Source organism: Protopterus annectens, chromosome 6.part0, assembly GCF_019279795.1.
Source record: "Protopterus annectens isolate FY-2018-M chromosome 6.part0, PAN1.0, whole genome shotgun sequence".
Taxonomy (NCBI): domain Eukaryota; kingdom Metazoa; phylum Chordata; order Ceratodontiformes; family Protopteridae; genus Protopterus; species Protopterus annectens.
Window position 1 is genome coordinate 1,002,724,073 of NC_056737.1, and position 72,089 is coordinate 1,002,796,161.

Consider the following 72,089-nt stretch of genomic DNA (forward strand, 5'->3'; position numbering starts at 1 on the left):
TTTGGCTTTCGCCACCCATTTTAAATTAATTTTGCAATGCCCTTTTTTGAGGTTAGTATACTGTGCCTCTGTCTAACAGTGACACAGAAGTGATACCCGGGGTAAACCTACAATCTCCCATCCACTCATCAAGATTCCTCTTGAAGAGAGTCAATGAGGGACTCTGCCTAACCTGGACTGGGATTTTATTCCAGAGTGAAGGGAGCCTCTGGGTTACGAATCTGTCCCTCCAGCATGTCCTATTTATTTCAATGCTGAGGTTCAAGTCTCAAGAGCGTGTAGCTCGATGGGATTTGGATTTTCTGAGGTGCAGTGCGTCCATTAATTCCGGGTTGGACATAGCTTTATATGTCAGGCACAGATCGCCTCTGAACAGGCGGTATGCCACTGAGTAGAGCTGGAGTTTCTTTAACTGGGCAGCATATGGCATCTGTTTGAGCCCTTTGATCCTCTTGGTGAGGTACGTTTGGGGTCTTTCCAGTTGCTGCAGGTGTCTGGTAAGGTCCATCCCAAAAGGGGCATTGTTCTCAATTATGGGCCTGATGAGGGATGAGTAAAGAGGCACGATGACCTCCCCTGATCTAGATGTGAATCCCTTCATGATTAGGTGGGCTATATAAAATGTTTTTCTAACCACTTTGGCCACATGGTTGTCAAATGAGAGATTGCTATCAACTTGGGTCCCCAGGTCCCAAATTACTTCTTCTGTACTTAATGGATTACCACCTATGTGGTAATTTGTGGGCACTTTGTTTTTGCCAAAGGGGATGACTATACACTTTTTGGCATTTAGCTTGAGGCCATGGCCTGAGCCTTGTGGGACGCCACTTGTAATTGGTTTGGAGTCTGACATGGCTCCAGCAATTCTAACCATGTGGGTTCTGTCCTTGAGCCAGTTTGCAACCCATCTAGTGACATAGGGGTTTATATTTAAGCTGGTGAGCTTATCTATAATGCCCGAGTGGGGTATTGTATCGAAGGCTTTTGCGAGGTCCAGGTAGGCTGTGTGGGCCACCTTCCCCTTGTCAATGGCTTTGGTGACTGTTTCAAAGAAATCAACCAGGTTTAAGAGGCAGGATCTGCCCTTAACAAAGCCGAACTGGGTAGGATCCAGTGTCTGTAGGCCCCCAATATCTTTATTTATGAGGTCCATGATGATCCTTTCCATAGCTTTGCAGACCAAGCTAGTCAGGCTTATGGGGCGATCGTTTCCAGGATCCGTTGAGGCACCACCTTTGTGGAGAGGGACCACAGTTGCTGTACGCCACTCTTTGGGTACATATCCTGTAGTAAGGCTAAGATTAAACAATAGTTTTATGTTTGGGTTTAACTCTTCTTCGAGTTCATGTAGGATGCAGCCCGGGACACCATCTGGTCCCATTGATGCTGTGTTTTTTGCTTTGGAGAGGGAGGGGAGTTTGCGCTGAACCTGTCAGCTAGGATGTTGGCAATGTCTGTGGGTTTGGTGTATTTTTTGTCATTTTGGACTAATTCTGAGCATATCTGGGAATTACCACCCAGGTTCTTAACATAACTAAAGAAAGCCTTGTGATTATCCTTAGTGTCCTGTGCAATTTTTCTCTTGAAGCTGGCCTTAGACGATTTTATGAGTGCCTGTAGTTTTTTGCTAATGCTGATCAGAGATGCCTTCCCTTTTTGGAATTTTGCTCTATCATTTAGTAGCTTCCTCCTTCTATTGTAAAGTTTGTTTATGGCTGGGGTCCACCAGACAAGACGTCTGCCTTTGGAGGATTGGGTCTTGGTTTTGTTTGGGATCGCATGATCCATGCATTCCTGAAGGTGCTCATAGAATGCATTTATAAAGGATTCTGCGGTCTGGGCCATATTCCGGGGGCTTTGAAGGATTCCACCTCGGTTTTGAGGAGTGTGAAATTTGCTTTAGAGAAGTTTTTAATTGTGGTTTTCTGGGCGGGGGGGGTGGTGTCGGGATGTGAAGAGCAATGTTCATCTGTCTGTAATCTCTCTCTCGCTCTCTAGTCTTTCTGCAAAGCCATGGAATCAATTATGCAACTAATCAATAAGGACATAAACGATCTCCAGGATCTAGACTCTACAGGAACTAGCTTTAATAAGGGTAGGCCATGCTTTCTTAATCTTGTTAGCTTCTTCCCAAAAGTTATCAAAGGCCTAGATGAAGAATCCATACTGTTTGTCTAGACATAGCCAAATAATCTGATATCATTCTCCACTGTGGCATCATAAATAAGCTAACACAACTAAACATCAGGTCTTTTGCAAGTTACTAGATTTCTAACTGGCTTTCAAACAAGACACACTCCATCATAATAAATGGCATTCACTCCAAAAAGCAAAATGTAATTAGCAGCATCCTTCAAGGTTATATCCTACACCCCCTCCTGTTTGGGACTGATTTCTATGAACCACAGACAAATACTAATAACTTTAATTAACTAACTAAATGTACAGACAGCTGCAGGCTAGGAATCATGTTAAACTTCCTTTCAGATTCACTAACATTCCAGGCAAGACATTGCTTATACTAATAACTGGTGATCTATTCATGGTCTCACCCTAAATGCAAATAAGTGTAGTCAGCTTGGTAAAGGGTGTGCTTCCTCTGCATAGGATTAACCTTAAAACTGATACTGTGATCTGGAATTTAAGAACTTACATAGCTGTAGCCTTAAATCAACATATTTCTAGTATTGCCAGAAATTCCTGCAAGCCTCATCTCATCTGTCATGAGTTCTTGTCCAGAACTCATCCATCCTAATTCCCCTTTACCCAGTCCTCATTCACCCCAGAATACAGTGTTCCATTTGAAGTGTATAGCTTAAAAAAAGTCTATCAGCTAGAAAGACTCCAGCATTTTAAAAATGTATGGACTTATTTAAGATTATCTGTGCCTTGCCTTCTGAGCTGTCAAACATTGCTCTTTGCAAATGCCATTTCCTGTAGTCTGTACCTAGTAGTCATTCCAGTGACCTACTTATCTTTTTAAATGTCAACAAGTCTTGATTTAGGGATATATTCATCACCCAGCACCTTTCACACCTTTGGAGCAAGCGTCCCCTACATACTAGGCAGTGTAAAACCCTAACAGCATTCAAATGCCAATTAGATGAATGGATATCATGGCAGGAATTCTTCCCATGAGTCTCTGTGTAAACCTTTCACATCTCAGTCCTCTGCATTCCTTCTCTGCTTATTTGTTCCTCCCTTTTCAAAATCTTCTCACTATCTTCCTTTCAGGAGCAGAAAATATACTGCATTTATCTCCCAAATTAAATAATCTTCTGAACTCTTAGTCATCTTCAGGAGTTCTGCATCATTGTTGGCCAACCCTACAATGGCTTGCATAATGCTGGCTTGCAATAAATTCATGAACCCATAAAATGTTAAGTAATGCCTTAAATGGAAAGGAAAAGCCAGCCTTTTTTATCTCTTGCAGATATTCTTGCTTACAGCAAAGAAAATGCTTGTACATTTTACTTAATATAATCAAAGTTTTTTTTTTTTTGCTTTACTGACACCTTTTGAACATTTTTTGAAGGCTTCTGTATAGCATTTGTAAACACCTCAGACAAAAATCTATGTGCATCTCTGACGAATATGTGCAGGGAGCAGGACCTTAGAGCATACAACAAAGTAATGTAGTATTTTTAGAAACATTGCAAGTCAAACACAGTCTCTATTCCTTTTTCTTCATTCGATCTATACCACTGGTTTTAAGTTAGATAACTTAAATATTCAGAAAGTAGTTTTCGTATCTTCTCCTGTGGGCCATCAAAGGAATTGTGCGTCTTTACCACTGGCTGTATTTGACACTGAAATTCAAAGCACTGGATTCATGAAAGTTATGTACTAAGAAATAGTTACTCTTACCCAGCAAAAGGCCACACAAAGAAAATGTAATTCACTAATGCCTAGTGAAGTCACTGTAAATGAGTTCCTTGTAAAGAGCGGACAGCACACATTTTTAATTGTATTCATTTATGCAGATTAAGTAATTATTATACAAGGTGAGATTCATACAACAGATTCACTTTATAATCTCGAAATACTGAAATATCGAATTTCAGTATATTGAGACCATAAAGTCGAATCTGCAGAATAGCGAAAGTGCATAACTGTGAATCCAGATGTGTTGAATTTGCAGTTATGCTTTAACGTTACGAGACGTGACGTATATGTGTGTGTGTGTGTGTGTGTGTGTGTGTGTGTGTGTGTGTGTGTGTGTATGTGTGTATATATATATATATATATATATATATATATATATATATATATATATATACATATATGTATATATATTTATATTTGTATAAAATGCACAACACGTTAAACTTGTACGCTTTATGTTTCAGGACAAATCTCCCCGCTGAACAGCACTTTGGAGTTATAGAGAGTACCGATGAAAAATGAGAATAAGTGATGTTAGCTAATAACTCGTACATACAGGAAAAGGTCTAAGTTGACAATCCATAGGGCTTCTAGCTGACACTGTTTTCCAGTTCTCATCAGCAGCAGCTTGCAACATGTCATTATGAGAGCAGTCTGTTTTTACTTCATATCTCCCTCTGCTAACATTATGTGTGTAGTATACTTCCATGAGTTCATTCTGGGGATATATTCATGAGATGCTGTTTATGTTTTAATGTTAACTGTATCAGGTGACAGGACCCCCTATATGCAGCACAAAGGCTGTGTGATAACTAGTCACATGCACTGACCTGCAGAAATCAAGAGTTACACAACATACTGTTTGCACAAGATGTCACACTGCCATTGGCTGCTGCAGTTCTCCCTCCATCTGCCAATCTGTGTCACTGAATATAAAAGATGCACTTATCAGCCAGTATGACAACACTTTCATTCAGTTCCTGCCGTTTATCTAGGGGCAAAACAACTTTACTGCAGCCACATGCTCTCAGGATAGCCTTGCACTGAGGTCCACTAATCATCCATGAGGCATAACAAAATGGTAAGGATTTCTTACAACTCCTGTTTTCTACCGTCTGATTATTTTTATCTTGCTTACAATTTGTGCTTCCATGGTAAATGTGCAACATCTGACCTTGAAGAAAATACTTCTGTGTCATCAGTTTCATTCTTAGCCTCAGTTTGATTGCTTTTAGTAAAACCAGATGGAGTTAGGTAATTATTTTACTTTATCAAAACGACCATGTGAATTTGGGGCTGAACTTCTTTCAATACTGCTTTGCGAACATCATTTTAACCAATAATATATTATTCAAATATAGGCTCATAGGTTCATAGGTGTGTACTAGGCCAATGTCCCTGGAGGCTTTACAAGCCTAACCCATAGGATTACCCTGACATCGTGTCACCCGACCTCAGTTTCCATTGCCTCTGTCGAGTAGAGCCACTAGAGTGATCTGCGGGGTGAATTTTCTATTTCCCATCCACTCATAAAGATTTCTCTTGAAGAGGGCCAGTGAGGTGCTCTGTTTGACATGTATGGGAAGACTATTCCATAGCATGGGCAGTCCCTGGGTTATGAACATGTCCCTCCAGCACATTCTGTTGATTGTGATAATGAGGTTCAGGTCTCTGGAGCATCTGGTGTGGAGGCATTTGGATATCTTTAGATGTTGCATTTCTAACAGAGCTGGGTCAGACATGGCTTTGTAAGTCAAGCAGAGATCGACTCTAAGTAGGTGATATGAGACAGAGAATAGTTCGAATTTTTTGAGTCTGTCCATATAGGACAAGTGTTTAAGGTCTAGGATCCTCTTTGTGAGGTACTTTTGCGCCCTCTCTAGTTGTTGCAGGTGTCTAGTGAGGTACATACCGCACGGGACATTGTACTTGATGATTGGCCTAATGAGGGAAGAGTAGAGGGAGACAATGACTTCTTTCTTCCTGGATGCAAAACCCTTAGTAATGAGATGTGCCACATAGAAGGACTTTCTGACCACAGTGCCAGTGTGGTGGTCAAAAGAGAGATTGCAGCCAACCTGTGTACCCAGATCTCTTATGACGCCTTCTATGTTCAGTGGACTCACATCAATGATGTAGTTCATGTGAACTGTTTTTTTTTTCCAAAGGGGATGATGACACATTTTTGGCATTGAGCTTAAGGCCATGGTTCTGACACTAGTCATTGGTCTCACTGAGGCCTTTCTGTAGGATGTCAGCATCACTTGTGGAGTTAATAATGGCTCCCAACTTGCAATCGTCTGTGAACTTTGTCAGCCAGAGTCACTTCATGTTGGACTGGACTTCTGATAAGTAGATACCAAACAGGAGAGGACCCAGGACCGATCCCTGTGGGTCTCCACTTGTGACTGGTTAGCAGTCTGACTTAGAGACAGATACTTTCACACTGTGGGTTCTCTCTGTGAGCCAGTTTGCAACCCACCTAGTGATATAGGGGTTGATGCCTAGCTTAGTGTGTTTTTCTATGATTTCTGAGTGGGGAATGGTATCAAAGGCCTTGGCCAGATCACGGTAGGCTGTATGAACCACCTTGCCTTCATCCACAGCTCTGATGACTGACTCAAAGAAGTCGACCAAGTTGAGCAGGCATGATCTACCCTTCACAAAAACAAACTGTGTGGGATCCAGAGTTTGGAGATTCCCTATATCCTTGTTTATTAAGTCCATGATGATGCATTCTATAGCATTGCATATCAGACTTGTCAGGCTAATGGGGCAATAGTTCCCAGGATCTGTAGTTGCTCCTCCTTTGTGGAGAGGAATGACTATAGCAGTGCGCCATTCGGTAGGGACATAGCCTGAGGTGAGGCTGTGATTGACAGGGCACACAGGAGAGGTGCCAGTTTACTTTGTAGTTCATGTAGAACACAGCCAGGGATATTGTCAGATCCCATAGAAGCTGTATTCTTGGCCTTGGACAGTGCTGTTTTAACTTGTGCAGCAGTAATACTGAGTGACCTGGCAATCTACTGGTATTGTGATTGGTACTTTGAGGGGGAAGAGAGGGGTAAAGTTGGCACTGAATCTGTCTGCCAGTATATTAGCAATATCTGTTGGCTCGGTATAGGAGGTACCATTGTGCAGTAGCTCAGAGCAAATCTGGGTATTGCCGTGGAGGTTCTTTACATAACTATAGAAGGCCTTGTGGTTGCCTTTACTATCTGCTGCATTTCTGTTTTCATAGCTAGCTTTAGAGGATTTGATAAGGGATTTCAACTTTTTGTTGAGGCTGATAAGGGGGGTTTTTCCAGTCTTGGGACTTTACTTTATTCTGCATCAGTTTCCTCTTTCTGTTTTAGAGTTTATTCATGGCAGGGGACCACCAGATTGGCTTTTTTTTTTGGAGGAGAGAGTCTTGATTCTTTTGGGTATGGTGAGATCCATGCATTTGTGTACGTGTTTGTACAGTGCATTGGTGTATGATTTGGCAGTCATGCAACTATTTTCCATTTGCATGGGTGTTGTGAAGTTAGCCACCTCTGTTCTTAGGAGCCTAAAGTTAGCTTTGGAGAACTTTTTCATGGTGGTTACCTTTGGGGGGGGGGGGTGAGGGATGTGAATTTCCAAGGTGATTAGTTTGTGGTTGCGTCTAACCAGAGAGGAGTTCACTATGGGTGTAGAGCAATGGTCGTCCATGTTAGTAATGACCAGGTCAAGGATGTTGCTACCTCGAGTGGGGGTAAGAACAAGCTGGTCCAGGGCATTGGAATTAATGAATTACAGGAAGCATTGGGCAAATGTATTGGTACAGTAGTAGTTTTCCCAGTTAATGGAGGGGTAGTTGAAGTCACCCAGTATGAGTGTGTTAGGTTGGAACCTAATATTCTCCAGGGTGCTTAGGAATATGGAGTGAGTGTCTTGGGACATGGTTGGAGACCTAAAACAGGCTACAACCTGAATCGGTGTCTTACCCAATATATTTCAATCATTTTTCTCTCACTACCACCTTATTCTGTATCTAACTGTAGAAGTGACAAAAAGTATTTACTTTATCTGTTAAAGCAGCTAAATTAATAAAGTGATATGTACCAATTAACTGTGAATCATTATACAATGAAGATATAACAGGATAAAGTCACACAACCAAATTCAGTTAATAGTTTAATTTTCTTATTTATTTATGTATTTATTTATTTATTTATTTATGTATTTATGTATTTTTTTATTTATTTATTTGCTCAGTTGTTTGTTTGTTAACAGCGTGGGTGGACTGGTCCAAAGATATGCTAGGCCATGACCATGGTGAAGAATGCTAAGCCATTTGTGGCTATGTATTACTTGAAGGCCAGATTACTGTCTACATATATTCCCAGATTCCTAACAAGCCACTTGACTCTTAGTGGTGTTTTAATGATGGACTAATTAGCTTGAGTGGATGATTTCCCAAAGGGCACTAACAATACATTTCTTTGTGTTGAATTTAAATCCATGGCTTTGACACCTGTCATTTGTGTTAGACCCTCTTATAAGATGTTGGTGTCATGCGGGTAATCTGTGATAGCTCCCAGTTAACAGTTATCTGGAAATTTGGTGAGCCAGAGGCCTTTGACATTAGCACTGGCATCCAAGAAGTAGATGCCCAACAGGATCAGGCCCAACATGGAGCCATGGGGTACCCCACTGGTGACTAGTCTCCTGGTGGAGGTGGTTCATAGGTTCATAGGTAGGTACTAGGCTATCAGCCCTAGGGCCTATACAAGCCCAGCCAAAAAGGTACCCTGGCTTTTGCCACCGAAGAAAATTATTTTCCTGTGCCACTGTCGAGCAGAGGCACAGAAGTGATCCCCGGGGTAAATTTCCTATTTCCCATACAATCATCAAGATTTTTCTTAAAGAGTGCTAATGGAGAGCTTTGTTTGATATAGATAGGTAGTTTATTCCAGAGTATGGGAAGTCTCTGGGACAGGACTCTATCCCTCCGGCATGTTCTGTTTATTGTGGTGACAAGGTTTAGGTCCCTAGAGAATGTAGCTCAGAGGGATTGGGATTTCTTTAAGTGGAGCATATCCAACAGCTCTGGGTTTCACATAGCTTTGTATGTTAGGCAGAGATCACCTCTGAGTAGGCGATATGCGATGGAGTAAATCTGGAGTTTTTTGAGACAGTCTACGTAGGGCATCTGTTTGAGGCCGGTAATCCTCTTTGTGAGGTATTTCTGCGGCCTTTCCATTTGTTGTAGATGTCTTGTGAGATACATACCAAAAGGGGCATTGTACTCTATAATGGGTCTAATGAGTGATGAGTAGAGGGTAACAATGACCTCTTTTTTTCTGGATGAGAAACCTTTTGTGATGAGGTGTGCCACATAGAAGGATTTCTTGACTACTGTGGCAATGTGATTATATAAGGAGAGACTACTGTCCACCTGTGTCCCAAGGTCTCTTATCACACTTTTGGTGTTAAGTATACTATCACCTATGTTGTAGTTCATGGGTACAGAGTTTTTACCAAAGGGGATGACAATGCACTTTTTGGCATTGAGCTTGAGGTCATGGCTTTGACACCAGGCATCTGTCTCAGTGAGGCCTTTTTGTAGGATGTCCACATTGTTAGGAGTTTTGATTATGGCTCCCAGTTTGCAGTCATCTGTGAACTTTGTTAGCCAAAGACCTTCTGTGTTAGCCTGTACTTGAAGTAGATACCAAACAGGAGAGGACCCAGGACTGAACCCTGTGGTACTCCACTTGTCAATGGTCTGAAGTTGGATTTGGAGTCTGCTACATTCACAGTGTGGGTTCTGTCAGTGAGACAGTTGGCAACCCATCTTGTGACATAGGTATTTATACCTAGTTTTGTGAGTTTATCTATAATTCCAGAGTGGGGGATGGTGTCGAAAGCCTTGGCAAAATCTAGATCGGCTGTGTGAACCAGCTTACCTTCTTCTTCGGCATTGGTGACTGTTTCAAAGAAGTCTATCAGGTTTAGAAGACATGATCTGCCTTTTACAAACCCGAACTGGGTGGGGTCCAGAGTTTGGAGATTAACAATGTCTTTGTTTATACGTTCCATGATGATATGTTCCATGGCCTTGCAAACCAGGCTCGTCAGGCTAATGGGATGGTAGTTCCCAGGGTCCGTGGTGGTTCCCTCTTTGTGGAGTGGGATAACCGTTGCTGTGTGCCATTCAGTGGGCACAAAGCTTGAGATGAGGCTATGATTGAACATGGTACTTAGGTGGGGTGCCAGTTCGTTCTGTAGTTCATGTAGAACACAGCCTGGGATGTTGTCTGGTCTCATGGATGCTATGTTCTTGGCTTTGGAGTGTGTGGTTTTTACCTGTGCAGCCATGATTACAGGAACTTTGCATTCTTCTGGTATAGATATGGGCCTTTTGGGGGTGAGGGGGGTAAAGATAGCAGTGAACCTATCTTCCAGGATGTTGGCAATATCAGTTGGGTCTGTATACTTAGTGCCATTGTGCTGTAACTCAGAGCAGATCTGAGTGTTGCCATTGAGATTCTTGACATAGCTATAGAATGCTTTGTGGTTGTCTTTAGAATCAGTGGCGATTTTGTTTTCGTAACTGGCTTTGGAGGATTTTATGAGGGATTGCAGCTTCTTACTGACGCTGACCAGGGAGCTCCTCTACTCATGGGATTTTACTCTCTTTTGCAACAGTTTCTTCTTTCTGTTGTACAGTTTGTTTATGGCAGGGGACCACCATATTGGCTTCCTTTTTTTGTAGGATAGCGTCTTGTTTCTGTTTGGGATAGCACGATCCATGCACTTGTGTAAGTGCTTATAAAGTGCAGTTGTGTAGGATTCATTAGACATAACTGTATTGTCCATCTGCATGGGTGTCATGAAGTTCACCACTTCTATCTTAAGAAGCATGAAGTTGGCTTTAGCAAAACTTTTTACAGTGGTTTCCTTAATGGGGGGGTGGGGGCAGGATGTGGATATCTAGGGTGATTAGCTTATGGTCGGATCAGACCAATGAGGCGTTGACTTCAGGTGTGGAACACTGGTCACTCATGTTGGTAATGACTAGATCTAGGATATTGTTGTCCCTGGTGGGGGTGGGATAAGTTGATCCATGGCAGTGGAGTTTATGAATTCCAGAAAGCGTTGAGCAAAGGAGTTGGTGCATGAGTAGTTTTCCCAGTTAATGGTGGGGTAGTTGAAATCGCCCATTATTAGGGGGTTTGGTTGAACCCTAATATTTTCCAGTACATCAGGAAAAGAGGAGAGGGAATCCTGGGGCATGGTGGGGGATCTGTAATAAGCTACAGTTTGGATTGCAGTTTTGCCCAGAATTAGTTGCACTTGGATAACCTCAGATGCATTATGCTGAGCAACTAGCCTGGAGGTGTGGATATCCTTAATGAATATGGACACACCTCCACCTTTGGTATTCCAGTCCAGGTTACATGGCCGAAAAGTGTGGCATGAGTTATAACCTTTTAGTGCAGGGGTGCTCTCTGGAGCCTTGAACCGTTTCTCAGTCACTGCACAGATATCAATGTTCTCCATTTTAAAGAGTGCCTCGAGTGAGTGCGTTTTGAGATTTAGACTTCTTTTTGCTTGCCTGTTCCTGTTATGGTGGTGAATTTGTCATTTGAGACTTGCCTAAAAAAGGCACTATAGGGGCGGCAAGAACCTTAGCCAGTATCCGGTATCCCAGGGGTGACAGGTGCAAGCCATCTCTGGCAAAGCATCGTGGTTTTTCAACCATGTCATCCCAGGCAGACAGATACTGGATCCCTTTAGAATGACACCAGAAGCTTAGCCAATTGTTGAAGTCAATCATTTTGTCCTTGTACTGCGGTATCATTCTGGGTGATGGCAGAATGCTACTCAGCGCTAGGGTCATACCTGCCTGGACTACAAGATTGGAGAGCTCTTCCATATCTCTTTTCATGTAGTCCAGGGAGGTACGTCTCAGGTCATTCACACCAACATGGACAATGACAGAGTCATATCTGTACTTGTTGTAGAGTGACCTGAGTGTATGGGTTATGTGGTGGATCCTGGAACCCGACAGGCAGCTGACAGTAACCTTCTCCTTATTTAGCCTGGTGAGTGGGACATCAGTGTGCCTGATTATAGAGTCACCTATGACTAGTGTATTGGGTATGTTGTTTTGTCATATTGGCTGTGGTTGAGTGGCACACTGAGTCTGCGGGCTATGTGTCATTTGGGTTGTGTTGGGGGGGTGGAGGTTGCTTGAATTTCTGCTTTGGAGGTCTCTTATTGCTTGAGCGGATTATTATTAAGAGTTTGTCAGCAATACCTGAGTTGGGTATTGTATTGAACATCTTAACCTGGTCAAGGTAACCAGTAGTATGCACCCTTTTTCCCTCATCCATAGCTTTGGTGACCCTCTCAAAGAAATCTTCCAGGTAGAATGTGCAAAACCTTCCCTTAACAAAGCCAAATTGGGGTGGAGCCAGTGTTTGTAGGTTTCCAGTATCTTTGCTGATAATTTCCCTGATAATTTGTTCCATTCCTTTGCATATTAGACTTGTCAGATTGATGGGTCTGTAGTTCCTGCAGTTGGTTGATGGTCCACCCGTATGAAGAGGGATGAACTTTGTGGCCATCAGTTCACCTGACATATAACCTGTTTCGAGGCTGTAGTTGGAGTGCCCCACGTGGTCCTGCTAGGTCATGTTTTAGGTTACTTAGGAGGCAGTCAGGGACATTGTTGGGCTACCTGAAGCAGTGCTTTTGGCCATAATGAGCACCACCAGGACCTGTATACTGTTGATAGCCAGTGGGATATGCTAGAAGCAATTTCACAGGGGGTAGTGTGTGGGGGATGAAAGGGGGGTTGACATTAGAGTTAAAAATGTCATCCTGGTCAGTGATGGTTGTGCTATTTCCCACCAGTTATGCACACTGCATAGACATTTAAGGTTTCTGTCATAGCTGAAGAAGGCCTTGTAATTGTCCTTAGCCTGGCGGGGCTATTCTGACAATATAATTGGCTTTGTTGGACTTTATTAAACCTCTTACTTTCTTGTCTCTAGGAGAGTTGCTCTTTCTGATTTTGGCTATGACTTTTTTATTTTGTTATATACATTGTTAAGGAAAAGATTCCACCAGTGGGGTTTGGTTTTTGGTGTTAGATATGTGCTTTCTTCTGGTATGGATGGCAGCCTCAATTCAGCAATTCACATGTTTGTACAATGAATCTGTAAATAATTCTGCATAGGTAGCTGTATTCATAGTGGGGAGGGGTGGATTTGACAAACTGTCACTTAATATGACGTAGCTTTACAATTGTTTCTAACTCTTACAGGTATAGTTGGGTTTTCCAGGTTGATTTTATATCAAGGGAGACAGCTTTGTGGTCCAACCTCATCAATGAAGACATGACACTCTCTCATGGTGGCAAGTACTAGGTCCAATATGTCTGATTCTGTGACTGGAGTGTGCACAATCTTCTCCAGGCTGTTTGTGTTGATAAAGTCCAGGGAAACATTGTACCTGTAAGTCAGAGGCAGTGTACATTTCCCAGTCTATAAAGGGATAAAGTCTCCAATGATAGTGTATTCGGGTCAATGGTGAGTATCTCTAGTAGGTCTAGATAAGAGTTGTGATCATGTGGGTCATACAGGGTAACTGTAGCTAGCCAGGACATGGTAAGTACATTGTCTTTGGTGACTTAGATGTGGAAGTACTCCAGGGCATGATCCTGTCTAACCAACCTGGAGCTGCATTTGTTGCTAACGTAGGTCAATACACCCCCACCTTTAGCCCCTGTCTGTGTTGCTGTTGGTCTAAATGTGGGGAAAGCATTGTACCCTTACACTCCCAGAGTACATTCTGTGGCTTTATACCAAGTCTTGGTAACAGCACAGATGTCTACATTCTCCAGACTGAGGAGAACTTGTAGAATGTGGAGTTTTTTCTTCTTTAGGAGGCTCCAAGCACTGAGCAGTAATACCTAAAGGTTGCTTTGAGTACTTTTTTTTTTTTTGGTTTATTGGTTTTGTCATTTTTTTAAACAAGGCTCTGAGGGGGTAAGTAAAATTTTACTCAACATCCGAAAGCCCAGGTGGACAGGACAGGAGCAGACCATCCTTGGCAAAGCAACATGGTCTGTTTACCATGTTCTTCTATGCTGATAGGTATTGGATTCCCCTGAAGTGACATCAGAAACTAAGCCAATTGTTAAAATCAATCATTCTCTGTTCATACGATGGTGTAATTGCTGGAGAAGGTAGAATGCAGATCAGTGCAAGGCAAATTCCTGTCTGGGATACATACTCAGAGAGATCCAAAGTGTCTCTTTTTCTTATAGTCTAGTGAGATACATAAAACAACCAATGGCCACTGTGTAGAAAAATTATAACTTGTAACCACAATGCTGCAACAGGGGACATCACTAACAATAAAAAACAACCGGAGCTGTAATATAAAATAAATCTGTTAACACCAGTAATCTCAAAGTTGTTTAGCACTTTCATCCACTTACAAGTGCAAAATACAATCTGCTCAATGCTGTCCAGAGGATGGCCGCTTGTCTCAATAAGTCATAATACCAAATATATAATTTCCCAGTTTATTAAAATGAATATGCAGTACCTTCCCTATAGACTAAAATAACTAAAGCCTGAGTTGCTCTCTGTTCTTCTTGTAAAAACGAGAATGAGTAGTGAAGTAATATATATGAATTAAAGAATGCAATAAAATGAAGGGGGGGGGGTATTCCAGCATTAAATGCAGGGATGCACCCCTGCTGATTTACCAGCTTCTTAGATTCTCATATCACATTTCCTGTTGTAGGTGTGGTATCAGTAGCACTAAAGTTAGTCATCAAAAGAACAAAACAAAATGATGTTCATACATAGTACTGGGCACACTGTCACTACTGGGCTCGCTGTCACAGGGGATCACTGAGGAGCCTAGCCCAGTTTCATAGCTGTCCCCATACACTGTCTAGTTGAGTTATTTGCTCAGAATCACCCAGAAGGTAAAGGAAAGCTGAGGAAATTGAATCTCAGACAACAGGAAGAACCTCATAGTCTTAATCTGCGTTGCTAGCTACCAGACTAATTCTAGTGAAACTAGCACTTTTTGTATAAATTTGTTAACAAGATAAGGCCACTAGACACAACCATCCATTTTCAGGGTTGAACCAGGAGCACTGTCTGGGCAAATGATTTGCTCAGAGTCACACACAAGGTAAAATGAGGTGTAAGGAATCAAACCTACCCCTTGTTTAAAGTCAGCAGTTTATTAAAAGTTTAGAACCTTAATCCTCTAAATTAACTGATGTTCTTTCTGGTTAGAATTGCCAATACCTCAGCTATGTTTACCTTGTAAAAAAATAAATGATATGCTCTGGATCTTTTCTAAGCAATATTCTAAATTTCTAAATAGAAATCTTAATGTCTCCCTACTTTACATGGATGGTGGTAATTATTATAAGAAAATAAAAACTTTTCTAAAAAAATGTAAATACATAAATGATAGGTAAGCTGATATATGAACAAATATATGAGAAGGGCTATGCCCTTGCTGTTACCCAGACTAATCTTCTGGATTTTTTCTGCTGCTATCTCTAGTCTTCCTTCTTTCTTCCACTCTTTGTTGTCTACCCCTCTGAAGTAGTTGCACCCATAAGCAATCTGAGCTACTTAGGTTTTGTATGTATCCTTGAAAGTAGTATTATTGCCTATCTTTATACTTCCTCCTTTTTCTACTACTACTGCTTACCCCCTTGGAAGTAGTGACTGACTGGAGTAAACTAGAATAACCGATGATATGAATGTATCTTAACAATGTATTGGTAATTGCCTTAGATATTCATACTGTAAAAATGATCTGTAGGTGTATTATGTTTTAATGTCATTCGTTTAATACTTTTATCCATTATTCAAACTGTAATACTTTTTCATGTACATTGTAAAACGTTTTGTTGTTTATATGTGGAGCTTTTCTCCCCGGGCCTCTATTGAAAATGGATATATATCCAGCTGGACCAACCCGGTCAACAAATGTAAAATAAATAAATAAACACAAAAAAACAGGGAAAAGACAAAAAAAAGGGCAGGATGGAAAAAGGGAATGAGAATAAAATAAAATGCTGAAAGATAAAAGTAAGCGAGGTTGACGGTAAAAGAAAAAAATGGTATATAATGTGATGTTTAGGAAAAATATTTGGTGAACCCTTGGAAGGAATTAAAATAAGATAAAAAAAGCAATACAAGGCAGCAAATGAGAGAAGAAAAATGATTGAAATTTTTATGAAACAAAGGATTTTTTGGAGAATTTTATTCGACAAATTATTTGTGAAAGGGAAAATGAAATATAAGCTGCTTGAGGAAATAAAATGTGTTGATACTGTAGTGAAGAATAAACAGCAAACCATTGGGCCAGATTCATTAACATCTGCACAAAATGTGATGATCATGTTGGCAACTTGCCACACTGCAAACAAGATAGCGAGCTATTTGGTATTCATTAAACGGCTCCACACAAGATGTAGAACTACCAAACAAAGGGAAACAGCAGAATATACTAATGAAAGAGTAAATAGCTGAAGTACATGCTAATTTACCAATTCAACATGGCGGAGCTATTCAGGAAGGTGTAAAGCAATTGTGTACAATCAGTGTAGGCTTCTGCCATGTACACCAAATCTCTTTGGAATACAGACACGGTTACACTTAGAAAAAAACATTCTAAGGGTTGCTGTTGCTATAATTATGCTGTATGTGCAACAGGCATTAAATCAGGGGGCTGCTGCTGTTAGTAACCTGTATGTGCAACAGGCATTAAATCAGAGGGCTGCTGTTAATAACCTGTATGTGCAACAGGCATTAAATCAGGGGGCTGCTGCTGTTAGTAACCTGTATGTGCAACAGGCATTAAATCAGGGGGCTGCTGCTGTTAGTAACCTGTATGTGCAACAGGCATTAAATCAGGGGGCTGCTGCTGTTAGTAACCTGTATGTGCAACAGGCATTAAATAAGGGGGCTGCTGCTGTTAGTAACCTGTATGTGCAACAGGCATTAAATCAGGGGGCTGCTGCTGTTAGTAACCTGTATGTGCAACAGGCATTAAATCAGGGGGCTGCTGCTGTTAGTAACCTGTATGTGCAACAGGCATTAAATCAGGGGGCTGCTGCTGTTAGTAACCTGTATGTGCAACAGGCATTAAATCAGGGGACTGCTGCTGTTAGTAACCTGTATGTGCAACAGGCATTAAATCAGGGGGCTGCTGCTGTTAGTAACCTGTATGTGCAACAGGCATTAAATCAGGGGGCTGCTGCTGTTAGTAACTTGTATGTGCAACAGGCATTAAATCAGGGGGCTGCTGCTGTTAGTAACCTGTATGTGCAACAGGCATTAAATCAGGGGGCTGCTGCTGTTAGTAACCTGTATGTGAAACAGGCATTAAATCAGGGGGCTGCTGCTGTTAGTAACCTGTATGTGCAACAGGCATTAAATCAGGGGGCTGCTGTTAGTAACCTGCATGTGCAACAGGCATTAAATCAGGGGGCTGCTGCTGTTAGTAACCTGCATGTGCAACAGGCATTAAATCAGGGGGCTGCTGCTGTTAGTAACCTGCATGTGCAACAGGCATTAAATTAGGGGGCTGCTGCTGTTAGTAACCTGCATGTGCAACAGGCATTAAATCAGGGGGCTGCTGCTGTTAGTAACCTGCATGTGCAACAGGCATTAAATCAGGGGGCTGCTGCTGTTAGTAACCTGTATGTGCAACAGGCATTAAATCAGGGGGCTGCTGCTGTTAGTAACCTGTATGTGCAACAGGCATTAAATCAGGGGGCTGCTGCTGTTAGTAACCTGCATGTGCAACAGGCATTAAATCAGGGGGCTGCTGCTGTTAGTAACCTGTATGTGCAACAGGCATTAAATCAGGGGGCTGCTGCTGTTAGTAACCTGTATGTGCAACAGGCATTAAATCAGGGGGCTGCTGCTGTTAGTAACCTGTATGTGCAACAGGCATTAAATCAGGGGGCTGCTGCTGTTAGTAACCTGTATGTGCAACAGGCATTAAATCAGGGGGCTGCTGCTGTTAGTAACCTGTATGTGCAACAGGCATTAAATCAGGGGGCTGCTGCTGTTAGTAACCTGTATGTGCAACAGGCATTAAATCAGGGGGCTGCTGATGTTAGTAACCTGTATGTGCAACAGGCATTAAATCAGGGGGCTGCTGCTGTTAGTAACTTGTATGTGCAACAGGCATTAAATCAGGGGGCTGCTGCTGTTAGTAACCTGCATGTGCAACAGGCATTAAATCAGGGGGCTGCTGCTGTTAGTAACCTGTATGTGCAACAGGCATTAAATCAGGGGGCTGCTGCTGTTAGTAACCTGTATGTGCAACAGGCATTAAATCAGGGGGCTGCTGCTGTTAGTAACCTGTATGTGCAACAGGCATTAAATCAGGGGGCTGCTGCTGTTAGTAACCTGTATGTGCAACAGGCATTAAATCAGGGGGCTGCTGCTGTTAGTAACCTGTATGTGCAACAGGCATTAAATCAGGGGGCTGCTGCTGTTAGTAACCTGTATGTGCAACAGGCATTAAATCAGGGGGCTGCTGCTGCAGCTGCCAGACATTGGGGAAGAAGGAAAAGGGTGTTCAGACCATGTGTGACTTATTATGGACCATGTGAAATAGAAGTTGTTGAGTGATACAGGGTGAACAGGAAAATACTGTGGAAATATGGAACCTTTGCTTCCCACACCTCAGGCCACAGGGAAATAGTGGAAAATCCATCTCATTGGAAACAAAGTTATGTTTAGCAATATGTATACTAGCTACTGGTACTTTCTAGAGACCACAGGAGTTCTTTTAGGGGTGTCACAGGCATCTAGGATATTACATCAGTTCTTGAATGCAATGCTGCTATATGCAAGGGAGCTTATCTGTTTCCCACAAGCCCCACTGGAAAGAATAAGACCTATGCAGAAATTCGTTGCAGTGGCAGGTGCAGATGAAGAGTCTGGGGGGAAACACCAGCTGCATTTGGTGCTGGCAGATGGAGGTGTGCACAGGATGTCCTGGCTCTGGCTAAGAGGCAAAGAACAGCACACACAATCACTACCTAGGTCAAAGCCTAAGATCCCATGCACATACAAATAGGAAAATTATAACTGCCGTAATGACAATGTAAGTGTGGAAACTATAAAAAAAAAGTTAAATAACTGATTACTCTCATAGGGAAATATGTATATACCCCTAAGCAGAGCATTCCTTTGAAACATGCAGTTATGTCAGTAATATGTCCTCTATATGATTTTTGCAATATACAGTTGCATATTAGAAACAATAGTGTGCACCAAGCATTTCAATTTATCACCTCTATAAAACATGAAACAGTTCAATTATACCCTCATTTGCACAACTACACCAAACAAGACTGACGTACCTACTGCTTCCATTGCTGCATTGACAATAATAATTGAAATATGATGTGGTTCAACACTTACAGAAGCCGTCACTCACAAATGAGCAGGAATAAGAAATCACAATGTTTGATCTGTGATACATATTAATAAACCTGATCTTGTCAATAAGCAAGCATTAGCTATCCGCTGTGTGCATTACACATATATGGGACCCTAAGTTACAAAGACATGTGCAAAGGGTAGGACACGGTCAGCATCATCTGCACATGGGGGGGGGGCAAGGCTAACACCAAAGAAGTGATTGTGTGTGTGACAAAGGGAAATACTGCCAGCCCAGCTAACTGGAATTTTGTAAATAATTATATGTCACTTGTGAATATTAATATGATTTACATAGAAATGTAACAAAAGGAGATACTGCCAGCCAGCTATCTGGAATTTTGTAAGTGATTGTGTGTCATTTATGAATATCAACATGATTCATATGTCTGTGTTACAAATGTATTAGAAGTGGGTGTCATATTGTATAGACGTGTGCTGAAGAGATATTTTTATACACTATTGTAGCTGTTTAACAGGGGAGACTGAAACACAGGAGATTAACTTGCAAAACTTCAGAAGAATGGTTGAGGTTAAGATCCTTTATAGCTGGGCCATAAACATAGGTTCATAGGTTCATAGGTGCGTACTAGGCTAATGGCCCTGGAGCCTTTATAAGCCTAGCCCATAGGATTACCCTGGCATTGTGCCACCCAACCTTAGTTCCTAGTGCCTCTGTCGAGTTGAGCCACTGGAGTGATCCCTGGCGTGAATTTTCTATTTCCCATCCACTCATCAAGATTTCCCTTGAAGAGGTCCAGTGAGGTTCTCTGTTTGACATGTATAGGAAGTCTAGTCTATAGCATGGGCAGTCTCTGGGTTATGAACCTGTCCCTCCAGCATGTTCTGTTGACTGTGGTAATGAGGTTGAGGTCTCTGGAGCATGTGGTGGGGAGGGATTGGGATTTCTTTAGATGTAGCACTTCTAACAGAGCTGGGTCAGAAATGGCTTTGTAAGTCAAGCAGAGATTGACTCTAAGTAGACAATATGAGGCAGAGGATAGTTGAAGTTTTTTGAGTCTGTCCATATAGGACAAGTGTTTAAGGCCCAGGATCCTCTTTGTGAGGTACTTTTCTGGCCTCTCCAGTTGTTGCAAGTGTCTAGTGAGGTACATGCCAAATGGGGCATTGTACTCTATGATTGGCCTAATGAGGGAAGAGTAGAAGGAGACAATGACCTCTTTCTTCCTGGATGCAAAACACTTAGTAATGAGATGTGCCACATAGAAGGACTTTCTGACCACAGTGGCAATGTGGTGGTCAAAAGACAGGTTGCTGTCAACCTGTGTTCCCAGATCTCTCATAACACCTTTTGTTTTCAGTGGACTACCATCGATGTGGTAGTTCATGGGAAGTGGGTTTTTCCTAAGGAGGATGACGACGACAAATTTTTTGGCATTGAGCTTAAGCCCATGGTTCTGACACCAGCCGTTGGTCTCAGTGAGGCCTTTCTGTAGGATGTCAACATCACTTGGGGAGTTAATAATAGCTGCCAACGTGCAATCATCTGCAAACTTTGTCAGCCAAAGTCCCTTCATGTTGCCCTGGACTTTAGAGAAGTAGATACCAAACAGGAGAGGACCCAGGACCAAACCCTGTGGGACTCCACTTGTGACTGGTCGGCAGTCTGACTTGGAGTCAGCTACTTTCACACTGTGGGTTCTATCTGTGAGCCAGTTTGCAAATCACCTAGTGATATTGGGGTTGATGCCTAGTGTAATGAGTTTTTCTATGACTCCTGAGTGGGGAACGATATCAAAGGCCTTGGCCAGATCAAGGTAGGCTGTATGAACCACCTTGTCTTCATCCACTGCTCTGGTGACTGACTCAAAGAAGTCGACCATGTTGAGCAGCCATGATCTACCCTTCACAAAACTAAACTGTGTAGGCTCCAGAGTTTGGATATTCCCTATATCCTTGTTTATTAGGTCCATGATGATGCATTCCATAGCTTTGTATACCAGACTTGTCAGGCTAATTGGCCGATAATTTCCATAGTCTGTAGTCGCTCCTCCTTTGTGCAGAGGAATGACTGCAGCAGTGCACCATTCAGTAGGGACAAAGCCAGAGGTGAGGCTGTAACTGACAGGGCACACATGTGAGGTGCCAGTTCACTCTGTAGTTCATGTAGAAAACAGCCAGGGATATTGCTGGTCCCATAGAAACTGTATTCTTGGCCTTGGTCAGTGTTGTTTTAACCTGTGCAGCAGTAATACTGGGTGCCTGACAATCTACTGGCATTGTGATTGGTCCTTGGGGGGTAAAGTGAGCACTGAATCTGCTGGCCGGTATATTGGCAATATCTGTTGGCTCAGTATAGGAGGTACCATTGTGCAGTAGCTCAGAGCAAATCAGGGTATTGCTGTGGAGATTCTTAAAATAGCTATAGAAGGCCTTGTGGTTGCCTTTTCTATCTGCTGCAATTCTGTTTTCACAGCTAGCTTTAGAGGATGTGTTGAGGGATCTCAACCTTTTGTTGAGGCTGATAAGGGAGTTTTTTCCAATCTTGGGACTTCACCTTATTCCGCATCATTTTCCTCCTTGTGTTGTAAAGTTTGTTTATGGCAGGAGACCACTAGATTGGCTTCTTTTTTTTTAGGAGAGTGTCTTAGTTCTATTGGGTATGGCGAGATCCATGCATTTGTGTACATGTTCATACAGTGCATTGGTGTAGGATTCAGCGGTCATGCAACTATTCTCCATTTGCATGGGTGCCGTGAAGTTAGCCACCTCTGTTTTTAGGAGCCCAAAGTCAGCTTTGGAGAAGTTTTTCATGGTGGTTACCATTGTGAGGGGGTGGGAGGGATGTGGATTTCCATGGTGATTAGTTTGTGGTCTGATCTAACGAGGGAGGAGTTGACTATTGGTGTAGAGCAACGGTCACCAATGTTAGTAAAGACCAGGTCAATGATGTTGCTACCTCTAGTGGGGGTAAGAATGAGATGGTCCAGACCATTGTAATTAATGAATTCCAGAAAGCACTGGGCAACTGTACTGGTACATGAGTAGTTTCCCAGTTAATGGAGGGTAGTTGACGTCACCCAGTATGAGAGTGTTAGGTTGGACCCTAATATTCTCCAGGGTGCTTAGGAATGTGGAGTGTGAGTTTTGGGACATAGTTGGGTCCTATATCAGGCTATGACCTGAATCACTGTCTTAACCAGTGTTAACTGCACCTGAAGTATCTCAGATGTGTTATATTGGGCTACCAGTCTGGAGGTGTGCGCATCCTTTATGAATATGGAAACACCACCTTTGGAGCTTCGATCCAAGTTCTGGGGCCAAAAGGTGTGGAATGAGTTATAGCCTGGTAGTGTAGGGATGCATTCTGCTGCCTTGAACCAGGTCTCTGTTACAGCACAAATGTTTTCATAGCTAGCTTTAGAGGATTTGATGCGGGATTTCAACCTTTTGTTGAGGCTGATAAGGGAGTTTTTCCAGTCTTGGGACTTCACCTTATTCAGCATCAGTTTTCTCCTTCTGTTGTAGCATTTGTTTATGGCAGGGGACCACCAGATTTGGCTTCCTTTTTTTTGAGGAGAGTGTCTTAGTTTTATTGGGTATGGTGAGATCCATGCATTTGTGTACGTGTTCGTACAGTGCATTGGTGTAGGATTCGGTGGTCATGCAACTATTCTCCATTGCATGGGTGCCGTGAATTTAGCCACCTCTGTTTTTAGGAGCCCAAAGTCAGCTTTGGAGAAGTTTTTCATGGTGGTTACCATTGTGAGGGGGTGGGAGGGATGTGGATTTCCAAGGTGATTAGTTTGTGGTGTGATCTAACCAGGGAGGAGTTGACAATTGGTGTAGAGCAATGGTCACCCATGTTAGTAAAGACCAGGTCAAGGATGTTGCTACCTCTAGTAGGGGTAAGAATGAGATGGTCCAAAGCATTGGAATTAATGAATTCCAGAAAGCACTGGGCAAGTGCATTGGTACATGAGTAGTTTTCCCAGTTAATGGAGGGGTCGTTGAAGTCACCCAGTATGAGAGTGTTAGGTTGGACTCTAATATTCTTCAGGGTGCTTAGGAATGTGGAGTATGAGTTTTGGGACATGGTTGGGGACCTATAGCAGGCTATGACCTGAATCGCTGTCTTATCCAGTGTTAGCTGCACCTGAAGTATCTCAGATGCATTATGTTAGGTTACCAGTCTGGAGGTGTGCGCATCCTTTATAAATATGGAAACACCACCTTTGGAGCTTTGGTCCAAGTTTTGGGGCCAAAAGGTGTGGAATGAGTTATAGCCTGGTAGTGTAGGGGTGCATTCTGCTGCCTTGAACCAGGTCTCTGTTACAGCACAAATGTTGATGTTCTCCATTTTATGGAGTGCTTTGAGTGAGTGCATTTTGAGATTTATAGACTTCTAGTGTTGAGCAGCATGACTCTCAGATTGTATTTGTTTGTAGCTGTCACGGTGGTACTTTGGTCTTTGGAACACCACCTAAAAAAGGCACTATAGGGGTGGTAAAAGCCTTGGCCAGTATCCAGAAGCTCTGGAGTGAGAGATGCAGGCCATCGCTGGCAAAGCATCGAGGTCTGTCAATCATGTCATCCCAGTCAGACAGATACTGAATCCCCTTAGAATGACACCAGAAACTTAGCCAGTTGTTGAAATTAATCATTTTTTTGCTTGGACTGTGGTATCATTCTGGGTGATAGTAGAATGCTGCTCAGGGCTAGGGTCATACCCGCCTGGGCTACATAATCCAAGAGCTCCTCCATGTCTCTTTTCATGTAGTCCAGGAAGGTACATCTCAGGTCATTCACACCCACATGTACAATAACAGAGTCATATTCATACCTGTTGTTGAGGGACCTGAGTGCATGCATTATGTGGTGGATCCTGGCACCTGACAGGCAGGTGACTGTTACTTTCTCCTTATTCAACCTAGTGAGTGGGACATCAGTGTGCCTCAGTATCGAGTCACCTATGACTAATGTGTTGGGCATGCTGTTTTTGCCTTAGGAGCTTTGGTTGAGTGGCACACTGTTTAGGAGAGTTATGTCTCATCATTAGTGTTGTGTTGTGGTGGCCAGGTGCGTTTCTGCCTTGGAGGTCTCTACTGTTTGTGTAGATTTTTATTGAGATCCTCCACAAAGGTGGGTGTGTGGTTTGTGTTTTTATGTGAAGGCAGTGTGTGTTCTGGAGGGCTATGAGTTCCATGTGGTGTGGTGCAAGTGTTGACCTTCTCCGCTTGACCAGCTGTTCTGGTCAAGGCTAGAGATTGCCTGGCTTCCAAGTTGGATATATAAGGGCATCTCTCACAAGTCTGAGTTTTGGGAGGTAAGAGGAGAGGGTTGTCAGTGTACATGAGACAGTTGCTACATTGCCTCAGGATGCCCAAGTTCAACAGGTTAATAGGAGAAAGCACAGGGAACTGACCTTTAGACAAGCCTGGAGGGGTGGGCATTAATAAATACTGGAGATGTTTCCTTGTAGAATGTTTAGTGCTGGTAGAACTTTTGTGTGCTACAACAATTGCTGCAAGAAGTCTGGTGAAGTGCTAAACTGATAAGCTAGCAAAAGTGTTGGAGAGGAGAGAACTAGCAGATCTAAGGTAGAAATTGAAGAGAAGACTTTAGCACCACTCAGAAGCTTACAAACAGTCCTGGATAAAGCAAATCTGTATCTGGACTAGACTAGTTACAGGAAAGGCGGGAAACAAGCACAAATGTGGGCTTTTAAACCAAAGAGTAGAAAGAGATGGAAAAACTGCCCAACTAGTCAATAAACTACAATCTCTGGGCCAAAAAACACTCCTCTTCTGGTAGATAGGCTACCTAGTATTTACCACTCTCACTGATAAGCTAGAAGGCTTCCCGCCAGCACACAAAGGCTTGAGGAGCTCAGAAGCTTACAAACTGTCCTGGATACTGCAAATCTGTACTTGGACTAGACTAGTTACAGGAAAGGCAGAGAACAAGCAAAAACGGAGGCTTTTAAACCAGAAAGTTGAAAGAGATTGAAAAAACTGCCCAAATGGCCAATAACTACAATTTCTGGGCCAGAAACCACTCCTCTTGTAGATAGGATACTTAGTGCTTACCACTCTCACTGATAAGCTAGAAGGCTTCCCTCCAACACAGAAGGGGTTGGGGGGGGGCTCAGAAGCTTACCACCAGTCCTGGATACAGCAAATCTGTATCTGGACTAAACTAGTTACAAGAAAGGCAGGAAACAAGCTTAGATTTTTTTTTTCAGCAAGCAGCTAAACCAGCACTAAAAATAAAACAAAGACAGTTTAATAAATGCAATTTATTTGAAATGTATTCATAACTAAATTCAATTCTTGCTTTGTTCAACTCTGAACAGTTAAGAAGTGCCAAAAAATATATTTATCAGCTGAGAAGCACACTCAGCACTCAGTCAGAACACAAGGAGATATTTTTTTTGTTAGTAAAATGCAAGGGGAGGAACAGATGATAATTCAAGGTTAAGAACCTAAGTGGGTTGGTCTTCTAAAATGTTCCCTCTCTAATAGGTAGAATGAACAGTAGACTGGGAGGAGTGTCCCAGATCAAATTTACATTAGGGGTGGGCAATGGCAAAGCCACTAACTATAACAAACACCAAGCCAGTTTCAGAAGCGATCAGGAACAAGGAGTTTCTAACAGTGTATGCAGGAATTTACAAACAGGGGCTATTTTAAATCAGCAAGCCTTGAAGCAATCAGATAACCAAAAAGCTGTTAGACCAGTTTTATAAATGTTAACACCACCACAGAACTAGGTGGGGGGGGGGGCATAACCAGTTTTAGAAGAGATCAGGAACAAAAAAAAAAACAATGCCAGGAAATATATAAAATAATTCAGTCAGCAACTCTATAAAGTAATTCAGGCAAAAATTAAGACAATGCGGAACTCTGAAAAGTTAAAGTGCTGAGAATTAAACTTATCACCGATTATATTTCCAGATTGTTTGAGAGCACTCTTCAGTCAGAGCACATTTATGTATCTATCTATATATATATATATATATATATATATATATATATATATATATATATATACATATATATATATATATATATATATATATATATATATATATATATATATATATATATACACACACACACACATACACACAGACACACACACACAGACACACACACACGCACGTGTGCGCGTGCACGCACACACATATTTTTATATATATATATATATGTACATACACACATTCATGCAAGAGCTTCTGCTGCAAAAATAAAGAGAACAGAGTCCCCAGCTCAATCTTTCTGAGTAGCTGCCCGAAGTACAGTTATGCAAGTTGCACTTCTCCATAATAACAGATGTTAGAATTCCTCACTGCTGCAGCAGCCTTTAAACTCTATGGGCTGTATCCTGCCCAGAGAACCAACCAATGAGCTTCAAAAAGATCTGGCTCCCCTCCACACCTTCACTCACTCTGACTGCTCACTGGTCAGTCCTGTGAAGAAAAGCACTCAGAGAGACGCTTTCTTTAGTAATTTCTTGTCCAAAAGGAGAGAAGGACAGAAGTCATCCTGAAAAATCAAATGATATAATATCAAAAATGTTTATATCCCAACAACGAACTACATACAGAAGTAGGGAGATGGAAATGGGGGTAGCTACTGCAGTTGTGAGGAATTGGAACATCGACTGTTATAGTAAGTGCAAATTACACAACTGTACTATGTGCATCACTGTCACTGCTGCAGTAGCTTTAAGGCTGTATGGCTTAATTACCAAAACCTATCAAACCTGGCAGGAGGAAGGATATAGATCCAATAGCACCTGGAGAATGATCCTAGCAAAGCCTATTCTGGAACTGGAAATGGAATCCTATTTGTAATGCTTTGTGAAAGTATGTGAAGAGTACCGAATTACTGTCTCCAGAATACTTCAAAAGTCCATCCATTTCAAAAGCCACAGAAGAAGCCAAGGACCTGACAGAATGGGCTCTAACCCTACCCAGAAGTGGATTATTATGGTGAGCACAGCAAAAAGAAATGGCACAAGACAACTGTCCTAAAGCTGTCTGCTTTGACACTGGTTGTCCTTTTCTTTTTACAATGGTAACCAGCTGACCATCTTTCTTGAGTGGTTAATTCTGTCTAAGTAGTATCTAAGCTGCCTATGGACACCCAGTACAAGTAATATTCTCTCCCTTTCAAATGCTTCTCCCATCCTTGTCAGAGGGAATGGGGTTAGCAGCAGAAAGCTTAGATAAAGAAATCACTAAAGGGTCGGGTCTAGGATTAAAATAGAGGTATTTATGCAACAGAGGCACTTTGCTACACGTTTTGGGGACAGGGGGCTGACTACCAGGCATATTTTAAACTGTTAAGAAAACATCGTGCCAGACAGATAAACAGCTGCAGGCTGTGGAAAATCCATTTGTAACAAATCAAACACTTTTCCTGGGAGATACAGACTTAATTCTGTTTCCAAATAAATAAATCTTAAATTTTATTTACAATATTAGCTAAAGTACATTTCTTCTGGAGGGAAATCTGAACTACTGTGACACTTTCCTCAAAATTAGAATCTTAAGCTTGAGGAGAATTAACTGAAGAAAATTACTCTCCCTCCGCTTCCTGCTCATCTTAATGGGAATCAGTGTTGGGCTGTAAGAGGGACTCGTGTTCCTTTTCTATTAGAAGGCAGTTTTCCTTTTGTATTAAAAAGCAGTGAGGAAACAGCATTAACACATTTAAAAAAAAAAGAAATCTTTTAGCAAATCACAGCAAGTGTTTTCCAAGTGGTGGTGGTGATTACGATCCTCTTCTTCTGGACAGGAGAGGGAAGAACCAAGGAGAATGACAATTGTTCCATGCTGAAGTCAAGAATGAAGCCTAAATGGCAAGTAGTGGAGCCTAAGTGCATTAGTAAGCCTTCTGACAGGAAATGAAGATTGTGAGGTAAACATTTCCATGGCAGTCCTCAAAAGCACAATATTCTATCCCCCACACACTTGCTCTATACAGAATGTAGGAAAAAAATATAAATATATATATATATATATATATATATATATATATATATATATATATATATATATATATATATATATATGCATACCACAAGTAAAAGTCCCTTCAACAGTCATGGCAGTCCATAAATAACGCATTTCTTACCACAGAATAATAATAATATTCATAGAAATAAAACACAGTTTTCCTCAGGAAAAAATGACATAATGGAAGGTTTTCTGTAGAAGGGTACTTACCTGCCCAGCCTTGATGGATCATTGCCAGCCATCAGCTCTATGAAGCATGCAGAAGCAGTACACTTCAGCTCCAATAAAGCTTTAAAAAGGCAGTATGGGCTTTAAAACCTTCAAAGTGACTCTGCCTGAGCCACTGGCAGTTGGGGCATGGGGAAGATGCCCTTAAGCTTTACAAGCTGGCCAGAGATCATATCGCACACATGATATAACTAATACAGCTAAGCCTACTGCAACAATAATGAAAATGCTGAACATAGTTGCCAAGTTCCACACCCAGGGGAATATTTTATACTGCAAGCCAAATAAGTCAACATGCTTCAATTACAACAGAATATATGCAACAATTAATAGCTGTACTTAGCAGCTACATCAATCAAGTTATCAACATTTGTATAAATTTTTTCACCAGTGTGGTCTAAGCGGTTGTGTAGATAATGAACACTTACTGATATATAAACAACTGGGGTATTAGTTGTATGCCAAGTAAGAGGAAGAGATGGCTCTGTTCCAGTTCAAGAAGACTCAAAGGTTAAGTACAAAAATATTAGGAGAAAATGAATGTGACTATACTATAGGCCAGTGCCTGTTAGTGTTACAGCAAATGTAACAAAAGATGTTATCCTCTCAGTTTCAGTGCAGTGCAGTAATAGACACAATGTCTAGAACTAGAAACGTTTTGTATTGTCTTTACTTGCGAAGGAATGCAAATTATTTTACAACTTCTACCATTTATCTCAGAACTAAGAGAAGCCTTTGTTCATGTATTTTCACAGGGAGATGCTAAATGCTGGCAGTTTCTAGCAATGGGTCTTTCTAAGTCTTGGAACCGAAGTCAGATGACAAGAAATTATGCCATTCTACAAGTATCCCAGCAGTAATATTTGATATTAATTTAGGAACTCTCTGAGAGAGAAACAGAGCATTTTGTATTTGTATTTGACCTGACTGCATCAGCTGGGAAAACCCACTCCCCACATATGTCTTTCCTGGCTCTATAAATCAGGTAACTAGGGTACAGTAATTTCTCTCAGATTCAGTAAGGAATACAGTAAAAGATTCATTTTAATGTTTTCTGTATTTATTTGAGATTGTCCTGCAATGTTGTTTTGAATATTTCCTGTGATTTTGAACTCTGAAGTTACTGTGATGGTTTACAGAGTATTTTCTTGTTCTTTTATTATTTATTATTACATATATTTAAACCTATCCCTGTGGCTGATATTTGTGTGACATATTTAAGCTCTTAGCGTACTTGCATATCTATTTGGTGACATTGTGCAGGCCACTCCTAATAGCCTTGCTCTTGGTCAAACTACCATTTGGATTAATAGTAACATTACACAGTAGGATTTAAGGCAAGGACCTTAAAGTAGCTGATAAGTAGTGGCTGGTGGCAGTGAAAACTAACTTATAGTCGGGGCAGAAGGGGACATAGAACATAAACCTGTGCCAGTCTTTCCCAGGTGTGTATGTCTATAAATCAAACCTCAAAGTGTGTGTGTGTGTGTGTGTGTGTGTGTGTGTGTGTGTGTGTGTGTGTGTGTGTGTGTGTGTGTGTGTGTGTGTGTGTGTGTGTGTGTGTGTGTGTGTGTGTGTGTGACCTACTTGGGCAGGGACACAAATCAGTGGTTTGACAGAGAGGATGCTGGAGGTCTTGGTTTGATCACTCAGCTGAGTTCTCAACTCTATAGCGGTGCCAATGAGGAGTCTTACTGGGGATCTGGAGAAAGAGGGAGAAACCAGCCCCAGACTGACTGTGGTCTCTGTGTGCGCTTAAGGGAAATTGCACTTTAGTGTGTGTGTACTTATCCTCCCAGTGTGTACATCCCCACTGTTGCCAGTGGTGAGGATTGTGGCTCCTTGGTTACTGGGCCAGTGGTGGGATGTCACAGTGTGCAAGTAAGAAACACATGTGTCTTCCAGAGTTCAGGATCAGTAACAACAGATGTACAGCACTCAACAGTACTGGTTAGATAGTTTGCATGTGTGGATGATAAGGGGTACAGACAAGTGAATTATTTTTTTCAATGTGCACATGTCTGAATGAGCACAGTCAAGTACTCTGCTAGCACTTTGTCCTGGTATCTCAGATAGGTGTGAGCCATGCATTGCAGACTACTTAGTTCAACATCATCCCCCCGACCATGAGAACCACATCTAACTTGAGGTACACTGCTACTTCCATGGCCCTGACTAGAAGTTGGGGTGCTACCTGATTGTCTGCTGGATACTGTGCTGACGACTACATCCAGAACCATGATTTTAATGTCATATAGACCTGAATCTATATTATATACAGTATTAACAATAAAAAAATGTGTGCTTACCATGTGTAGGTGGTCAGGCAGCCTGCAATTCAGAAGTGCGTGTGTGTGTGAGGAATGGAAAGGAAAGACGTCTGCTAAGTTTCACAACACAAATGAAACAAGAAAAATAGAACAGCCTCCTTTACAAGTGCAGATTAAAAATGCTCTCATAAAAAAGTATTTCATTTATTGAACAGTTGGATACCCCCAAACGGAAAGCAAACTCCTCTATTTTTGTAGGAATGTAGCATTCTATATATATATATATATATATATATATATATATATATATATATATATATATATATGTATATAATTATATCAAACATCTTAGATATATGTATATAAAGATATAACAATGACACTTGCTTTTCCCATACCTGGAAGGTCTGCTTGTGAAACTCTGTGCCTGTCATGTACATCTGTGCCAACATGAAGGATTCTGGTTGAACCCTCTGCTGAGCTATCTGGATCTCTGATACTGGACAGGAACTCCTCAGTTTCAGTTAGTGGCCGGTCAGTAGCAGGACCACTCCCCATATCCACTTGTTCAAGGGCAATTGCAGCTATATTGGTGATCAGCTTTGCCAGTGACAATTATCCTGTTTGTGCATTTGATCAATGCCTTAATTTGCAGGTGTACCTGTTGACAAAATAATCAGTGAAATAACATGTAAATATTAACAATATTAAATGCTCATATCAGCAAGGAAACATATTGTTAATAGAAATAATTCTGTTCTAATTACTGATACTGTGAGACATTTGTTTTCAGCCACAGCTACACGTGCAAGACTTTGGCCTTCCCAAATCTTACAGTCTTCAAAGTTGTCATAGCAGCAAATTTTGCACCATTAACTAGATCAATACTTCAGACCCCCCCCCCCCCAAAAGTGCATGGTGATTTTGAATGCATCCATTGTAGAAGATGAGCACTGACTGTGACAATTTGATTTCATTTCTTTCTTTCCGTTCCTGTTTTATTCATGGTAGACATAACATGTCACCTATTTTGTATGCTTTGGCAGCTTTATTACAGTTACCTGGTTGCATTTATGATTTGCTAACACATGATTTAGGAGGCAAAAATTGGTGGGGGGCTTATAAACAGCTAAGCAGAAAATGATTAAAAAATCCAGGTAATATGTCTTGGTAAGTGTATGAAACATTTAAACCTTCCTATAATTGTAGCAAAAATGCAGAGAAAAGCAGAATATACCTAAAATAAAAGACAAAAACTAAAAAATATATCTAAATGTAAACCTATAGGTGCAATAAATAGTTTTACATAATCAGGGATCATCTTTTTAAGTAAAGGTTCATGGAAGAGACATAACAGTGTCTTATGGCAATAATAGATAAAACTATAGAGCACTGCACAGAATGAGCAATGTATTAGAAGGTAGGTCTGAAGTACCAATATGTACTAATTATTATGTTACACCTTGTACCACAGAATTTGACATATGTCGGTTGCATTCTCCCATGCCCTCCAATAGCATTAATATCATTGACCACCTGCTGCCATATCCTGTCTACCTCTACCTCTCCCTAACAGATAAGCTCTGTGGTGACATAAGGCCAACATCACTATATGGTGGATTACAGGATACAGATTTCTTCTTGGATGCCAAATACCTGTAAGAGATGAAACAGAAAACAGACACAAACAATTAAATATGTAATAAACAGGCTCAGTTGTCTGCACAGATCTTATAACACTTCTGTAATGGAGATAACACAGGTTTAACTGTGTAATACATTGCAGCATTAACAATAACAATTATAAATATAAGCATTAAGAAAGTAACACCAATGTGTTAGAACTGCAATATCCATTGCTGTGGAGCTCAGTCAGGTTGAAATACCAAATAGAACAAACATTTCTTTTCCTGCTAACACAGATAAAAATGCTAGACCTTCCTACATATTTACAATACAGTTCTCTGTAATACATGAGCAATATGAATTGCAAACTAAAATAATTTGTCATGTAGCATTCAGTAGCATAATTGTAGAAATGCAGACATGGCTATGGCAGAAAGAAGGGATAAAAGAAAAAAAGTAAAATAATAAAAACTGCATTCAAGCAGTTATTGCACTTCACCTTTTAATGGTATGCTAAAAATATTAGTTAAGAAATAGTAACATACCTTGACAATACAGCACTGTAGAAAATAAATAAATCTCCCAAAGTCTTTTTTGCTACCAATTTCTAGCTCTGTGTTTGAAAATAGTCTCCACAGTACAAGGGCATTAGCTACATGATTACATTTATATAATGCAGAGTCAACTCTGTGAGCACTGTGAATAGGCAAATGTGGTGGTAAATCATTATCATCCCTGAATACCAAAATCTGCACTAGGTATAGGGAAAGGAAATGTGGTGTAAGGACTTACACAATTACATGCACATGCCTCAACAATGCAAGCACGATTATTGAGAAGTGTTCCTGCTTATGGCTTTCAGGTCTCTGTGATTACCCAGACTGCAGGAACAATCATCTTTCACAGTCTCCCCTCTTTAATATGCACCTACTGAGGATATGTCAAGGAGATAAAACTTAACAAAAGTCTGATAGTACATTGAGTAACTGAGGTTATCAAATGTCCTAACATTCAAATGCTGGCTTTATGAACATAGTTACTGGCCCTTAGTAAGAAATATACTTTATGCATCGGTAAAAATAACATATGGCAATAAAACAGAGCTAGAGTTGTTATTACGAAGGCATAGTTAATGAAATGAAACACCAGACAGAAAGAAAGGGATACACCTGCAGTGTTTGCAGTCCTTGTTTAATATCTTGTTAACTACATGCCTATGCTAACTGTTGGCAATATCCCAATTATCTAGACATCCCATTATCAAATGTGAAAGGACAGCTTCCATAACTTACTTCTGTTGCACTTTCAATGTGACTTGATACAATGTCACATTGCCTTTGTATCTAAACTCTTTCACCTTACTAATATATGTCTTTGTAGCAACTTTGGGAAGTACTGTGAAATGATTTCTTTCAATACCCTTGTTTGAGGGTTCAGATCCATATAGGTCCCTGTTGCAACACAACAAATTTGGTTAAATATGTAAATATAAAATATTTGCTCTACAATAGTCTTTTAAATTGTTTTCTTGTATCACTTTTGCACCATTTGGCATTGCACACCATTGAGTGGCACTGTTCAATATCACTAAACTGCATTTCACTGCCCAAGGTGAAAACTGACAATTTTTTTTGGACTGCCATCAATAGCACAATAAAGACTGCCATTGCTGTGCTTTACTTAGCAGTCTGAATGGTAATGAGTGAATAAGTTGAAATTGTTACACTCCCATCTCTGTGACATAATGTGTAGGGTTTTCAACTTATAACAACAGTAAAATTGATGCAGTGATAGAAACCTGTTCCAGGATCATTTAATTTAAGAAGTTTATAATAATTGTTCACACTTACTTTATTGCATGAATGTATTGATATGGAAAATCAAGTAAGGTCAGTACTGACTAAAACTGACAGACAAGTAATTTGAAATGATTTAAAGATGAATGGTGTGTGCTGTGTGAACAATGAAAGCATTTCTGTTGGTTCTTGTGCCCCTCACAATTAGCACAACATTAGTTAAAGTCCTGATAATTTGAGACATAAATGATAGTACTGGTGTGGCTGTGAAATGTGAGACAGCTTAATGAATCACTGTAATGCATTAATAGCTGTGCTTATTGGTTCATATACATTAATTTTATGTGTCCTCAACTAGTTATCCCCCAAAAGCTGTTTGAATGCTTTTGATAAATATCACCTTCTGCATTTGTGCACTATTTGACAATGTGAATGTCACTTTCATGGCCTGAGGAAAAAAGGGAAAAATTTAGTTTAGGCTGCTTTAGGTAGTGCTAATCAGCCTGGAGGCATTGCATGGCTGTCAGCACTCTGGATATCACTCAGTGAAGAAAACACACCTGACAGTTAACTTGTTTTGTGACACAAGGTATAAGTGCAGTAAGCTTAGAGATAAAGGACAAGTAATTAATGGTTTGAATCCACTTAAATGATATGTTTACAAAGGGTTGTCTAAATATATATTTAATCACATGTTGTGATACCATTCTGCTGTTTTTTTATAATCCAACTGTTGTCACTCTTGCTAACAACACATGTTAATTAGTCTGTTCACTTTCACATACATTGTCATAAACTACGTGCATGATTGTGTGATTCAAAAAGCATGTCTGGTTTTGCAAGGAGATGTGAAAAGGAAGAATATTTCCCTTAAATGAACTTCTTGCTCTGTACATTGTTACATATACCAATGCACTTCATTTAATTTGCTTCCTGTATTTTTCTGTATCATACATTTAATTTCTAATGTCATTTCAATTTGCTGTCACTTGTTGGTTTGCAAACACGGTTCAATACCTAATGAAAAAAGTAACATATTTAGTTTAGGCTGCCTTAGGTAGATCAAATATGCCTGGCATCATTGTGCAGCCCCCAGTAACAGGGAGAGTAGTTATTTAATAAATGCACCTGCCAGATGTCAAATTCTGTAGTACAAGGTGTAAGTGAAGTGAATTGAAAGAAATAAAAAACATGAAGTATTGTTTGAATCCTGTTTTGAGATCACACTGCAATTATTCAAAAGATGTACTTTTTTCTTTATTTAAAGTGCATTTGATTTCCACTTGGCATGATGCAAACATTTTCATTACGTGAGGAAAAAAAGTGAAAAATGTAGTTTAGGCTGCCTTAGATAAAGCAGACATTCCTGGCATCATTGAGTGGCCTCCTTGTAGTTACATTGATAAATGCACCTGCCAGATGGCAAATACTGTGGTATAACATGGAACTGAAGTGAATTGTGAGAAATAAGGCACAGTAAGTTTGAATCTTTATTAGAGATCGCATTGCAATTATTCACAATACTGCACTGCTGTCAGCACTCTGGATATTATTTTTTTTCCTTTATTTTAAGATGCATTTGCTCTCCACTGGGCAGTATGAAAAAATGGTTCACTAACTAACGAAAAAAGTGAAACATTTAGCATAGGCCACCTTAAGTAGAGTAAATATAGCTGGTGTTATTGTGCATACCCCAGCAGCAGGGAAAGTAGCTGACTTTAGTAAATATACCTAACAGATGCCAGATTCTGTGATAGAAGGTGCAACTGGAGTGAACTGAGAGAAATAAGGTACATGAAGCATTTTTCAAATCCTGTTTAGACTTCACATCATAATCACTCACAATACATGCTTTTTTCCTTCATTTTAAGGTTTCTTTGCTCACTGCTTGGCATTGAGCAACATGGTTCACTACCTAAGGAAAAGAATGAAACATTTAGTTTAGGCTGCCTTGGGTAGCATTAACAGCCTTGCAACAACGAGCTTTTTTTCAGCTCTCTGGACATTACTAAGATGAGACATTCCACCTGCAATAGAACTGTATCTGTGGCACAATATTTAAGTGCAGAGACTTTAGATCAAGAATACAGCTGATTAAGTGTTCAAATTCAGCTACAAGATACTTTTAAAAAAGGCTGTAAGAAGCCTATTACTCACAAATTTCATATAGGATTGTAACACTAAAGAAAAGTGATGATGTTAAACCTGTTTCTTACAAGCAATGTATCAGTAATCTTTGTACAATGAAACTGTACTCTAGCATGTGTCATTAATGTTTCACATGTAACATCAAGCTAATGTGTGTCCAGTTTCCTAGACATGACAACGATTATACTCAATATAAAATCCACTTGTGTATGTGTCATAATATGAGGTAGTGTCATCTGTGCCAAGGAAAGTATGGCAGTGTATGTGTAACATATGCCAGCATAGCTAACTGGAATTTTATAAAGAATTTTATGTCATTTGACTATCACACTGATTTGTACAGATGCTTGTGTTAAAATGTATCAACAGTGAGTCCTGCAGGACAGAAAAGAGGGTGGCTCTTGCCACCCCTACAGTGCCTTTTTTAGGCAAGGTTCTAATGACAAATTCACCACCATAACAGGTACAACCAAGCAAAATCTGAAGGTAATGCTAATAAATACAAGAAGTCTAAACCTCAAAATGCATTCACTCGAAGCACTCCTTAAAATGGAGAACATCGACATCTGTGCAGTGACAAAGACCTGGTTCAAAGCTCCAGAGAGCACCCCTGCATTAACAGGCTATAATTCATACCACACCATTCAGCCACCTAACCTGGACCGAAACACAAAAGGTGGAGGTGTGTCCATATTCATTAAGGATATCTACACCTCCAGGCTAGTTGCTCAGCATAATGCATCTGAGATTATACAATTGCAACTAACTCTGGGCAAGACCGCAATCGAAATTGTAAGTTGCTACAGATCCCCCACCATGCCCCAGGATTTCCACTCCACATTTATTGATATACTGGAAAATATTAGGGTACAACCCAACACCATAATAATGGGTGATTTCAACTACCCCACCATTAACTGGGAAAACTACTCATGTACCAACTCTTTTGCTCAACGTTTTCTGGAATTCATAAATTCCAACACCTCAGATCAACTTATCCACACCCCCATCAGGGGCAGCAATATCCTAAATCTGGTCATTACCAACATGGGTGACCAGTGTTCCAACCAGAGGTCAATCCCTCGTTGGTCAGATCCAACCACAAGTTAATCAGCCTAGACATCTACATCCCACCCCAACCCCCCATTAGGGAAACCACCGTAAAAAATTTCTCCAAAGCCAATTTCATGCTTCTTAAGACAGAAGTGGAATATTTCACGACACCCATGCAGATGGACAATAGAAGTATGATTGCTGCAGCACAAATGCAATTTATAAGCATTTAAACGAATGCATGGATCGTGCTATCTTTAACAGAACCAAGATGCTATCCTCCAAAAAAAGGAAGCCAATCTGGTGGTCCCCTGCCATAAACAAATTCTACAACAGAAGAAAGAAACTGTTGCAAAAAAGAATAAAATCCTATGACTGGAAGAACTCCCTGGTCAGCCTCAGTAAGAAGCTGAGATCCCTCATAAAATCCTCCAAAGCTAGTTATGAAAAAAAATTCACCACTGATTCTAAAGACAACCATAAAGCATTCTATAGCTATGTCAAGAATCTCAATGGCAACACTCAGATCTGCTCTGAGTTACAGCACAATGGCCCTAAATATACAGAAGCAACTGATATTGCCAACATCCTGGCAGATAGGTTGAGTGCTAACTTTACCACCCACCCCATAAAGGGCCCATCTCCATATCAGAACAATGCAAAGTTCCTGTAATCACTGCTGCACAGGTAAAAACCACACTCTCCAAAGCCAAGAACACAGCATCCATGGGACCCAACAACATTCCGGGCTGTGCTCTACATGAACTACAGAATGAACTGGCACCCCACCTAAGTACCATGTTCAATCATAGCCTCACCTCAGGCTTTGTGCCCACTGAATGATGCACAGCAATGGTTATCCCACTCCACAAAGGGGGAGCCACCATGGACCCTGGGAACTGCCGCCCCATTAGGCTAACAAGCCTGGTCTGCAAGGCCATGGAATGTATCATCAAGGAACTTACAAAACAAAGACATTGGTAATCTCCAAACTCTGGAACCCACCCAGTTTGGGTTTGTAAAAGGCAGATCATGTCTCCTAAACCTGATTGTCTTCATTGAAGCAGTCAACAAAGCTGTAGACGAGGATAAGGTGGTTCACACAGTCTATCTAGATCTTGCCAAGGCTTTTGACACCATCCCCCAGTCTGGAATTACAGATAATCTCACTAAACTAGCTATAAATCCCTATGTCACAAGGTGGGTTGCCAAATGGCTCACTGACAGAACCCACACAGTGAAAGTAGCATATTCCAAATCCGACTTCAGACCAGTGAAAAGTGGAGTACCACAGGGTTCACTCCTGGGTCCTCTCCTGTTTGGTATCTACTTTTCTGAAGTACAGGCTACAACAGAAGGTCTTTGGCTAATGAAGTTCGTAGATGACTGCAAACTAGGAGCCATAACTGAAACTCCTAACAATGTGGACATCTTACAAAAGGGCCTCACTGAGACAGATGCCTAGTGCCAAAGCCATGGCCTCAAGCTCAATGCAAAAAAGTGCATTGTCATCTCCTTTTGTAAAAACTCTGTACCCATGAGCTACCACATAGGTGGTAGTCTACTTAACACTGAAAGTGTGATAATAGACCTTGAGACACAGGTGGACAGTAGTCTCTCCTTTGATAATCACATCATCACAGTAGTCAGGAAATCCTTCTACATGGCACACCTCATCACAAAAGGTTTCTCATCCAGGAAAAAAAGAGGTCATTATTCCCCTCTACTTGTCACTCATTAGACCCATTATAGAGTACAATGCCCCTTTTGGTATGTACCTCACGAGACATCTACAACAATTGGAAAAGCCACAGGAATACCTCAAAAAGAGGACTACCAGCCTCAAACAGATGCCCTACGCAGACTGTCTCAAAAAACTCCAGCTTTACTCCATCGCATATTGCCTACTCAGAGGTGATCTCTGCCTAACATACAAAGCTATGTCAAACCCAGAGCTGTTGGACGTGCTCCACTTAAAGAAATCACAATCCCTCTGAGCTACATGCTCTAGGGACCTAAACCTTGTCACCACAATAAACAGAACATGCTGGAGGGATAGATTCCTGTCTCAGAGACTTCACATACTCTGGAATTAACTACCTATCTATATCAAACAAAGCTCCTCATTAGCACTCTTCAAGAAAAATCTTGATGATTGGATGGGAAATAGGAAATGCAGCCCATGGATCACCTCTGTGGCTCTGCTCAACAGGAGCACAGGAAAATAATTTTCTTCGGTGGTGAAAGCCAGGGTACCTTTTTGGCTAGGCTTGTATAGGCCCTAGGGATGATAGCCTAGTACCTACCTATGAACCTATGAATCTATGAACATGTATGTCAGACAGCATTATTATAACTGATAAAATGTATATGTTTTAACAGAGAATTCTGGAAGGGAAGAGGTTAATCTCAGTCCAGCTAATTTTGAAAAATAGGTTGAAAATTAAATGAGTTGGTTTAGGCCATAAAGATTTTATCTTACAGGTCTGACTGCAGCCAGAGACAAAAATTACTGGGAAAACCAGGACTAGGAATCTTACTTTATTGTCCCTAAGGGTGACCTAATTGCTAACCTGGAAGGGTGTAAGTTTTTGACATTTTTTATAGCTTTCACATGCTACAACAGATCCTAGCAAAGCTTTGTATGGGTATTGTACCAGAGTCAGGTGACCAGATGTGATGTCATTCTATAACTAGCACAGAAATGATTCTTCGGATATTCGTGAGAGATATGACAGAACTCTCACAGCAGCACCTTGTTTTTCAGAACCTGACAGGTAAGATTTCTCACACAACCACATACCTCATCTTGCCTTGCTGTAGAAAGCAACTCAACACTCATCATCTTCTATGGATCAGTAATTATTTAATCAGTCTGGAAACAGAACTTTTTTGACTTTAGCAATTAACCAAGGGCAAAACATAACCATAGTAATTAACTGATTGCTGAGTGTTGAATTAACTTTGAGTGGTAGGATTGGTTGTTTTTGTAATGAATTAAAGTATTTAAGTGTTGTTGCTGTTTGACTGAACTGTCTGATGAAGCAATGGTTACCATTATGAAAGCACTCACCATTTTGTATTAAAAAAGAAGATTTTACTTTGTAGTGGTTCAGCTTCTTTATTCCAGCTACTTTCATACTGGGCACCTGTGTTTCAACATTTTCAATGTTTGGGCTGGTTTGGATTTATTTGTCTGCTGCTTGTCTATCTAATGATGGTGGAAGGTACTGTGAACATTGCAGAGGATGCAACAGTTGGTATAAATGTGGAAAGGAGACTTCTGAATTTGCTGACAAATCAAGATAACCCACTGCTACACACAGGTACTCTTAATATGAACTCTGAGACTGTTAATACTAACAACACCAATGAAGCTGAGATACATAATTTGAAAAGAAGTGTGAAGAATGATTGGTATAAGTTTAAGCAGCTTCAGAGCCAACAGTTCCATTTTGAAGCCTGCCTAAACCTAAATGTTATACCAAGGGGACTCGGAGTACTTAATATGCCAACATATGGAAACACCTACCCCACTTTGTTAGCCCAGTGGCAACACATTAATCTTAACACCAGTAAAGCGTATATACAATTGTTTCTGGACTTTATTAAGCTGGTGGAACAAGAGCTAATGAAAAGATACGTCAGCAATGACACGAACGATCTGTGCTTTATGGCGAAGCACTACTGAAGTTCATGAACTAATTGATAAAATACTTTGCTATGAAACCAGACTACTTGAACAAAAGAAAAAGAAACTGTGTAGGGATTTAACAGATTTCACTAACCAGCATGTTTTTACTTGGCCAAAACCTGCAGAGTCTGCAGAACAGTCCACTACCAATTGCAATTTGCAATCTATGAGAGAAACCAATGGGCAGTCAGAGGTAACACCAACAGCCTACCAGCAGAGGAGAGGGCAATTTCAATCATTTGAGTGGCATGAGAGACCAAGGGCGGAGCATCGGGTACAGTCTGAAGAGATGACCAATGCACTTGGGGAGGAAGAGGAAACAACAAATCAACAGCCAGGAGGGAGTGTCCTTTCACCAAATGAGGTACATTCTGTTTACTCTACACCGATGGAAGTGCCATCGTCTTCGATGACTAATGATAAGGCAACAACTGCCTCTATAACTCCAGCCATGGTAAGAAGGAAGATTAATATGGAAGGAGGACAACAACAGGTTTTTCCTGTTCTACCCCTACCGTTCCAAGCAGAGAGGAGAAAATCTGTGGAACAGGACACTTACAGGGGCCAGAAATGGAAAGAGGTACCAGGTCAGTTACAAACTCACACTTTGAAGAAAATGTGGGGGTATGGGCAGGAGAGTTAATATTGAATATTTCCAAATATGAACTGTCTGCATCTGAGACTTCTTTATTAAACATAGGTTTAAATTGTATACCTTCGACTAAAATGGACGTTAGTGAATTTTTGTTATGCCTACGTATGTTTACTAGAAATGTAACATTGAAATAACAATTTAGAAATGACAATGAGGCAAGGGATGTTCAGTTTATGAAAAACAGTCTCTATGTACCAATATTGCCACATAATATAGAAACTTTCTTAAAAGCTTGTGAAAATGCCATTTATAGCACAGGAAACAATAGTTTTTTTAGAAGAAGGAAAGTATAACTTGACAAAGAGTGAGCATAAAGCATTGTGTGACTTGCAGACTAATGATGGCATAGTTATAAGACCCGCTGATAAAGGGGGACCAGTGCTGATATTGAATGCTGACTTTTATAATATAGCTATGCAAGAAATGTTATTATATCCAAATGTATATGTTGAAGTACCAACAACAATTGTGTTTGAAATGAGTGAACAGATTGCTAGTACCTTATATGAATGCATGTGTATGGAACTATTAAGCAAAGATCTTTTTAATTATTTCAGTGTTGAAAATCCACTCATACCTCAAATCCATGACCTCCCCAAGATACACAAAGACCCATATAGCCCAAAATTTAGACCTATAGTAGCAGGGACAGGATGGCTAACAGAACCCATTTCTTTATATCTGGATAAGGAATTGAAGACAGCACTTAATGAATATGTATATATCTTGAAAGACACAGAACAGTTTTTAGTGGACCTTTATGGGGCAGTAAAACAAATGGGAACAGGAGATATGGGGATGCTGGCCACACTAGATGTAGTGTCTTTATTTACAAGTATACCCAATGACCAGGGGATAAGCATGGTGAAATCAGTGTTGACAAGGCAGGGAAAGTTTTCTAATATTAAAACAGACTTTCTCTGTATGTTACTAGAATTGGTACTAGAGCACAACATATTTATGTTCAATGGCACACGCTACAAGCAGTTGTCAGGGGTTGCCATGGGCACAAGTTGTGCCAACACATATGCAAACCTGGTTATGATTAATTGGGAACATGAACATCTATTACGTAATCTCCAAATAGCCTTTTACAGGTGTTTCGTAGATGATCTTTTTATTCTTTGGAAAGGGGATGGTGAACAATTTAAATCCCTGTATGCATGCCTGAACACTACCAGTGATTTTTTTAAAGTTCACAATGAACTGCTCTGAGATGAGCTTAGACTTCCTGGATGTTATCATGTATAGAGAAAATGACCAATGGTTTACAAAACTACATAGGAAACAATGTTACAGACCATCTTTTTCTACACAAAAACAGTATGCATAACCCCAGGATTTTTCCTAACATAATCAGAGGCCAGGCAATGAGAACATCTCGCCTATGTTGTCAAGAGGAAGTGTATAGAAATGAGTTAACTAAGCTAGGAACAGGTTTCATTAACAGAGGGAATAGTGAACATGAAATTGATAAGTTGTACAATAATGTACACACGGAAAGAAAAGGTAAAGTTAAGCCTTACTACTCTGATAGAGTAGGTAGTGACAGGTTGGGTATTAGGAATAGTGTACTACCATACATTCTGATGGTTTTACCATATACAAGAGATGTGAAATGGTTTGAAACCATCATATGACAAGATTGGCATATGTTGTTAGTAGATAAGGATACCACCAACATAGTGGGTGGACAACCACACTTTGCATTTACAAATAAGAAAAATCTGAAACAGCAGCTTTGCTATCCAAGGACACCTGTCCTGATGGATAACACAGTAAACGGTACCCATAGATATGGAAAATGTACACAGTGCATTTATATAGATGAATCAAGGTTTTTTTAAGCACCCTGAAACAGGGCGTCTATGGAAGCTAAGGAATTCTGCTGATTGCAATACTAAGAATGTAGTGTATGTAGCTCACTGCACAACATGTTTCCATTTCTGTGTTGGCAAAACTAACCATCACCTTAGGGAATGGATAAGGGATCACCTTTACTGCACTAGAAAAGGGCAACTGCACAGTGCTTTGGCTAAGCATACATTGGAGAAGGGGGATGACCATATATTTTTCTTACAGGTTTTACACATCAGAATGTTAGCAACAGGATGGGGGACATAGTCAATACTACTGAAAATATGGAAGTAAAATGGATTTTGCGTTTAGGAGCACATAAAGGTTTAGGTTTGAATGATAGTGTTACATTGAAGCCAGTGCTAAAATCTAGAAGATTAAAATAGTAAATAAAAAATAAAAATAATACCATTTAAGTAAATGTTGTTTTAACATGAGAAGACTATATAAACACATGCAGGGCTTTGGGTCAATATGACAGCATTTCTTGGGCTGTTTTTAGCATCAATATCATTAAAGACAAGCATTTGTTGAAATATATGTATTTACTAGGTAGACAACATGTGCATTTATTAGGCAGAATATATGTATTCATTAAGCTGTTGAGTGTGTACTGCTTATACTTTTATATATATTTTTATATATAGTTCTATGTTTATATCTATGCACATAAGTAGTCACTAAATGGGGAACATGAGCATATGTATTTATTCATTGACTTTTTATGTATTTTATTTATATTTATCCACATGTCCTTGCCTTTATACTTTGTGTATGTGATTTTTAAACAGAATTTTTCAGAACTTTTTTGACTTTAGCAATTAACCAAGGGCAAAACATAACCATAGTAATTAACTGATTGCTGAGTGTTGAATTAACTTTAAGTGGTAGGATTGGTTGTTTTTGTAATGAATTAAAGTATTTAAGTGTTGTTGCTGTTTGAATGAACTGTCTGATGAAGCAATGGTTACCAATGCAAAAGCGCTCACCATTTTAAACAGAATTTTTCAGAACTTTTTTGACTTTAGCAATTAACCAAGGGCAAAACATAACCATATTGATTAACTGATTGCTGAGTGTGAATTAACTTTGAGTGGTAGGATTGGTTGTTTTTGTACTGAATTAAAGTATTTAAGTGTTGTTGCTGTTTGACTGAACTGTCTGATGAAACAGTGGCTACCATTGTGAAAACGCTCACCATTTTGTATTAAAAAAGAAGATTTTACTTTGTCATGTTTCAGTTTCTTTATTCCAGCTACATTCCTACTGGCCAAATGTGTTTCAACATACTCAGGAAAATATAGTGAGATTAGTTAAGTATTATTTTTCTGCATCTATGTCAATCTATCGAACTGTGTTATTTTTTATATCTCCTGTGAATGAAACTCTGGTGTTTATTGTAACTAGATATTCAGTATTCTTATGTTTTCTATTTTATTATTTATCATTAAATATTTCTATATATTTCATTGTGTCTGGTCTTTTAGAGGATACTTTTAACATCTTAAGAGTACTTATGTTTATTTTAGTGACACTGTGGCCACTCCTGAAAGCCTTGCTGCATTGGTCAAACTCTCCCATTAGTATTAGTATTAATTTTACTCAATATAACTGTTACCATTGTAAGAGCCTTAGAGTAGCTGACTGGTGGCAGTGTAATTCCCTTATAATAGTCTGAGCAGAGGGGACACAGCTGGCAACAGCCTTTCCCAGGTGTGTGTGTGTGTGTGTGTGTGTGTGTGTGTGTGTGTGTGTGTGTGTGTAAAATCAAATATCCAAGTGTGTGTGTGTGTGTGTGTGTGTGTGTGTGTGTGTGTGTGTGTGTGTGTGTGTGTGTGTGTGTCAGCTAGATGAAACAGGGACACAGAGCTTCAAACTGGCCAGTGTGGACTCTTGTTTGGGGCCTGAAGATTAGACACCCTTGGTTAAGGGCCATACATTATTGGCCTGAGATTTCCATAGATGTAATAGAGTGCTGCAGGACCTGTGAGCAGTGCCAAAAGGTAGGCAAGGCAAGAAACAAGTTGAAAACTCCTTTTATGTTTTTGCCTCTAATTCCAGAGCCATTTCAGAGGGTAGCTATGGATATTGTGGGCCCTCTTAGTGCCCCAAGTTCCACATGGAAAAAGTATATCCTAGAGGTAAGAGGTTATGCTACCAGATACCCTGAGGCAGTGTTTGTGTCCTCCATTGAGGCAGAAAAGGTGGCAAATGCTTTGTTAGAGATTTTCAGCAGGGTAGGTTTCCCAAAAGAAATACTGACTGACAGAGGTGCCAATTTCATGTCAGACCTGCTGGCTTGTCTGTGGAAGTACTGTTGGGTGAAGTACCTAAAAAGCACCCCCTATCATCCCCAGACTAATGGTCTTGTTGAGAGGTTAAACTCTATACTCAAGACCATGCTATGGGCATTTGCAAACCAGTTCAAAAGGGAGTGGGACAAATATTTGTCCCATCTATTATTTGCTTACAGAGAGATGCTCCAGGAATCCACAGGTTTTTCACCTTTAAGTTGCTGTATGGGCATAGGGTGAAGGGACTTGTGGATCTGATTCAAGATGAGTAGGAGGATGAGTGTGAATTGCAAATGAAGTCTGTTGTGGCATATGTCCTAAACCTCAGGACAAGGCTCAGGAAACTCATGGGCTTGGCCTAGGAGAATCTGGCAGAAGTCCAACAGCAGAAAAAGGTCTGGTATGACAGGAATGCTCGAGCTAGAGAGTATGCTGCAGGAGAGCAGGTAATTGTTCTCATTTCTGTCAGACACAATAAGCTACAGACAGCCTGGGAGGGATGCTACAAGGTAGTAAGGAAGGTCAGTGATGTTAACTACATGGTAGAACTGCTAGGCAGGAGGCAGGGGCACAAATTGTACCATGTTAACATGATGAAATCTTACCATGATAGAGAGGCCCTTGTGCTGAGTATTTGCAGTGGATGCCAGGAGGAGTCTGAGGGGGCTCTGGTTACTGATCTCTTCAGTGAGGCTCGAACTGACACCTCATTGGAAGGGGTAGCAATGTCACAACAGCTATCCCCTATCTTGGTTCGAGAAATCTGAGCAGTGTTACAGGAGTTTGGGGACATGTTCACTGGGAAATCAGGGTGCATCCACCTGGTGCAGTACGATGTGGATACAGGACCCCAAAGGCCTATTAAGCAAGTACCTTATAGCATGCCTGAGAGAGTCAAAAAGACTCTGAGGGAGGAGATACAGGGAATGTTGGAACTAGAGGTAATCCAGGAGTCCAGAAGTTTCTGGGCCTATCCAGTGGTGTTGGTACCTAAGAAGGATGACAGCACTAAGTTCTGTGTGGAGTACAGGAAATTAAATAGTCACACAGACTCAGATGCTTACCCCATGCCTAGGACAGATGAAGCCCTACAACTGCTTGTTGGGTCTAAGTATCTTACCAGTATTGACCTTACCAAGGGATACTGGCAGGTGCCCTTGACTCTCAGAGCTAGAGAGATGTCTGCTTTTGTGACTCCTTTTGGTTTGCATGAGTTCATGAAGATGGCCTTTGGGATGAAAAATTCCCCAGTGTCTTTCCAGAGGCTGGCAGATCATATTCTAACAGGAACAGAAGATTTTGCCCTTGCTTACCTGGATGATATTGCCATCTACAGCCATTACTGGCAAGGGCACCTTCAGCATGTCAGGGAGGTGCTGGTCAGACTACAGAGGGCAGGTTGACCATTAAGCCCAGTAAATATCAAGTGGGTATGTCAGAGGTCTCCTACCTGGGACATGGAGTGGGGAGTGATAAGATCAGACCAGAACCTACCAAAGTGGAAGACATTCAGGCATTGCCTGCCACTGTTAGCAAAAAGCAGGTGAGCGCATTCTTAGGAATAGCAGAGTAATACAGAAAGTTTGTCCCCAATTATAGTACTACAGCTGCTTACCTCATAAATCTGACAAGGCAAAACAAGCCAGATAAGGTAGTGTGGATCCTGGCATGTGAGCAGGGATTCCAGAAGCTTAAACCTACTACAAGCTTATGCAAGATAAAGTGAAGAAAAGCAATTTTCTGATGTAAAACAAATCACTGTCTGAAAAAACAAGTAGCTTTTATTACAACAAGCAGAGCTTTTGGTAAAACAACCTTCTTCAATGCTAAAAATCATGCTACATTTTCTTATTCAAAGAGCAAAGCAGATGCAATGTGACCACAGCCATCCAATAACAAAGTACCCTTAGTTAGTACTTATAAACAGATAAATTACATAAATACACTTCAAAATCTTATAAAATATTATAAATTATACTGTTGCATCCTAAAATGGACAGGCTTAATACTAATTTTGTTGTTTATACCTGGTTCACTATCGGCACAGAGCCTACGTATCCACTCATATTCTTTATTTTCTAGATAATTGTTTAAGTCCCCACCCCTCACATCTTTATATACATTCACTATTACTCTAAAGGTAAAGGTGTGGTCTATTCCTTTATCTAAAATGTGCATACACAATGCATTCTTATTTTTCCTTCTAATGTCGGATTTGTGTTCTATTATGCGGCCTTTTAACCTCCTTGTTGTTTTCCCTACATAAAATGATCTGCACTTTTTACAGCTGGCCAAATAGACCACATTAATACTACTGCAAGTTGCTACACAGGAAAAATTAAAATTCCGACCAGAAGTGGGATGTATAGATTCTTCACTATTCAGTTTTTCTATATCTACACAACAGCTACATGCCATACAAGTATAAGTCCCATATTTCTGCCCTGTTTTATTAACTAAACGTTTAAAATCCTTATAACAGAGTTTTCTCTTCAAACTTTTGAGATTCTTATATGAAAAAAATGGTTTAGAATCTAGTATATTATGTAGTTCAGGCAAAGCTAAGAGAATTACCCAATTTTTTTCTATTATTTTCTGTAGTTCTTTTGTTCTTAAATTATACGTAGTAACGTATCTAATCTTATTGTTTTCTAAAACTCTTTCTACTGTCTGTTTTCCTTGGCTAAAAACTGGACTTGCATCCTCACTTCTGGCTCTCTTTACCCTTTCAACCACTTCTATGACATCCTAATAGTTATACCCACGACTGACAAACTCTTCTATCATGTTATTCAACTGATGTTCAGACATAGTCCCATCAGTATTCATCTTACTTACTCTATATATCTGGGCCTTTATTACTCCTCTAAAGATGTGGGGGGTGCATACTTTGCCGGTGCAGGTCTCTATTAGCCTGTACTTCTTTCTTATGCACACTAGTGTGAATGATATTTTCCATCCTTTTCAATAACACATCTAAAAATACTATACTGTCAATAGAACAATCCATCTTAAAAACAAGACATGTTGTAGTGTTGTTTAGATAGGTCACATATTCTAACAATTCATCCATGTTTCCATTCCATATAAAAAAAACAATCATCTACAAATCTTGAGTAAAATCCAGTCTTCTTATTTAAAACATTTGCATCAATACTCATATACTTTTTCTCCCATTGATGAAGTACAAAGTTAGCATAGGTATTGGCCACTGGAGTACCCATGGCCACACCTGTTTGCTGCAAGAACAATTCCTCCTCAAAATAAAAAAAACATTTTTTGTCTACATTATTTGTAGCATTGAACACATTTTTTCCACATCTATTGCCATCATATCTGTCTCTGCAGTTAAAAATTCATGTATGGCTAAAATGCCATATGCATTCGGTATGACAGCAAACGATGAAGTTATATCTTATGTTTCAAACATATAGTGCAAATCTTTCACTTCTCTATTATCATGCCATGCTTTCAGTTTTAACAAAAAGTCAGTAGTATCCTTAATTACTCCAGGACATAATTGTAAAAACTGTGAGAGACTCTTTTGCAAATATACTGACAAAGGTTCCATGATCCAGCCTCAACCTGAGACTATAGGTCTCATCGGAGGCTTATCAATAGATTTATGCACCTTTGGTATCCCATAAATCCGGGGTATATGTGGACATGGTACAGATAAAAAATTAAACAGTTCTAAATCAATCTCACCACTTAATTGCATGTCATAAATTATCATATTTATATCAAAAATAATTTTCCTAACATTATTAGGCATCACTTTTTTTAAATTCATAGGTACATCATTATTTTTAAATAGCAGCTTCAAGTTAAGACTTCTAGCAAAGATTTGTAAGTCAGTCAGTGCACTAAGTCATCGCTACAGCTAGGTATAAATTTAATTAGTATTAAGCCTGTCCTTGTTACGATGCAATAGTATAATTTATAATATTTTATAAGATTTTGAAGTGTATTTATGTAATTTATGTGTTTATAAGTACTTAATTAAGGGTACTTTGTGATTGGATGGCTGTGTAAAAATCTTTGCTAGAAACCTTAACTTGAAGCTATTTAAAAATAATGATGAACCTATGAATTTGCGATGTAAGAAAAGAAATGTTTTTGTACCTATTAGTAATCCTTTGGTTTCTGCTTTTCATGATATTTGTGAAAGAGAAATTATGTGTTTATATGAACTGAAACTAAAACAAAAAAGTTATAATTTAACATATGATGAATATGAGGCCATGAAGGAACTTGAAAGGGATTAGAATATAATTATAAAGCAGGCTGATAAGGGGGGGAGCAGTGGTTCTAATGAAACGGGAAGAATATGTGAACTCAATGTATGCTTTTTTGAATGATGTAAAAACCTTTAAAAAAGTGATGCCTAATGATGTTAGGAAAATAATTTTTGATATAAATATGATAATTTATGACATGCAATCAAGTGGTCAGATTGATTTAGAACTGTTTAATTTTTTATCTGTACCATGTCCACATATACCCCGGATTTATGGGATAACAAAGGTGCATAAATCTTTTGATAAGCCTCCGATGAGACCTATAGTCTCAGGTGGAGGCTGGATCATGGAACCTTTGTCAGTATATTTGCAAAATAGTCTCTCACAGTTTTTACAATTATGTCCTGGAGTAATTAAGGATACTACTGACTTTTTGTTAAAACTGAAAGCATGGCATGATAATAGAGAAGTGAAAGATTTGCACTATATGTTTGAAACATAAGATATAACTTCATTGCTTACTGTCATACCGAATGAGTATGGCATTTTAGCCATATGTGAATTTTTAACTGCAGAGACAGATATGATGGCAATAGATGTGGAAAAAATGTGTTCAATGCTACAAATAGTGTTGAAAACATTTTTTTTTTATTTTGAGGAGGAATTGTTCTTGCAGCAAACAGGTGTGGCCATGGGTACTCCCGTGGCCAATACCTATGCTAAACTTCAAGTATATGAGTATTGATGCAAATGTTTTAAATAAGAAGACTGAATTTTACTCACGATTTGTAGATGATTGTTTTTTATATGGAATGGAAACATGGATGAATTGTTAGAATATGCGACCTATCTAAACAACACTACAACATGTCTTGTTTTTAAGATGGATTGTTCTATTGACAGTATAGTATTTTTAGATGTGTTATTGGAAAGGATGGAAAATATCATTCACACTAGTGTGCACAAGAAAGAAGTACAGGCTAATAGAGGGGTTCAGGCACCTAGCCAGCGAGACATTTCCCTGGGGTACATTTGACTGGGGACACATGGCTGAAGTGACATTCAACTGCAGAGAAATATGGCTGTTTGCAAATAATTCCCTGTGGGCAAAGGGAAGCACATACTGCCATACTCACAGCTTTAATAACCAAATGCATGGCGGCAGAAGAAGTAATGAGTGTTGTGCTCAGTGTACAGCACATGCTTACATAACTACAACATGTAGATGTGTGCTACAGCATGCAGGAAATCCTGCAGACTACTGTAGTCACATTTATGCTCCAGTATGCATTTTAGGTAATGTTCCCTAGACACTGTGAAGGGGGTAGTGGGCCACACACTCCAATTATAAAGGCACTGCCCATTGTGCACTGCATTTTCACTGTCACTGACATGCCCTCTGGCCAGCCTGCTGCTGATACTTGCCATATTGCCTGCTGTCTCATGTTCACTTGGGGACCATGGACAATGTTTTTCCCCTGTGCATTTGGTTATTAAAGCTGTGAGTATGGCAGTGTGTGCTTCTCTTTGCCCACAGGGAATTTGCAAACAGCCATATTTCTCTGCAGCTGAATGTCACTTCAGCCATATGTCCCCAGTCAAATGTACCACAGGGAAATCTCTCGCTGCCTAGGTGCCTGAACCCCTAATAGAGACCTGCAAAGTATGCACCCCCCCACATCTTTAGAGGAGTAATAAAGGCCCCGATATATAGAGTAAGTAAGATGAATACTGATGGGACTATGTTTGAACATCAGTTGAATAACACGATAGAAGAGTTTGTCAGTAGCGGGTATAACTATAAGGATGTCATGGAAGTGGTTGAAAGGGTAAAGATGGCCAGAAGTCAGGATGCAAGTCCAGTTTTTAGCCAAGGAAAACAGATAGTAGAAAGAGTTTTAGAAAACAATAAGATTAGATACATTACTACGTATAATTTAAGAATGAAAGAACTACAGAAAATAATACAAAAAAATTTGGTAATTCTCTTAGCTTTGCCTGAACTACATAATATACTAGATTCTAAACCATTTTTTTTCATATAAGAATCTCAAAAGTCTGAAGAGAAAACTCTGTTATAAGGATTTTAAATGTTTAGTTAATAAAATAGGGCAGAAATATGGGACTTATACTTGTATGACATGTAGCTGTTGTGTAGATATAGAAAAACTGAATAGTGAAGAATCTATACATTCCACTTGTGGTCGGATGTATAATTTTTCCTGTTTAGCAACTTGCAATAGTGTTAATGTGGTCTATTTGGCCAGCTGTTAAAAGTTCAGATCATTTTATGTAGGGAAAACAACAAGGAGGTTAAAAGGCTGCATAATAGAACACAAATCCGACATTAGAAGGAAAAATAAGAATGCATTGTGTACGCACATTTTAGATAAAGGAATAGACCACATCGTTGGCTTTAGAGTAATGGAGAATGTATATAAAGATGTGAGGGGTGGGGACTTAAACAATTATCTAGAAAATAAAGAATATGAGTGGATACTTAGGCTCTGGGCAGATAGTGAACCAGGTATAAACAACAAAATTAGTATTAAGCCTGTCCTTGTTAGGATGCAACAGTATAATTTATAATATTTTATAAGATTTTGAAGTGTATTTATGTAATTTATGTCTTCATAAGTACTTAATTAAGGGTACTTTGTGATTGGATGCCTGTGGTCACATTGTATTTGCTTTGCTCCTTTTAAATGAGTGAGAAAATGTCGTATGATTTTTAGCACTGAAGAAGGTTGTTTGACCGAAAGCTCTGCTTGTTGTAATAAAAGCCATTTGTTTTATTCCAGAAGCTTAAAACAGCTTTGAGAGGACCCCCTGTGTTAGCCAGTCCAGACTGCAGCAAAGAATTTGTTGTGCAGGTGGATACATCAAACCATGGGGTGGGGGCTGTACTCAGCCAGGTTTCCTCAGAGTGAGAAGCGCACCCAGTGGTATATCTCATTCATAGGCTCCAACCCAGGGAGGAATGCTATGCAGCTGTCAAAAGGAATGTCTTGCCATAGTGTAGGCACTGCAAAAATTTCAGCCTTATCTGTATGGAAGGAAATTCACTGTAGTTACAGACCACAATCACCTTAACATGGCTACATTAAGCCAGCCAGCAAAATGCCAAGTTACTAAGGTGGAGCCTAGGATTGCAGGCATATGATATGACAGTGAAGCACCACAGTGGGGTTAAACCTTGCCAATGCCGATGGGCTCTCAAGGCAGTGTATGTGGTAGTATATTCTCAGATAAGCTCAACCAACTCAAGCAGTCTTTCCCAAGGGTGATTTGAAAAATTAGCTTGAGTTTTTGGGGATGGGAGCAATGTAACAAAATGAGCCCAGCTATCTTGAATTTTGTAAATAATTATGTCATTTGCGAATATTAATGTGATTTATATAGACGTGCGGCAGAGAAAGATACTGTCAGCATAGCTGTGTGGAAATTTTTAAGTGGTTGTGTGTCATTTGTGAATGGCAACATGATTCATATGCCTGTGTTACAAATGCATTAGAACAGTATGTCATATTGTATAGACGTGTGTTGAAGAGATATTTTTTATACACTATTGTAACTGTTTAACAGGGGAGACTGAAACACAGGAAATTGACTTGCAAAACTTTGGAAGAATGGTTGAGGTTAAGTTAATTTATAGCCGGGCCATAAATAAAAGATGTTATCTTTCAGTTTCAGTGCAGTAACAGACACAATGTCTAGAACTAGAATATTTTTGTATTGTCTTTACATGTGGAGCACCCTGAATTATTTTACAACTTTCACCATTAGCCAAAGATCTGAGGGCTATGCATTTTTCACTGGGAGATGCTAATGCTGGCAGCTTCTAGTAATGGGAGTTTTCATCTGGGCTAGTCAGATGACAAAAGTGATGTCATTCTGCAAGTATCCCAGCAGCAATAGTTGAGATATTAATTTAAGAACTCTCTGAGAGAGAGAGAGAGAGAGAGAGAGAGAGAGAGAGAGAGTGCATTTTGTATTTTGTCTTTGACCTGGCAGCATCAGTTGGAAAACCAACACACCACATCTGTCTTGCCTGACTCTGTAAGTAAGTTAACTAGGGTACAGTAATTTGTTTTAGATTCTGTTAGGAATATAGTAAAAATTAGTTTAGATGTTTTCTGTATTTATTTGAGACTGTCCTGCAATGTTGTTTTAAATATTTCCTGTGATTTTGAACTGTAAAGTCACTGTAAATACATATTTAGTATTGTCTTTTCTTTTATTATTTATTATTAAATATATTTAAACATTTCAACTTTGGCTGGTCTGTCTAGAGATATTTAAGCTCTTAGTGTACTTGCATATCTATTTGGTGACAATGTGAAGGCCACTCTTAAAATCCTTGCTCTTGGTCAAACTATCATTTGGATTAATAGTAACATTACACAGTAGGATTGGTCACCCTTTGGTAAGGGCCTTAAAGTAGCTGATGAGGGGTTCTGGTGGCAGTGATAACTACCTTATAGTCTGGGCAAAAGGGGGCATAGCTAGTAAACCTGTGCCAGCCTTTCCCAAGTGTGTGTGTATGTTTGTACATAAATCAAATGTCAAAGTGTGCATATATCAGCTACTTGGGCAGAGACACAAAGCACTGGTTGAATAGAAAGGGTGCTGGAGGTCTTACCTTGGCCACTTGGCTGAGATCTCAACTCTATATCTATGCCAGTGGAGAGTCTTATTGGGCATCTGGAGAAAAATGGGAGAAACCAGCCCCAAACTCACTGTGATCTCTGTGTGCTTTTAAGGGAAATTGCACTTTACTGTGTGTGTACTTGTCATACTCCCAATGTGTACATATTCCACTGTTGCCAGTGGTGAGGATTGAGGCTCCTTTATTACTGGGCCAGTGCTGAGGCATCACAAAAGTATCTTGTGATTTTATTGCCTTCATCCACATTACTCTGTTGCACTTTGTACCACTGGTTTAACCTATGTTTAGTCAGTTTTATGTACTTTTCAACAAGCTGAAGAGATGATATACAGCGTACCGTGATCGATAGGGTGATGAAGATGAAGACATACATTCATGTTTGCTCAAGTCTGCTGGCAATGTGAATTATTACAAGTATGACTTCCTATGTGCAGTGCTCATATAATGCTCATGTAAAACGTTTTTCTTGGCATGTTGTGAAAGTTCAAATACACATGGATGATAATATATTTCAGGATGTGTTGTCTGACTCTTATGGATGTAAATGTTAGCTGCGACTTTAATTAATACATCATCATCCTGCTGCTTTAGCCATGTACATCCTACCTGTTGTGAAGCCTGTCTTGTACAGATGTGTGTGTGGAAAACAGCACAGAGTAATATAAAGTACTGCTAATTCCCATTCTAAGGTAACACTTCAAGGCACTAAAACAGTGCCATCAGCAGTGCAATTCAGCTTAGCAGCAATGCACTAAAAGAGTACAATTAAAACAAAGAGAAAGTCAAAGAATTATACCTTTCTGTTGTACAATGTTTGTATGTCTGTATTACTTTTGTCAACAGGTGATATTTATTTCAGAATGATGTTGACTCATTTCACTTATTGAAAGTATATTTTGCAATACAGTGTTTGCAGTTGCACTGTATTACCAGCTTGCTTAACCTATTCTCATATAATCTATCACTTTTATTCTGCAGTGCACTGTTCAGTGTATGACTTGCATGTTTGTTTTGACACCACATGTACTACAAGTATCAAGCAACACAAGTGTCCTATCATCCCGTAATGAAGTCATAGGAATGTTTGATTGATAAACCACTGGTGTACAACAGCCAATGTGTATGTCATCCCATTATGTGGAACATGTCAATGGTCCTCACAGTAACAGAATCTACAGTAAGGACAGTATCTACATTTCAGTATAAAAGTACGCAATTACATGTGACAATAATAGTGATGTTACAATGTGCTGTGCAGACATATGCATATGTTGACCAACCTGTGATGCACATTTTTTACAGCAATATCCTGGATGAGACACACTTATGAGGTCATCCTGACAAAATTGCACTCTGTTCCCTTAAGATTCAGACTTTTTCTGTGGCACTATTAACTAATACAATGCTCTCTCAATTGTGTAACTAGATAGGTAGGAATTCCGATGCCTGACACTAGAGACTTGTATATGTGTGGCTGTATGTGAGAGAGACTATGTGTAATACTTGGTGCTGTATCCACTTATACTGTCTTTCCCTGTATGAGTAAGACCTGTTCTGTAGTGCCACTGTCTAGTACAGTGCTGTCTGAATGGTGTAACTAGATAGCGAGGAAGTTTGATACCAAACATGAAGAACTTTGTGTGTGTGTGTGTGTGTGTGTGTGTGTGTGTGTGTGTGTGTGTGTGTGTGTGTGTGTGTGTGTGTGTGTGTGTTTGAGAGAGTTTTTACAGTTAGGTGAGCATATGCTCAATCAACCTCCAGTCTGGATAAATATTAAAAGGATAAATGAATACACCAACCCCTAAGCCACGTTTCATATCCATAAGTTCTTTACACTTCCTTGCAAATACAAAAGTGGAACTATGCATACTGTTTGTACTCTAATGATAACAATTTATATACATTATGGAAATACATTTGTTTTTTAGACATATCCACAAGTATGTAAATTAAAGTTTTAAATAGCATTGGCATGGGTTAAAAATGTCCATTTAATGTGTTTATAGGGAAAGTGATGCAAACATTTGTTAAGTGGGGTGGGAGGGAATTTTTCCATTCTTCAATTGGCAGGTGTTTTAAGAGCACACAATTATAATATAATATTATCTGCCTATACCTCTGGTTCAATACCCTGATGAGATCATTATTTTACAAGTGAACTGTTACTTTTTAAATATCTGATTTTTCCAATGGTGCATGCTTGTTTTACACTGTTCTCTATAATGTGGAACTGGATGACTAGGCTGTTCTAAAAAAACAGTGCTTAACTTCTACAAGTATGACTGCCAATGGAGCCATGATTCATTTACACATATTTGCAGTGAAAACTTTTACAACCTTGAAGTGGCAGTAAAACTAATGTTAATAGATACAGCTTCTTGGCAAAATATTGTTGATTTCATTCCTTCATAGATGCTGTATGTCTCAGCTTTGCTCATTATTCTCCTGTGGCACTGGCTGCAGATAACGTGTTGTATAGATGGTGCTTGTTATTGTCCTGTGACACTGGCTGCTGATAACTTGCTGTATAGATGGGGCTCATTATTCTCCTGTGGCACTGGCTGCAGATAACGTGTTGTATAGATGGGGCTCATTATTCTCCTGTGGCACTGGCTGCAGATAACGTGTTGCATAGATGGTGCTTATTATTTTCCTGTGGCGCTGGCTGCTGATAACGTGTTGTATAGATGGTGCTTGTTATTGTCCTGTGACACCGGCTGCTGATAACTTGCTGTATAGATGGGGCTCTTTATTCTCCTGTGGCACTGGCTACAAATAATGTGTTGTATAGATGGTGCTCATTATTCTACTGTGGCACTGGCTGCTGATAACTTGTTGTATAGATGGTGCTCACTATTCTCCTGTGAGACTGGCTGCTGAAAATGTGTTGTATAGATGGGGCTCATTATTCTCCTGTGGCACTGGCTGCAGATAACGTGTTGTATAGATGGTGCTTATTATTCTCCTGTGGTGCTGGCTGCTGATAACGTGTTGTATAGATGGTGCTTGTTATTGTCCTGTGACACCGGCTGCTGATAACTTGCTGTATAGATGGGGCTCTTTATTCTCCTGTGGCACTGGCTACAAATAATGTGTTGTATAGATGGTGCTCATTATTCTACTGTGGCACTGGCTGCTGATAACTTGTTGTATAGATGGTGCTCATTATTCTCCTGTGGCGCTGGCTGCTGATACTGAGTTGTACAGATGGTGCTCACTATTCTCCTGTGAGACTGGCTGCTGAAAATGTGTTGTATAGATGGGGCTCATTATTCTCCTGTGGCACTGCCTGCAGATAACGTGTTGTATAGATGGTGCTTATTATTTTCCTGTGGCGCTGGCTGCTGATAACGTGTTGTATAGATGGTGCTTGTTATTGTCCTGTGACACCGGCTGCTGATAACTTGATGTATAGATGGGGCTCTTTATTCTCCTGTGGCACTGGCTACAAATAATGTGTTGTATAGATGGTGCTCATTATTCTACTGTGGCGCTGGCTGCTGATACTGAGTTGTATAGATGGTGCTCACTATTCTCCTGTGAGACTGGCTGCTGAAAACGTGTTGTATAGATGGTGCTTGTTATTCTACTGTGACACCGGCTGCTGATAACTTGTTGTATAGATGGTGCTTGTTATTCTCCTGTGACACTGGCTGCTGATAACATGTTGTATAGATGGTGCTCATTATTCTCCTGTGACACTGGCTGCTGATAACTTGTTGTATAGATGGTGCTTATTATTCTCCTGTGATGCTGGCTGCTGATAACTTGCTGTATAGATGGGGCTCTTTATTCTCCTGTGGCACTGGCTACAGATAACGTGTTGTTATAGATGGTGCTCATTATTCTACTGTGGCACTGGCTGCTGATAACTTGTTGTATAGATGTTGCTCATTATTCTCCTGTGATGCTGGCTGCTGATAACATGTTGTATAGATGGTGCTCCTTATACTCCTGTGATGCTAGCTGCTGGTAACGTGTTGTATAGATGGTGCTCATTATTCTACTGTGATGCTGGCTGCTGATAACTTGCAGTATAGATTGCGCTCATCATTCTGCTGTGGCGCTGGCTGCTGAGAATGTGTTGTATAGCTGGTGCTCATTATTCTCCTGTGACGCTGGCTGCTGATAACAAGGTGTATAGATGGTGCTCTTTATTGTCCTGTGAACCAGGCTGCTGATAACTTGCTGTATAGATGGGGCTCTTTATTCTCCTGTGGCACTGGCTACAGATAACGTGTTGTTATAGATGGTGCTCATTATTCTACTTTGGCACTGGCTGCTCATAACTTTAGTATAGATGGTGCTCGTTATTCTCCTGTGATGCTGGCTGCTGATAACATGTTTTATAGATCGTGCTCATTATTCTGCTGTGGTGCTGGCTGCTGATAACTTGTATAGATGGTGTTCATTATTCTCCTGTGGCACTGGCTGCTGATAACTTGCTGTATAGATGGGGCTCATTATTCTCCTGTGGCACTGGCTGCAGATAATGTGTTGCATAGATGGTGCTTATTATTCTCCTGTGGTGCTGGCTGCTGATAACTTGTTGTATAGATGGTGCTTATTATTCTCCTGTGGCACTGGCTGCAGAACATGTTGTATAGATGGTGCTCGTTATTTTCCTGTGGCGCTGGCTACTAATAACGTGTTGTATAGATGGTGCTTATTATTCTCCTGTGGCACTGGCTGCTGATAACATGTATAGATGGTGCTCTTCATTCTCCTGTGATGCTGGCTGCTGATACTGCATTGTATAGATGGTGCTTATTATTCTCCTGTGACACTGGCTGCTGATAACTTGTTGTATAGATGGGGCTCGTTATTCTCCTCTGCTACTGGCTGCCAATAATGTGCAGTATAGCTGGTACTAAGTAGATGGGAAGATGGTTCCATTCCATTACTGCTTCTATGTGTGACATTGGTTGCTGTCATATACCATTGGCCTACTTACAAACACCTTTATGTATAATTGTAATTATGCAATTGAATTACAGTGGAACTCTGTGACATTAACATATCCTAGGATCCACAGGGAAAATAATTTTATAGGCACACTTTGATTATATACTTATAACATGTCTGCAGTATGTCACATCTGCAATGTGAATTCTCCTGTGCTGTGAGACTTTGAGAGTACACGTTGTACATTATGTAATAACCTATGTATAATGTTTGAGACCAGCTGTGAATGTGTCTTTCACCCTCAAACTGTACATACTATTCTGCAAATACTTATATGATGTGTACCTTGACAGTGTTATTATAGACTTCAGGCATTTTTTAGCATAAACACCCTGCTAATAAACAGTGGTGATATCAACCATTTAACTGTGCACCGTCCCAACTGCACCTCAACATGATCATGTGACAGTTGTGGTTTAGGCAATGATGTTTAGCTTGTGATCTTGAGTAGTTATTTTATTTCATCTATCACTGCTCAGACTGCATTGTGTCAGTGTTATTGTAACTGTACATGTCACTAATACAATTGTCAAGCGCTTTTGCTTTCTACATGTATAGATGTTGATCCCTCTTACTAAAAGCTAGGACATGTTTTTACATAGCAATTCTTTTAATCAGAGTAATGATGACATTTGGGTATATTTTCCTTACAAAACATATGTAGAAAGTGTTATCCTCTGGCACGAGGGAATGAAACAACATGCTGACTGCTGTTGAATTACTACAGCAATTACAGGCACACATATTCCTTGCATCAAAAGCATGATGTAATGCCTTCACATAACAACATATCTCACAATTGTACTGACATTTCCATCATGGTGCATTCATCCTGTAAAATAAAATGTATTGTTTGCTGTCAAATGTTCATGTGTTTAACATCCACAATCAGTGGCTGTTTGCATTGTGTGGCCTTATACTGTAATACATGAATGGCATCAAGCGCAGTTACAGTTTATCCATTTACAGTGGGAGGGCATCCAAAACAGTTGCAATGTATGCATTTAGAGTGGGAGGGGCCTCTCCATCCCTTTCATCTTATACTGTAATACATGAATGGCATCCACCACAGTTATAATGTGTCCAATCATAGTGTAAGTGATGTAATAAGTTAGCATAGCTGAATTGTCATAGTAGCTTTAAGACTTTCACCATGGTGCTTGGAGTTCTTCCAGATGTTTTTAGTCAATAGAGTCACATGGCATGTTCAATTCATGAAAGGGGCAACATTATATGAATATATTGACATTGCATAAATACCATTGTATCTAGTTATTCATATCTATTTTATGTTGGACAATGATATATCATGACAGCCTGTGAGTTCATGACATTGAAATGATTATTCAGGGCATATCGTACTGTGCATGCTACTGCAACACATGTATTAATTATTGTTTAGTATAGTATACCTAAACAGACAGACTGTTATTCAATTATGGGGCAGTGTGTGTGTGTCCTACAAGATGGAGACAGCTTCCTTGTCAAAGAAGCAGTCATACTGTAATACTTTGTGTTGTGTGGACAGCAACATGTGAAGCTCCTTTCAAGTATTGTGAAGAAATCTGATTGTTAATATTATATTCATACCTCCTCTCTTAATGCAAACATTCAATTGAGTTATTTGTCACAGCCTCCATTGCTGTCTGTTGTGGCACATGCACTCAATACAGAGGTCTGGAGAGATCCTTATCTAATAGGCAGGGGTTTTAATCTGTTTACATCAGTCTGTCAAACAAATGCAGCAGACTACAGTGGCTTACACACACACACACACACACACACACACACACACACACACACACACACACACACACACACACACGCACACACAATATTTATGGTGCACTGAAAGGGACACCTTTTTCAGGAATTTTCCTACCAAGTAGGTCATCAATAAACCTCCATGTGGTAGGAAAGTGTTGTGAGCCATTCAAGTGTGTTTTTCATTGCATGACCAATACATGATGACCATGATAAGTGTGTTCTTCATTATATGACCAATACATGATGACCATGACAAGTGTGTTCTTCATTATATGACCAATACATGATGACCATGACAACTGTGTTCTTCATTACATGACCAATACATGATGACCATGATAAGTGTGTTCTTCATTGCATGACCAATACATGATGACCATGACAAGTGTGTTCTTCATTACATGACCAATACATGATGACCATGACAAGTGTGTTCTTCATTGCATGACTAAAACATGATGATAATGACAAGTGTGTTCTTCATTACATGACCAATACATAATGACCATGGTTGCTATGCATCTCTGTCTCTCTGATATCTGTTCTGGCATGAGTCTGAAAATGACCTGTAGCATTTTATGAATGTTTGTAGTCATATAAAGCTGTTTTAAGTGCATTTTACTGTTTTTGCCTTATCTTTTCAAGAAAAACAAACAAACAAACAAAAATCCCTTGTTTTCCGCCTTTATAAGCTAGTATAGTCCAGTTTTTAGGCTAGTGCTGAATTCAGGACTGTGTTACAAGTTTATGAGCTGCCCATACCTTACTTGGATAGAAGGAAGTTTCTCTGTTCACCTATGAGAGAGGGGAGCTTTGAACAGCCTATCTGTCACTGGAGGAATGGTTCCAGCCCAGAAGTTAGTAGTTTTTTGGCCATTTTGGGCTAATTTCTATCTCTTTCATTTCCCTTCTATAAAAAAAATGCATTTGCAAGGTTTTGTGCACTGGGCAGTGCTGGTTAGCTAGGGTTAAATTATTCCACCTCCACTAAGTCTCCTCTTCAGTTTTTCCCTTGAAACTAGTCTAACTCTCACCCTAAGCACTCAAACAGCATCCTACAGCCCAGCACTTGCTCAGACCTAATAGCAAGCACTAATATACCCTGACACTTGATTGCCCAGCAGGGCAAGGCTCTTTATTCACCCCACACCAACTAAGCGACTAAGCAGCTCACCCTACTATTCAGGCATGACCAAAGGGAAATTTCAGGTGTACTCTCCAGTCCAGCTGGTGAATCTGGGTATCTTGAGAGAATGTTACAACTGCCTCATGTACACAAACAACCCTCTCTTCCTACCACAAAACACTAACATATGTCAGAGATGCAATTATACAGCCAAAGTGGAGGCTAAGCTGTCTCCACCCAAGACTGAAACAGACAGTCAAGAGGAGAAGGTCAACACTTGCACCACACCTCCAGCCACACATAGACCTACTAAACCAGCACTGGCAAAAAATACACATAAATACGCAAAATTATACTCGGAGGCTCTAAATAAAAACCTGCAAAAGCATCAGAGACCTCCAAAGCAGACACCCAAAGAACCTGCACCTCTCATCACAAACCAGACAACACATAAAACACAAAATCAGTGTGCTGCACAATCAAAGCCCTTAAGGTGAAATAACATACCTAACACACTAGTAATAGGTGACTCTATAGTCAGGAACACTGACTTCCCACTCACAAGGCTAGACAAGCAGAAGGTTACTGTTAGCTGCCTGTCGGGAGCCAGAATCCGCCACATAACACAAGCACTCAGGACACTCCTGAACAAGTACAAATATGACTCTGTCATTGTTCATGTTGGTGTGAATGACCTGAGATGTACCTCCCTGGACTACATGAAAAGAGACATGGAAGAGCTCTCTGATCATGTAGCCCAGGCTGGTATGACTCTGACCCTGAGTAGCATCCTGCCTCACCAAGAATGATACCTCAGTATAAAGAAAAAATGATCAAATTCAACAATTGACTAAGCTTCTGGTATCCTTCAAAGGGGATCCAGTGTCTGTCAGCATGGGATGACATGCTTGACAAGCCACATTGCTTTGCAAAGAGATGGCTTACACCTGTCACCCCTAGGCTTTTGAATACTGGCCAAAGCTCTTGTTGCCCCCATAGTGCATTTTTTAGGCAAGACTCAAAAGTCAAACCCACCTCCATAAATAGCACAATTAACAAAAAACTGAGGGTAATGCTACTCAATGCCAGGAGTTTAAATCTCAAAATGCATGGGCTCGAAGCACTCCACAGTATGGAGAACATCGACAACTGTGCAGTAACTCAAACCTGGTTCAAGGCTCTAGAGAGCACCCCAGCACTACTGGGCTACAACTCGTACCACACGTTTTGGCCACAGAACACAGACTGAAACACAAAAGGAGGGGGTGTATCCATATTCATCAAGGATACCTACACCTCCAGGTTAGTGTCGCAGCATGATACCTCTGAGATCATCCATGTGCAACTAACATCAGGCAAATCTGCAATGCAAATTGTGGCCTGCTACAGATCACCCTCCATGACCCAGGACCACTACTCCACCTTTCTGGAGACACTGGAAAACATGAAGGTCCTACCAAACACCCTGATATTGGGTGATATTAATTACCCTACCATTCACTGGGAAAACTACTTGAGTACAAACTCCCAGGCCCAGCGCTTCCTGGAATTCATCAACCCAAATGCCCTGGATCAGCTGGTAAACTCCCCTACCAGAGGTGAAAACATATTGGACCTGGTCATCACAAAAATGGGTGACAGGTGTTCCACACCGGAGGTCAACCCATCACTGGTTAGATCAGACCATAAACTAATCACTCTGAATGTCCACATCCCCCACCAACCCCAACTAAGGAAACCACAGTAAAAAACTTTTCTAAAGTAAACTTCACCTTACTTAAGATAGGGCGGTAAGTTTCACAGCCCCCACGTTAAAGGATAATGCTGCCCAAGATGCAGAAACCTTTACAAATGTACTCTATGAGCACCTACAAGGATGCATGGATTGTGCCATCCCTAGCAAAACCAAGACTCACTCCTCTAAGAGAAGGAAACCAGTCTGATGGACCCCTGCCATAAACAGACTATACAATAGAAGGAGGAAACTAGTTCAGAAAAAAAGCAAATCCCAAGAAGGAAAGACATCCCTGATCAGTATCAGTAAGAAACTAAGGTCCCTCATAAATCATCCAAGGCTAACTTTGAAAGAAAAATAGCCAAGGATTCAAAATATAACCACAAAGACTTCTTTAGCTATGTTAAGACTCTAAGTGGCAACTCGCAGATATGTGCTGAACTAGTGCAAAATAGCACAAAATATACTGAACCTACTGATAGTGCCAACATCCTGGCAGATAGATTCAATGCAAACTTCACCCCGTCTCATCACCAAAAGGGTCCACAACAATACCAGAAAAGTAGTGTCCCAGAAATCACAAACGCACAGGTGAAAATAGCGCTGTCAAAAGTCAAAAACAAACCGTCAGTGGGGCCAGATGGTGTCCTAGGCTGCGTCTTGCACGAACTACAAAACAAACTAACCCCCCCACCTAAACACACTGTTCAACCAATGCTTTTCCATAGGCTATGTGCCCATAGAATGGTGCACAGCAATGGTTATTCCACTCCACAAAGGATGGACCACAACTTACCCTGGTAACTATCACCCCATACGCCTGACTAGCCTGGTCTGCGAGACTATGGAGTGCATCATCATGAAACTCATTAACAAAGACATTGGGAACCTCCAAACACTTGACCCGACCCAGTTCAACTTTGTTAAGGGCAGATCATGCCTACTAAACCTGGTTGACTTCTTCGAGACAGTCACTAATGCCACAGATGAGGGAGAGGTTGTTCATACAGCCTACCTTGACCTTGCCAAGGCTTTCAATAACATTTCCTACTCGGGTATTACAGAAAATCTCACCAGCCTGAACATAAACCCCTATGTCATGAGATGGGTTGCCAACGGGCTTACAGACAGAACTCACATGGTAAGAATAGCGGGCTCCAGGTCTGACTCTAACCCAGTCACAAGTGGTGTCCCGCAAGGTTCGGTCCTGGGACCCCTACTGTTCAGCATATACTTCTCAGAAGTACAGGCAAACACAGGAGGACTATGGCTAACCAAGTTCGCCGATGATTGCAAACTGGGAGCTATAATTGACTCTCCAGCTGACACGGACATCTTCCAAAAGGGCCTTACTGAGACGGACACCTGGTGTCAAAGTCATGGCCTCAAGCTAAATGCCAAAAAATGCATAGTCATCCCGTTTGGAAAAAACAAAACACCCACAAATTACCACATAGGTGGCAGTCCCCTTAATACAGAAGAGGTAATAAAAGATCTGGGGACCCAGGTAGATAGTAATCTCTCCTTTGACAATCATATTACCAAAGTAGTTATGAAATACTTCTATGTGCCCATCTAATTACTAAAGGGTTCACATCTAGAAATAAAGTGCCCCTTTACCCATCACTCATCAGACCCATCATAGAGTACAATGCCCCATTTGGGATGTACCTCACAAGACACTTCCAACAGCTGGAGAGACCACAAAAGTACCTCACCTGGAGGATTACTGGCTTCAAACATATGTCCTATGCAGCCCGACTGAAAAAACTCCAGCTGTACTCAGTGGCATATTGCTTACTCAGAGGTGATCTCTGCCTGACTTACAAAGCCATGTCCAACTCAGAATTGATGGACATGCTCCACCTAAAGAAATCCAAGTCAGTGTGAGCCACATGCTCTAGTGAGCTGAACCTCGCCACAACAATAAATGGAACATGCTGGAAGGATAGATTCCTGTCACAGAGACTCTGAATGCTTTGGAACAAAATTCCAAACTACAGTAGGCAGAGCCCCTCACTAACACTCAACTTAAGAGAAACCTTGATGAGTGGATGGGTAACAGAAAATACACCCCTGGGATCACTTCATTAGCTCTGCTTGACAGAGGATCAGTTAATTAATCAATGGGGCAGCGAAAGCCAGCACACTCTGGCTAGGCTTATAAATGCCCTCGGGCAGATAGCTTAGTACCTACCTATGAACCTAAATATTTCTTAGGTCAGTCCTTGTTCATATGCATTACTTATTCACAAAATAATAATGCTTCTTATTGTATGTCTTCCTCCAGACATTAATCAAGAAGCCTCAATCCTCACCACTAGCAACAGTAGGGGGACATACACACTGGGTGGATGACAAGTACACACAGTAAAGTACAATTTTCCTTAAGAGCACACAGAGACCACAGTCAGTCTGGGGCTAGTTTCTCCTTTTTTCTCCAGATCCCCAACAAGACTCCCCACTGGCAGAGCTATAAAGTTGAGATCTCAGCTGAGTGGTCAAGCCAAAATCTCCAGTACCCTCTCTGTCCAACCAGTGCTTTGTGTCACAAATACAAATGCAAGTACTCCAAGAGTTCAAATATGTCTCACAAATAGCCACAAAGATAGGTTTAAATATATTTAATAACAAATAATAAAAGAGCAAGACAATACTCAATCAATCAACACAGTTACTTCAGAGTTCAAAATCACAGGAAGTATTTTAAAACAACATTGCAGGACAGTCTCAAATAAATACAGAAAACGTCTGAACTAATCTATACTATATTCCTATCTATAGCTAAGAGAGATACTATGCCTCAAGTCTTACAGACAGGTAAGTGCAGATTATGATGATGAAGAGTGGATGTTCTTGCCAAGACAAAATACAAAATGCACGGTCTCTATCTGAGAGACTTCTTAAATTAATATTTCATTTTACTGCTGGGTTAGCTTGGGTGACATTACTCTTTGTCACCTGACTTCAGGTCCCAGGCTAAACAGAAACTTAACAGAATTTAAGATCCCTGTGTGAGAAATACATATCTCTCAGATGTTTGCTCAGAACTGTGTAGCTGCTAGGAAGTCATAAAGCAATTTAACACTTTACATTTTAAACCTAGTAACGACTTGTCTTTCAAGACAATAGAAACACTTCTAGCTCTAGACATTGTGTCTGCTTCTGCACTGAAAGTGAGATATAACATCTCTTGTTTGTGACCCAGCTATAAAGTAACTTAACCTCAACTATTCTTAAGTTTCTCAAGTTAATCTTCTATGTTCTACCTATGTATGCTGTGGTTACATTCTTGAAGCTCAGTGCACAACATACAGTTCTGTATAAATCATATCAATATTCACAAATGACATAGAATTATTTACAAAATTCCAGATAGATGGGCTGGCAGCATGACATTTCTCTCTACTCCCCGAAAACTCAAGATAGTTTTTCAAGTGACCCTTTCAGAAACCTTGCTTGAGAAGGTTGAGCCTATCTGGGAATACCGTAACCCATTCCCTGTCTTGAGACCCCATCTGCATTGGCATTGCTAACCCCACTGCAGTGCTGCACTGTCATATCATATGCCTGCAACACTAGGCTCCACCTTAGCAACTTGGCATTTTGCTGGCTGGCACAATGTAGACATGTTAAGGAATTGTGGTCTGTAACTACAGTGAATTTCCTTCCATACAGATAAGGCTGAAATTTCTGCAGTGCTCGCACTATAGCTAGACATTCCTTTTCTACAGCTGCATAGCATTCCTCCCTGGGTTAGAGCCTATGACTGAGATATACCACTGGGTGCTCTTCATCCTCTGAGGAGACCTGGCTTGAGTACAGCTCTCACCTCATGGTTCAAAGCATCCACCTGCACATCAAATTCTTTGTTGTAATCTGGACTGGCTAACACAGGGGGTCCTCCCAAAGCTCCTTTAAGCTTCTGGAATGCCTGCTCACATGCTGGGGTCCAAACTATATTATCTGGCTTGTTTTTCTTTGTCATGTCTGTGAGGGGAGCAGCCATGGTACTATAATTGGGAACAAATTTTCTGTCGTACCCTGCTACCCCTAAGAATGCCCTCACCTGCTTTTTGGTAACATGGGTAGGCCATGCCTGAATGTCTTCTTCTTTGGCAGGTCCTGGCCCGATCTTACCACTCCCCACTCTATGTCCCAGGTAGGAAACCTGTGCCATACACACCTGATTTTTGCTGGGCTTAATGGACAACCCTGCCTTCTGTAGTCTGCCCAGCACCTCCCTGACATGCTGAAGATGCTCTTGCCAGAATGGTTGTAGATGGCAATATCATCTAGGTAAGCAAGGGCAAAATCTCCTGTTCCTGCTAGGATACGATCTACCAGCCTCTGGAAAGTCGGTAGGTCATTTTTCATCCCACAGGACATCTTCGTGAACTCATACAAGCCAAAAGAAGTCACAAAGGCTGACCTCTCTCTAGCTCTTTGAGACAAAGGCACCTGCCAGTAACTCTTAGTAAGATCAATAGTGGTAAGAGGGCTTAGTATGTTGTGCATCAGTTGGACTGCTTGGCCCATCAGGTCTGTAAATAGCATTTTGCTGTTTCAGGTTAATGTCCCACTGCATTAAAATGCCTTTCAGTAGAATTTCTTTTATTCTATGCTTTTTAAATTCTCAGATTGCTCCATTTGTCTTCCAGTGTCCTTCAGGTACTTCCTCCTGATGTATCGTTTACCCGTTTCCCACCCCAGAACCTGCTACCCACTTTATTGTCATTAGGCTAATTGAACATTTGTTGTGTCCTTGTCATCCAGGTTCTTCTAAGACTGTTTTTAGTTTTTTTTTTTTTTTTGTATGTACCTTGCGCTGTTTGAGATGTTTAGCTGCTCTGTCTTGAAATGTCAAGCACCATTCTCTCTCTCTTTGGAATACTTTACAACATTGTGCTGTGTCGCCATATCTTCTTTTTCTTTACTGACCTGTGCAGTCCCTTGTTGCTTGGATTTCTGAGCTGTCCTACTTCATCAAATATTAGATCCATATGCATTTTTTTTTGTATCTTGCAAATTCTCCATTTGCAAATATTTTTTATTCCTTTTGTAATATTATAGCTCTTGAAATGTTTTAATGCAGAAGTCAAAAAAACTTTTTTGTTATACTAGGATATAGAGGTATTCATTCTGTAGTATAATTCTTTGGGTCTATATTAAAAGCACGAATGTTCACAAATGCGAATGCAAGAACATCGACACATAAATGTTGAAGTACTACAAGAGTGAAAGACGTAAACGGCAAAAATCAGAATGCCGAATGTATTTCGGAAAACAACAGCACCATACAGGTAAGGAAAACTAAGTAAACAAACTTCAATAAACTGCACCCCTAACACCCCCCTACTTATATATACCAACTCCGAGATTGCACTACAGTGGGGAAAAGGATATATTTCTTCTTCCCCAGGATCACCCTGCTGGCCGAGGAAATACGTTCGCTGTTCTGATTTTTGCTGTTTACGCCTTTTGCTCTTGTAGTACTTCAACATTTATGTGTCGATGTACATGTATTCGCATTTGTGAACGTCCGTGTTTTTAATATAGACCCTAATTCTTTCACCTCATTCCTGTGCCATTTTCCTAATGTACCCCTGCAAACTCGTGAGCTGTAAGGTACTTTAATCATGAGACCTTTTAATATGTGCAGTTTTCTTTTTCGAATATGAAATTTTAATCTTGACTTTGATATTGGGTGCTTTTACAATACTATTGGCATCATTGTCCTACTTTCTTTGGTGATAACTGCAACTCTGTGTAGAGAAAAGTTAAAAGTACAGACTGCCTTAAATAATTCAGCTGTGTAGAATAAGGATATCTTTATGCTTTGTGAACCATAACATGGAGTAATACCTGCCTCACTCTAGGCAGATCAGTCTTGCCATATTGAGACTAAATGTGTGTGTGTGTGTAATGTAGCTTTTATTTTATAGTAGTGCCACAAAAGTTTCTGTGCACTAAAGCAGTAAGCAGTATATGTGGGAGTTGTTACCTGCATTAATTTTTGTGTTCCGTTTGTATATTGAGACAGATGTGAACAGATGACTTCACTCAAAGCAGATTTGATTTGAGAGTGTAGACCCACCCCAGTACTCCAGCATTCATATGTGCCCACCATTCTGTGGTATGCTGAATAATTAAAGCAACAGTATTATGAAGGGCTTTGTTTTTAAGCCTTCTTTCTCTTTGCACTGTAAGAAACTGTGTTTGCAAACATCAGAAATTTTTGTTTTATGTTTTGTTTGTTTGTATATTTTATTATGGGGGGAAATGGCTTTGAATGGAATAAATTTTGAAGGCCTTCTTCAAGAGAAATCTTAATGAGTGGGTGGGAAATAGAAAATTCACCCTGGGGATCACTCCAATGGCTCTACTCGACAGAGGTGCTAGGAACTAAGGTTGGGTGGCATGATGCCAGTGTAGTCCTATGGGCTAGGCTTGTAAAGGCTCCAGGGTCATTAGCCTAGTACACACCTATGAACCTATAAGATACTTAGCCCTAGCCAGCTGCTCTAAGGATTCATCTGTCCTAGACATGTGGTAAGCATCTGTCTCTGTGTGATTATTTAATTTCCTGTAATCCACAGTGAACCTGGTACTTCCATCCTTCTTTGGTACCAGCACCACTGGGGAGGCCCAGGGACTGCTGGACTCCTGAATTACCCCTAGTTGCAACATTTCCTGTATCTCTTCCCTCAGAGTATGTTTGACTGTCTCAGCAGCCTATAAGGGCGTGCTTAATAGGCCTTTGGGGTCTTGTATCCAAATGGTGTTGCACCAGGTGGGTGCACCCTGGTTTCCCAGTGAACATGCCCCCAAACTCCTGTAACTCTGCTCGGATTTCTCAAACCTGGGTAGGGGATAGCTACTGGGACATTGCTACCCTTTCTATTGAGGTGTCAGTCCGAGCCTCACTGAGGAGATCAGTCACCAAATCCCCCTCAGACATCTACTAGCATTCACTGCAAATAGTCAGCACAAGGGCTTCCCTATCATGGTAAGGTTTCATCATGTTAATATGGTACAATGTGTGCCCCTGCCTCCTGCCTAGCAGTTCTCCCATGTAGTTAACATCACTGACCTTCCTTACTACCTTGTAGCATCCCTCCCAGGCTGCCTGCAGTTTGTTGTGTTTTACAGGAATGAGAACCATTACCTGCTGTCCCACAGCAAACTCTCTAGCTTGAGCATTCCTGTCATACCAGATATTTTTCTGCTGTTGGGCTCATGCCAGGTTCTCCTGGCCAAGCCCATGAGTTCCCTGAATTGTCCTGAGGTTTAGGACATATACCACAACAGACTCCTTGTGGGATTCAAACTCACCCTCCCACTCATTGCATGTCAAATCTAGAGGTCCCCTTACCCTATACCCATACAGCAACTCAAAGGGTGAAAAATCTGTGGATTCCTGGATTCTTGAAGCTCAGTACATAACATATATTTGTGTATAAATCATATCAATATTCACAAATGATAAAGAATTATTTACAAAATTCCAGATAGCTGGGCTGACAGTGTGACAAGTTGTATAAGGTCTAAGTCAGACAGAAATCCTGTGATGTCATTTTTATTTGAACTAAAAAAGTTAAGACTGAAG